This window comes from Numenius arquata, chromosome 2 (genome assembly GCF_964106895.1).
Source record: "Numenius arquata chromosome 2, bNumArq3.hap1.1, whole genome shotgun sequence".
NCBI lineage: Eukaryota > Metazoa > Chordata > Aves > Charadriiformes > Scolopacidae > Numenius > Numenius arquata.
This window is the reverse complement of record NC_133577.1, coordinates 23,463,617-23,535,705: the sequence shown is the minus strand read 5'-3', so window position 1 is coordinate 23,535,705 and position 72,089 is coordinate 23,463,617. Positions and strand designations below refer to the sequence as shown.

The 72,089-nt window shown below is 41.7% G+C and overlaps 1 protein-coding gene across 1 annotated transcript; it reads right to left on the bottom strand.

The window, feature by feature from the left end:
* Positions 1-13,595: 13,595 nt before the first annotated feature.
* KCNK1 (potassium two pore domain channel subfamily K member 1) lies at positions 13,596-47,208 on the bottom strand. Its single transcript, XM_074168703.1, has 3 exons — positions 46,854-47,208; positions 18,300-18,695; positions 13,596-16,219 (listed from the first exon to the last, which is right to left on the bottom strand). Exons 1-3 carry the CDS (start codon positions 47,206-47,208, stop codon positions 15,960-15,962), a joined length of 1,011 nt encoding a protein of 336 aa, XP_074024804.1. The 3' UTR covers positions 13,596-15,959.
* Positions 47,209-72,089: the final 24,881 nt, after the last annotated feature.

Sequence of the window (72,089 nt, the reverse complement as noted above, 5' to 3'; positions counted from 1 at the left end):
ATGCAAAAATCTCTTCCAAATAAGCATAGTAGGGTCATATCAGACTTCCAGTCTCTGAGAGCCTACATTTTACTGAAGGTTGCTTCAGTTTTTGGAACTTCATCAGCATTCATCCCTAACCGCTGACACCCTGCAGCAGTCAGCTGTTTGGCATTTGCAGGCATCACAATGGGGTGATTCCTTTCCTTGAGCAGCTGGGCTTCTAAAGGTGCCAGCTGGGCTTCTAAAGGTCACCACATAGACACTTTGGTATGCCAGTGGGTTTTAAAGCAACCATTCAGTTAGTGAACTGAGAGGGAAAGAGGAAACAAGAGCCCAGGGGCCTCCAGAACGGGATGTTGCAGCAGGAGGTGGTCAGAAGAGAGGGAGGACAGGGCTGAAGGAAAGACTGGGAGGAGAAAGGAGTGGTAACCAAGTGGAAAGTAGGGAGGCCTTATGGCAGTTATGGAGTTATGACAGTGATATGGGTGACAGCTGGGATTTTATGAAGCACATGAAAGAGTGACACGCTTTTTAGGCATTTTGAGCCTTTTCCGCTGCTGTGTGATAAGGGAAATGCAGCTGCAAGGAGGCATATGGCTCAGATAAGAGGAGGCTAATAAACATATGGATGAGGTTTAAACCCAGCTAGATCAAAGGAATATATTTGGCTATTCTTGTAACAAGGATTTTATCCTTGCCTTGCTATTTCCCCTCAGATAGGAAACTCATCCTTTAGTCCCAGGGCAGTTCAGCCTTTTTCTCTAGGTCTCCAAACAGCACTTATGAGAGTCTAAAAAGAAAACTGCTCACACTTGCTCCCAGCACAGCCCTCTGATTTCTCTCTAGTCTCAGCTTCTCACTCCCCAGCACCACCCTCAGTCCTTTACAGCTGCACCCACCCCAAGCCGTAGTTATATCCCCCCAGCAGACCCTGCACCCCCCAGATCGGGCCAGGATGCTTCACAGCTCTGGCCCTGGGGTGGGAAAAGGAGATGCAGGCTTGGATCTTACCTTTCTCCAGGAGTGAGGCCAGAGCTGTTGCACAGAGATGGATGTGCTGACCTAGATAGGCTGCCTGCAAGGCTGCTAACACCTCCTGCACCCGCCAGCACCAATAAAAGCCACCATCACTCTCCGCTGCAAGTCCTCACTCCATAGCTAAAGCTGCTAGGACTTGTTTTACCAGGTGTTTTTCCTGTGCATGTTGCTTAGTTTTTTGTGATATTCCTTTTTAGCTAGCCTGACCCTCTGCAGAGGAGAAGCTCTTGCCCTTCAAACCACAGACCTTACCCCACCCAGCCACTGATTGCTGTCACCTACCTCAGCTGCCTGGCCTCAGTTAAAGGGAGAGCTGCCTGAACCCCAGAGGATGTACTTTGTTCTTTAAGGAGCTCAGCAAATCGCTCTGTGCCTGTTCACTCACATTTAATCCAGTAAAGTTAGCAAACATGTTTAGCTAAAAGAAAATGACAACATCTAGGACGTAGCATTGAGTGTGATTTTGGGGCAGGGTTTGGTCCATTGAGGACTAATAAGTCCCTCTTTAAAGTAGTATCTACTTTTTCTGTTGCAAAAAAATACTCTCCATTGGTATTTGCCCAACAGACAATATTGTCTAGTTTTGAAAACACATCAGGCCATACAAAAGAGCTGCCAGATTCTTACTGAGATGATGATTCCTTTTGTATCTTCATTTTCCTTATCTTGGGATCCAGGCTGTCGTCCTTAATTATTTTTAAATGAACTGCTGCGTCTTATCTCTTTTAGAATATTTTATCCTCTGTTCACCCTTGTATCTCTTCCTTATTCACAACATTAAAAGGAAAGAATCGCAATTATTATTCTTTGATTATTATTGGTTTAGCTCATTGCTTCTTAAATTGGGGAAACTTTAAAAAAAAAACAATTTATACTCAGCTTTTCTACTCTGGTTCTCTGGTTTGAGTCCTTCCTGGCTGCTCAGCTCTTTCCAGCAGACTTTTCTCATATGCTGGATGATGAAATGCCACGTCCTCCAGTTTGCCTAGAACGTATCAATCAGCTACGTGATGTTGGAGAAGAAAGACTCCTAGAGACTAGAATAGGTGATACACAAACCTACCTGCTTTATCTGAATTACTCCACTTCTCCTGCCACATTAACCATAGGTCTAACATCGTGACCGCTATGCCCCTCCCTGCCAGCCCAAATACTGTGGCCCTTTCCACCCTGCTTGACACCGTTTTTGTTAATAACTGATATCTATCTAGGCATAATAAATTTATGCACGGAGTTTGCAGTCTCCAGGCTGTACTTCATTCCAAAGAAATGCAGTATTTCCCTGTTGCACCCTGCTCTGCAAGAAGGAGTGAATATGCCTATCTGTGTGTATGAATATACCCATCAGTGAACTTTACTGTCACAGGGCTTGGATATGGTCTGTGGGGTTGGGACAAACACCAAAGGGACTGGCATTTAGGATAAAATGTTAAGAACTCTTGCTGTGAGTGGCATGAAGGAACTGAAGATCTTTTTTAGATGTTTAAAGTGTTTGTGAGATGTCCATACAAGCCTTCCTACCCCTTCGGCATCTGACTATTCTTAGATCTTCAGGGCTTTCACCTGGTATCCCCATCTGTGACAGGGTGGGCCCTGCGTGGTCACTGCGTTATGGCTGGCCAGCAGCTGCAGCCACTCGCTGGTCACTACTGTGACCTGGGAGAGGAGAAACCTGCTGCACCTGGTGAAGCTACCTGTGGGGGCTGAAGACCATTTTCAAAGGTGACTTTGGTACATAGGCACTTCTTTAGAAACCAGGCAGGTGGTCTGAAAAGGTGACTGACAGAGCTCTGCGTGGGCGAGCAGGAATTGTGACCCTGAGAAGACAGCTTTTCTTTAAGATTATTTTAATTTTTGCCTCCTATTCACAAAAATCAAAGCTTGATGTATACAATCTAGTCCCACCATAGCATGGACAATATGTAGATAAGGGCCCAAGTAGCTACATTTCTGTTTGTTCAGCACAATACATGCTTCTAGTGATCAATAAAATACAAATTTGGAAAAGCGGGGACTGAGTGAAATAGGTTTTTAGCATCTTGATTATCACAGGCAGAAAGTAATGAAGTAACTCTATGCCATAACACTCAAATTGGCATCTGATAATGTATGAGTGTGCCTCTCAGGAGTCATTTATTTAATATTTTATCATGTTAGGCTTAAAATGAAGACATATTCTGTACAGAATTACAATCACATGAACCTGCAAATACAAGAGGATAGGTAAAAGCCAGGATACCCAGATGCAGAGTAGAAGTGGACCAAGTATACGGATTAGTAAGAAGGGAGAATGCGCCACTGGGCAACAAGCTGCACGGATACGGACACAGAAATAATTAGAAGTGGCCCAAAGAGTGGTGTACAGCACCCAGCAAAGCAATCAGAGCTCCACACGGGAGAGCAGAACAGTAACTGGCATCAGAGCAGAAGCTGAAATGAAAGCTGACAGTGGAACAAATGTTGGTCGGTAAAACACAGGCTGATTATATACCAGTTAGCATTGATTTGGATGCCAAGAATAACAGCAGGCACTAGAACAGAGGGGGGGAGTGCAAGGCACTGAGAAAGAGCTCGGCACAACAGAGCAGGAGATGATTAAACAAACAAACAAACAAACAACCCTCCCACCCCAAGGAGGAAATGATTAAAGCGGCACGAGCGGGGAGCCGCAGCTGCCTTCTGTGGGGGGCGAATTCTGCAGTGAGCTGGCAGACCTGGAAAGCCAGCAAATGGCAACGTCAAATTACTGGGGGAAAAAATCAGTGTTACCTGAGTCAGCAGGTAACATGAATCAGTGTTACCTATGTCAGCATATATGTTTGACCTTTCTGAGAAAACTGTCATAAGCGCTTTTATTAATGCCTGTGGCAAGGGGATGGGCCGGCATGGAAGGAGGTTTGATTTCCGGACCATCTGCCATCCTGCCTGCCAAGCCATGGTAACGCAGGCGGCCACCGGCCAGCCCTGGCCCAGGGCAGCGTCCCTTCTCACAGGCAAGGGGAGGCGAGACTCGCTTGTCCACACTTCTCTTCTGGAGGGGTGTCTCATTTAACTCTTGAGCACTGGCATTTGGATTTGGGGACCTGTTGGAAGTTGCATGAACAGAAGGCGCTGTTCTCCTGCGGAGCGGCACGTCCAGGCTCTGTGTGGCCACCTCTTACCAGGAGAAAGGGGAGGATAACAAGAAGACACACCCAATAGGTTAAACCATGTCAGATCTTGTATTTGCTGATACATAGATCCAATGTTTCTGTGTCCATCACGCCATTTCCTTTTCCTTTCAAGCACACACGGCAAGTATTTTTCATCTCCTTTGTTACATTTTATCAATGAGCAGGGGTAAAGTTAGGCAGATAACAAACCCCATCATGTTCACTGATGAAAAGAATCAGAAAATGTGATCATAGAAATAGCTGGTTATTATGTACAAATGCATACAGATGGGGAGTGCTGCAAAAAAGGTTATTCCAGTCGATAGCATAGATTGGTTGGCCTCACCTCTACGGAAGAATTTAGTACAGTGACTCACACGGATTTGATTGTAAAGCTGGGGTGTACTGCAAAGAATTATAAACAGCGTTAAGGACTTGGGTGAAGAGGACAGTATAAGAAGATCAGTTGGTAGGGGTGTTACCAGCACATATCTCAAATCGCAAATCAGCCCATCTCCCTTCATGCCTACGGTGCAAGGCAAGGCCTGTGTTTATAACGGATGACCGGATTATTTCATAGGAAGAATTAGGTAGCCCTGGGGCTAGTAAAAGTATGAAATGCGTTGGGAAAAAAGTGTGGCATAATTCACCTGGGGTCAAAGAAGAAGGTCTGTTACCACGGGCTGAGGTGGTATCAAGGGATGGGGAGGAGGGTGGTGTGGGTGCACTGCAAAACCCCCCTCTGCTGCTGCTGCTGCTTAGCCTCCTGCGCTTGGCAGCCGGGGAGGAGGCGAGAGCAGACCCCAGAGGGGTCAGGTGAAAGGTTTTCCACAGTGGCAGAAAAGGCCCTCGTGCTGGCGGAGGCACCAACAGCCTCCCTGAGCTGTCAGCGTGCACTTCTCATCACCTGCCTTTCGAAAGGATGATTTTTAAACAGACAAATGGGAAAAGGGCTACTCAGAAACAAGAGATGATTCTCTCCATTTCTTAAGGGTAGATTAAATAGCCTGTCTTGTGTAGCTGTGTTAACAGAAGACTGAGAGAGGGTTGGATTACATTTAAGCAATAAATACAGGGAAGGGGGGGAATTATTGCCATTCAGATAAAACCTGCTACAAGATCAACCAGGTGTACACTGACCCTGAAAGAATTTGGGTTGGAAAGAAGAAGAAGATATTTAACATTAAGAAATAAAGTGCTGGAGCAGCCTTTGAACAGGGATGCCGGGAGAAGCTATCTGACTGTTACAAGATAAGGTTGGATTAGGTTACACAAGAGATTGTGTGAACACAAGGATGGTTCTTGGTTTCAGAAATTATGATGTAAGATATGGGGTTTCAATTCCTTTAGTATTAGTATTAGTATTCCTAGAGTTCCAGTTGAAAGGAGACTTAGTCAAGTGTGTTTGTGACACTAGATTTAGCCATTCGGTCCCATGCTAGGCCGGTTTCCTGGTTATCCCCAGGCTCCAGGAGAGATTTTCTCTTTCTTGCTTAATGCTGTTCATTTTGATTTTGATTTTTACTCTACTTGAGGGCACTACAGCTGTTGTGGGCAGCAATTGGGTGTTGGTCCAGGTGCATGAATGCCTCAGTGGCACAGAGACCACTTTTAGGAACCCCACCAGCTGGCATCCCCCTTTACCCTAGAGTGGTCCAGGTCAGCTGAGACAATTTTCCTTGCTCTTTTCCATGAAATTTTGAGATGCATTAGATATGATGGGGGAAGACTGTCATGTTTGGCAGCTGACAGAGCATGAAACTGAAGGAAAGAACATGATGAAGAAAGGCATTGCCATCTACAACTGAGAAGTCTTTGCAAATGATAGTCCAGGTCAGAGGAAAAAGACTGAGTCCTGTCCTGCAAACATTTCCACATGTCAATACGTCTGGCTTGGGAGAGACCTTCTGATCTGGGGGGAAATTTGCCTACAGAAACCAGAAGCATTTGTAAAGTGGGGGTTTCAGCCTTTACCCTTCCCAAGCTGAATGCTCATCCAGGCTTTCTTGTTTTATTAGAATACCTATTAAGTGACGATAAATAGAAAACTTCACATAGAAATATCCCAGCCAGTAACAACCCATTTAAACATAGCCAAAGGCGCTGTTATTTAAAGTACATATTTTTTACCCAGGAATATTTCCCAGCTGCTAATCTGCAACATAAATGGGCATGGAGTCTTTTTGACTCAGCAGGAGTACTGTTTCCCCAAAAACCTCCTCCAGATCCAGTCTTGCTCAGCCATTAAACACACTGAATGTATTTAGACTAAACCATTTGACAGCAGCATCTCTCAGAGGATCAATAACTGAGTAAGACTTAAGCCTGTTAAAAACATATACAGCTCTGCCATGGCTTTAATACATGCCCACAGCTGATATCAAGCCTAAGTCTCTATTTGTTTTGAGTTTGTCCCTCTAGATGACAAACATTTATCCAACACCTCCCAGCCTGTCACAAACGTTTTCCTGTAATCCATTTAGCTGAGTTTTGGATTAAACAGTATTGTACAGAAGAAGAGCTGTTAATGCTACGGCTTGTGCGCAGCATTAAAGTTTGGAGGCAAAATTTACGTTAAAACTGCTAAGCTCCCATGGGAGCATGTACCGTGGCTGCTGCGTGGGGCCAAGAGTATGAATTGCATTTAAGCAAGAGGGGAACAGAAATTTGCATCCCAGCTCAATGCCCATTCTTGCTTCCTCACAGTCCTTCAGAGACCTGTTTGTCATTAAGGAGCTGATTTTGGGCTCTTGGGGTTGAGAGAGAAGCCTCATACATGCTTCTGATTCTTGGATAAAGTCTGTGTGTCAATACATTAATGTCTGGTAAAATAGCAGCACAAATATAAAGGGGACAGAATCTGGCTGCATTTCTAGAGCATGACAGAGCCATGATCTATCAGCAGCAGGGTTTATAAAACTTGGTCCCTTTTGAGAGAGGTGCAAAACTACCAGCTGAAATTGGAGCAATGATTCCTTGTATTATTCAACACACAGGTTTTCTACTGATTTTATATCTCACACCTCATGAGATGCGAGTGGTTGTTAAAATGCCATCTTGACCACGTGGCCTCAGGGAACACCTCATGGAGCTGCCAACATGATGGCGTTGGGACACCGTCACGTTGCTGATGCAATGCCTCTAAAAATAATTTCAAAATAAACTTGGATTGCGTTCAAGAAGGGTGGTACCCCCTGGACTACATGATGACTGCAAAGTGTAACAGTGATAAAACGGGAGAAAACCAGCAAATGGTCGTGTTAACTATCCTGCTTGGTCAGTTTGGTGCATACTCTTGTTTCTTGTGATGCAGTGAAATGCCCTTCCTGGGGTCATGCTGAACTGGAGGTGTGTGCTTTCCATTTATTCCTGCTTCTCTGCTCCGGCTGTCATCTCTGGGAGTTTCCTGCAGGCTTAGATTTTGCGGCTGGGAAAGAAAGTCCTGGGTAACTGTTTGCCCGGTGGATCTATTTTTGTTCAAGCATTCAGCATCAGTCTCCTGTCTGTGTACAAATCAATACATTATTCTGTTTAGTCACCAAATTCACGTTTAAGGGCATTCAGGACTAAACCATTGGAAAAACTATTGATGTTTTGAGATTAGTTTTTGTTTCAGTGCATAACATGCAAAGAAAAAAACTTAAACCTTATTAGCCTCCTCTGTGAGAAGATGAGATAGCAATACTTGCACCATCAAAATAACCAGTAACTGGGCAGATACTCACAGGTTTTTGGGTTGTTTAGAGGTGGGTTCTCGGTGCCTGACTCGGGACATTGCCTTACCCACCTCGGTATCCTGGAGTTAGGGCTCCTGCCTCATCTCTAAAAGGAAATTGCAGCCTCAGCTGCACTTTAATCAAAGCCAGACCTTACTAAGGGGGTGGCAGCACAAGTGTCTCCAATGTGCATCACAGGGGCAATGTGTATCACATGGGGACTGTACAGCCCTGAGAAGCTCCAGTGAATGCAAAAGATTATTTTTTTTTGAGCTGTACCCTCAAGTTAATAAAAATATATCTCCCCTCTCTCTGCAATGCCCTCCCTGCAAGGTGCTGCACTCCCTACCAAGGGAGCATGTATACTCTCAGACGTGTGCGCTCAACACCTTGTTGATGCCCGAGGTGCTGCCAGGAGGATTGATGACACCCTTATTGCCTAAAATTAATGCTCTGAGACTGCCTGAAGTAAATGTGTAATTCTCCCTTCTGGCAGGTCAGCCAATGTTTCTCTGAGCTCTGACAACCTCTTGCATCCTGAGGTTCAACACAGCAGGAGCAAACAGCGCCTGCCCAGCAGGCTGGGCAGATGGGCCGAAAGGGGGTTACAAAGCTCCTGGCTCTTGTAGGGGGCAGCAAAACATGTTTAAAATCAATGTCTCTGTCTCAGAGACTTAGGACCACCTGGGGCGGAGAGGACTTGGTGTTGCCACAGCCTCTTCCCTACCCCCATGCATCTCCCCCAGAGTTAGCAGGGGTAGGGACAAGTAACTCCTGCACTGCAGCCCCAGCTGTGCCCCACAGGACTGGGTGAGCAGAGGGATGAAGAGAAACCCTGGGGGGTCCCCAGGGAGACGGAAAGCAGGGTGGTGGGGTCATGGTGGCTGATGCCATCTCCCCTTTCTGCTCTGTGGCCACAGCCTAGCCCTTCCGCAGAGGTACCACCCTGGGTACTGGCAGGACTGTGGCACCCTGGTTTCGGAGCCTGCGCTGAAAAATGCATGTTGAAAAACAGACCCAGGAATGAGCTGAGCTTTTGACAAGATGCTCGTGTTCAGTGCCCAGAGGAGCTCAGCCTTCTTCGCCTATTAAAGAGGACATTGAGGGATGCTCATCTTCTCGGGGCAAGCTGATAGCTAATGTAATGTGGTCTGTCACCTAGCAGACAAAAACATAACAAAGCCCTATATAAATGCTGCTTTTGGAACAATTCATTTGAAATTGTGCAGCCAGACAAAGGAAACAGGAAATTTTTAACAGAAAAGGCAATTAGCTTCTGGGATAGGGGATGAGAGCTAGGGCAGAGTCCCCATCAAACTTGGAAATCTGATCTGTCCTAATATAGCTATGGCTGATGTGTTTTGGGTCCTGTAAGAGGTCAGGGAAGAGCATCACAAGGGTCATTTCTGCCTTTAAAAGACAAAACGCACCTTTTCTCTCAACACCTCCAAATTTTTACAGATTCACTAGGTTCCTACTTCCCTGTGTTTCTTTGCGGTATAATTTCAAAGCCCCTCATGGAAGGGAATGTGGAAGATTAAAAGTTAAGTAAACTCAAAAAGCAACATCCCCCTCCCCTTTGATAATCATGATATCAAATTATTTTACTCCTTTCTTCACGTTGCAGCAGGTGTGGGTCCTTCTCCGGGGGCTTGGGCAGGCTGTCTGCCCCTGCCTCCTGCAAGTCCCACTGTGTTCCCTCCCTTACTGTCCATCTTTGCTATTTACCTTCTGCCTCAGGGCAGCTGCGGTCTCTCCTCTCGCATCCCAGGGAGGCTGCTCTCCCCTTGTTGCTCTCCAGGGCTTCCTCCAAGGCCAGGGATGCTGCTCGCAAGCCTTCCCTGGGGCAGAGACTGCCTGACTCCATGCTCTGCACAGGCCTGGACGAGAGGACTCTCATGGCTCAGCACTACCAGGTCAAGCTCCCCAGGAGGTGGGGTATGAAATAAGGTCATCTTCTTCTTTCGTATTGTTTTTTTCTTTTCTCTGAATATGCAGTACGAATCCGAGTGAAACAGAGTGTGGATTTTAATTTTTGCGTAATAAATTTCAAACAAGGCCTTATTACCCCATGCAAATAGGATTAATCTGCAAAAGCAGCTAACTAAACATTTGGGGGACTTAATCCCAAAGGTGATATTGTACCTTGTTACTGGACATCAGTATTTTTTGCATCTCTGGTCAGAAAACATGCCTCAAATCACAGCTGCCAATTCCTAAACAAATTTAACAGATCTTTGCCCATAATTAGCAAACCAGCCCACGATTGCAGAATTAGGAGTTGCTAATTCCCATTTAAACTGATACTACGGTTTGCTGTCTTCTGTTTATGCGAGCATGCTAATTAATTTTTGCCCATGCATGGCTGAGACAGAAGCTTTACAGTTGTAGGATGGCGCAGCATTGCAGGCCAGAATAAAATGAGAGCCTGAATAACGCCCAGAAGCACAGCAACGACACAAAAAGAAAAAAAACATAATTTAATTCTTCTAGATGAGCTATTAGTTTTTATAGTCATTACGCTCCTAGCAGCATGAACTTTGGCTGACGTACAGAGAGTGCAGCCAAGTGAATCGCACAGTCCTTATACCTAAAACTTGTTCCACTGTCTGGCACATAAGCTGGTACACCTAGTGGTGGCTGCAGCTGAAGTTAAGGTATTCTCATGGGCAGGGATGGGGCTTTCCCAGCGACCAGCTGTCCCCTCACCTATTCCCACCACTGCTCCTCCTTAGGGCAGATGGTAAATGAGTCCCTTCTGTTCTATTAATCTCACTTCGCCCCCTGCTGAAGCGGCCCAGCAAGGTACCAGTGAGCGCTTAAGGACTCAAAAGGGGGAGATAAATTCAGAAGCTTGAGTGGGTTGATCAGTCTCAAAAAATTAGGCATACAGAAACCGAGTCCCATTTCTATGTGCTACTATGGATGCTTGCACATACATACTATATGCTTAAGATTACAAAACCTCAGGGATTAGCAGAAAGTCGGTTTGGAGAGCTTTGAGCCTCCCGGGAGAGTGGGTTTCTCACTTTTTAATGTAGAGGTTTCACTTTTCTCTTTTTGGACAGCCTGGCCTTTACAAAGGGAGGCAGCCCAGGGCCAGGCAGTGCCCTGAGCCATATCTGCCCCTGGAAAGTGTCAGCAGTGATGCCGACATACACTCCTGCTCACGGGTCTGAACACTTAGTGACCTCAATACAGAAAAACTTGTTATGATGACAAGTGTAACTTGCTTCAGGGAGCACAGGGACCATCTACACTGGGGAAATGCCAAACTGTTTCCCTGATTCCTCGTACAGATAATGCAACTGAAATAATAGAGAGCCACAGATTATAGACAAATTGTGAAAAAGCATAATTCCAATGAACTTCCTTTCGGAAGACTTTTGGCAATGTCTTTCCTCCTTCCTTCCTCTGGGACCCTTTTCCTTTTACTCCTAGCGACAGGCAGTGAAGCCTGGTGAAAACGATGTTGTCATTTAGCAGTCTGCCAGGATGATTTTGTCCTGACGTTGGCTGTCAGCCCATGCACCTGCTCCCAGCCACACTGTCCCTCCTCATTACCTCAATCTGTCACTTGGCCCCCACTGCCACACGTGAGGTAGTCCTGTTGTCAGCTACGGCAACGGCTCAGACAAACTGGCATCATCACCAGCAAAGTGACTCTGCATCACAGCACTCACAATCAGTGGCAAAGCGATGACCTCCGAAGGTAATTGGGAGAACAAATCCATAGTAAAAAGCAAGTAGAATGGTAACTCGGGAAGCCATGAGACTAGCACTGTAGACGTTAAAAATGACACACATCAAGTACTTAATATGCATTAGCGAGCATGTGAATCTGCAGAGCTAGTCATGGTGATTTCAAAAACTACTGTTTCTGTTTGAAACAAGCAACATGAAGATACACACTTTTTTGGCTATCTAGGAGCTTCATGATACCTATTACGATAATGATGGTTACCACTGGAACTCTCTGCAGAAAACGGAAACCCTGTTCTTTTGTACTGGTGCACACCTGGAATAACACTGCTTCCAGCTATAGTATCTTTCTCTGGCTTCAGCAGAAAGCAGAATCTAGAAGAACGAATAATAGCGGAATAGGATTAGGGCAATAATGTTTTTAGCTATGGCTCATCGCAGTACATTTCTGACTACTATTTACAAAGCAAATGGTAACGTGGAGTTGCAAGACAGCATCAACAAACAGGTTCTGTCCACCCAGAGACAGCCATATCCAAGCAACAGTGTGTAAAAGGCCTTCCCCCGCTTTTCTTCCCTTTTTCAAGAGACCATCCCATGCAGTCACAGTATTAGGGCTGCCTCACCCGGATACTGCAAAGCACTTAACTTGAAACGGCTTTATGGGAAAGCAAGAGGTAATCTTCATTTGATCCTGTGTCGAACAGCCTCTTACTGACCAAAACAGAGAGCAAGCACACCCGTGTAGCACATCTTCTACACAGCATACCTACACTGATCTTCCACACCTCCTACATACTACCATAGATCCAGAGCTGCTCGTTGGTGGAAGGTAGGAGAATATTCTGGGGAACTGTTGCTAAATGTTTGCCCCCTACTCAAACAAGTTCACAGACCTCTGCTTTTGGCCATTGCCAGAGACAAAACACTGGGTTAGACATGCAGTTAGTGTAATCCAGAACTGCTGCTCTGTGCAATTACTCTGACATAAACGCCCAACCAGGTAATTTTTGTAGTGCTGGCATTGAACCTGCAAACCACCCAAGTCTCTGACGCTACCTACTTAGAAAATTACTCATTTCAACTTTCAGGAAGCCTAGTATTCACCCACACTAGATGCGATTGGTGAACCTTCAGAAGAAACTCTTAGAGAAGAGGACACGTTCTCAAAGAGACCATGGTGGCTGTTGCTCAGCTCCAAAATCAAAACTCAAACTTCCCCCCAATACAACTGAATGGCGTGACAGTTCTTTCCCTTCAAAGAATAATAAAACACATTTCTATTTAATGACTGAAAGACAAAGAGAAGATGACAAATGTCAACTGCAGCATGGGCATAAAGCTATTCAAGATAAATATGCCTGGATCAACTGAAGACAGGAGAGCGAGGACAGGACCCAGGCACTTCTCTTCTGCGTACAAGTCATTTGCTCACATTTCTAACTCCCTCTTCCCACTTTTCCTTCAGCACTGTTGTTTTACAACCCATGCTCTCCATTTGGTCTTACATGCACCCACTTCACAGTTTGCCTCCGGGAAAGACATTCACTTTATACTAAGGTTCTTGAACCTTTCTCCTAATCTGGATTCCAGTTTTAACTATCCTGATCTTATTTGTTAGCTCTACATGAAGACATAAAAGCTGTAGGAAATGAAGGCCATTATTTTCATCAGTGGTACAGATAACCTGCAATGACAGTTTTTCAGATTTCCTCTAATATTGGTTATAAAGACAAGATAAATGTTATGCCACTATTTTTTATTTGCTACAATCAGCCAGCATCTGAAACAAACACACTTTGGAATGCTTTTTTTCTATAAGAATCATCAACATAATACTAAGCTACAATTGATACCAAGGTTAGGTAACACAATCTGGCAATAATTGCCCCTCTATGAGTTGAGGAAGGCTAACTAAAGGATGCACAATCTTGACAAACGCAGACAGGATTTTTGCAAAGTATGTGCACGCACACACACCACTAAAGAAAATACTCCCCACTTCATAGTGCAGGCAGGCAAAAGCCAGACTTTTTATTTAAGTTTAAAATAACAAATACTCACCTACATCACAGTATACTGCTTAGTTTATCGCTTCTGCTTTGAATTCTGTGCTTTCATTTAACGTGTCTACATTTTGCAATTGTGTACACGCTGCAAAATTAACTTTGTATTTCATTTAGCATCTGTGCATATTTAGAGCTTAATGTTACACTGAAATTAAAAGAAATCTTGAATTTTAAGGTACTTAAAACAATCAATAAAATACCACTGAAAAAAACAGTATAAATGTTTCTTGTGGTACAGTACTTGTAATTTTATGTCAGTGTCATTTTAATGCCATAGTTTTCAATTATTCACTGTATAAAGAGAAGCCTAGGGAAAAAATATCTAAAATGCCATTCCTAAGTCTGTTAAACTCTGGTGATTTATGATATATGTACAGTATATAAATATATTTATGTATATATGTACATATATATTGATTAACATTCATTATAAATAAAACTGTGTTAACTTAAGCAGTATAAAAATAGCCACTTTCCTGGGAACATGCAAACACAGTATGCTCTCACCTAATCTATAAAATCCAAACCAACCAAAACCTTTAGCTCTGGTTTTCTATAAATAGAAATTTTCATTGAAGACTTTCAGCTGATTTAACCATAAAGTAAGTTTTTTTCCAGTAAAGATATAAAATCTGTTTGATGCTAGCTATAATTAAGCTCAAACACAGTATATTTTGGGTTATTTACTTTCAAGTATTTTTCCCATGTGCGCTAAATCTAGACACACTGCATTTTTTTCTTTTACAGTAAAATATTATTCAGCTCTAAACACTAAAAGCCAAATTACAGGCAATCTGGCATGCTTGCACTGCAGGGAAAAGGCTCTCCTCTACACTGTTCCTATGTGGGAGGCTGTCCTAATATGGCTATTTGTGCTCCAGATCTTTTGTTCATTGCAAAGCATTATCAAGATTCCCATATTGTAGATTCTTAAGGCCAGAAGAGAGAGTACTGCAACCACTTAAGCCTCGTCTCCTGCTCACTGAAATTCACTCCAAGGTCCCTGCATTCAGCACAGTGACTGGCAGCTGGACTAAAACACCTCTCCTGTTACAGCCAAAGAGGTTCCAGCTTCGGAAATTGAGTGAGATCTTGACTTTTTAGTGACTTTTCCCAAGGGGAAAAAATTTCGGTTCCACCTGAACCAAATGTGACATTTTTCCTTTTTAAACTGAAAAATTGTTTTGCCCTGAAACATTCCCTTCTCCTCCAAAACACTCTGTCTACTAGTTAGAAAAGCAAGAGAAAAAAAAGGGGCTACGTTCAAAGGTGACATTACTTCTGTTCCTCGCTTACCGATCAGCTCAGCAGAGAGCTCACATTGGGCTGGACTGTGGAAGAAACAGCGCTGAATCCTTCTGCTGAACAGGTTTCAACCGTCTACTAGAAGAATGCCATAAGCACATGACTATGCCAATCGTGGCATATGCTGAATTTCAGTTCTCTTTTTCATTCCATTCCACATCGATAAAAACCCACTCCTACCCATTTCAGAGGGCAGGGGACTGAAATGCAGCTGTCTCCCTTCCGTACAGCCCCTTCTCACCCAGCACTTTAAAGTGGTCTTGCTACCTCTCAGAGTTTACAGAAGTATTTCACACAAGGACAAACAGCATGGAAGACTCAAGGCACACTCTTTTCAGGACAACATTTTTCTTGTGATTGGGGGATCTTTTAAGGAAGTAGGAAATTTGAATGTAAATGGCATGGGGAAAGGAGGGACTGGAGTCTTGTTTCTTCATTCCCAGAATTATTATTTGCACCTGCAAATCACTGGGTAATAGAGGGATGATCTAGGTACTCCCTGCTCCAGCAGATCTATAGATACTGCTCTGGAGATGTTTTCCAGATTAAGATATTTGGTGTGTTTGCATTAAATCTGTAACTACACTTCTGACAATCAAAAGCGCACATCCCAAAATTTGCTATGTCACCCAGTCGTAAGATGGGGTGTGCGATTAAATGAGTTGGATGCCAGGGAAGGCCTACTCTCCTAAAGACACTGGATGAAGTTGCTTGTGCAAGCCTTTCTCTCTGGCACATCTGAAAGCAGAACACCTAACTCCTTATCCCTCAAGCAAAATGGTGAATGTTCCCAGCCATATCCTACATTTTTTCCCTTTTCCCAGGGTTGCTCCCACATTTTTCCCAGAAGTCTTTTCTATGTCAGAAGTGATGAATCCTTGTTAAAGTAGCACAGTCTTCCAGCTTTTATATTTTCAGAAAAAAATTATGAGGCGTTCTATTTCTTATGGTAAGTAGCATAAATGCACCAAAACAACGGTCTGGATACCCCTGTGTTAATTGTTTAGAGAGCTGTCATTGGAAGTTGGGGACTGGGAAGTCACAAAAGGCTCGTTTGCCTTCTGATCGTCCTTCATGGAGGCTGCTTGATCTGAGATGGAAGAGAAGGAGAGCTGGTCATGTTCCATTATATGCACTTGGTCCTCTTCCTTGTCCTTCTTCACATAAAACAACTTCCTAAACTTTTTGAGCTCATGGAGTTCACAGAAAGTCTCGAGAACCACCAACATTGCGATAAGGCCCAGCAACAGATAACCTGGGTACAAAAAAAAAAAGTTTTAATTATTAGCAAATTAAGTGGGCCTGCAACAGTTTTAACTCTGTAACTTTTCCCACCCCGGTCACCTCTGACAGTATTTGATCTTCAATCATATGCATCTAGAATTTGAGGGAAGGTGTTAAAATTAGCATTTCTTAATCTCAATGTTTCATCAGATCCCTGCTACTGCTACAATTTAATGAGTACCATTGACTGCTTGAGTATTTTTATCATTTCAATGAGTAAATCAAGCAGAAGCTAAGTGCATAATTATTAGTACAACATGCTCATCCAAAGGCTGAACATTAAATTGCTGAAAGATCAACATGGATTAATTATTATAATCTACCTGTGGTCACTCTTCCGCTACCTAAAGGCATAAATATTTTACTTGTAGTTACAGATTATTCACTGGCCATAACACTCTCCTTTTCCTTCCAGGAGCACCATGAAATCAATATTGCAATACCAGGTACTGATCTAAATCAGCACTTCAGCTAAAACGTATGGATTGTTTCTAAGCTTTATCTCATGACATCAAATGGGAGCTATGCATCAACACAAAGAGGAAGTGACAAAGCTATGCCAATTAAAAGGCATCCATAAATCTGCACTGAGAATCTTGTAATTATCTCTGAAACTCAGTCCAGCTGATCACCACTTGATTTAGAACAGGACTTGTGTTCTCCTAAAAATTCTTGAAAAGCCAGTAGCACTCATGACACATTTTCTGATGTAGAACTCCCAAACTTTTTTTATAGAAAATTCAGGTTCAGCAAGAGAAAACATTTTATACATTTGGTTCATTGACTTGTTCACACAAAAGGAAAAAGAATAATTTAAGAGTTATGACCTTAAAAACCGTTGAAATTAATTATTTTAAGATACTTTTTCCTTTTGGTATTTCTTGCAATTTATTTCCAAAGTGTTCTAAGGTTTGACAAAGGATAATTTAAGCCATATTTTCTATTGCTTTTGAGTTTTCAGACTGACTAGAAGTTTTACAAGACCTTTACTATGTAAGTGACTTTTTCCATTCACTTCACCGTTTAGCACCCCCAAATCAGCTCTGCAGACCATCAGGGTAATAATTAAAAGCTACTGCTGGTAAGATAAACACGATGGGTAGAGGGGGGAATCTTCTGCAAAGAAAAGAGGCCTGGCAGGAGAATAAAGTGCTCTGTTGGCTAGTTCAAGGCCCTGCTTCAAGGAATGAAAATTGAAGGCCCAATCTTTCTTTAGGTAAAAGACAAAACCAAGTTAATGGACACTTTACCTACATTAAGATTGCTGGATCATGCACAGGAGCAGAGACAAATGCATACCAGCCTAAGAAATGGACCTGACAGGAAAGTTTGGTTTGGCCATTCACATCTTTTAACCGCTGTGTCTGATGACCCAGGACTGTGCAGACTGAAGCCACATCAGAAACCAGGATGCTTCAGAACACTCCACTGGAGAATACTGCCCTCAGCATCCATTCAGTCAGAATGCCAACACAAGGATAATTTTCTCAGCTCTACTTTGGTCAAATCACTGATCACTGTGCCTCTCTCTTCTGTGTCAAACATAATTAAACAATTTAAATTTAACATTCATGGTCTTGCTTTGCTATCATCTCAGTCTACTTGCCTCTCCTTGACAGCTGGTATGTCCCAGTGCTACCTTCTATTACAACTGGAGTCACAAGCTTTCCTATTGTGCCTCGTTTCCCACTGCTCCTTGCTTCATCTCTGTCCACCTGTCATCTCACCTGGCTCTGTGATGCACTGAAATCTTAGCCCAAAATGCTTATAATCATTTTCTAATAGCAATGTGAGCATTTTTTTCTAATATTAAAAAGAGAGTATGTAGCTATGGTTTAGCACAATGGAATTCCGGTTTTAACTTTCTCTTTCTTAACTAAGAAAACTGAACTTATTTAAAGGCTTCCTCTTTGCACAACTACCTACAACACCCACTTTGCTAGCTGACAGCTCACAAAGCAATCAGCATCCACAGAATGGAGAGGGAAAGTCTGATTATTATTATTTTTTTATAAAATGTCTTTTATCTATCTGGTTAGTTTGACACTTACATGTAATTCCGATTTTATACAGCTCTCGGAATTTTTGATTGTAGCCTTCTCCTGGCACATAGTCTCCGAGGCCAATGGTGCTAAGGGAAATGAAACAAAAGTAAAAAGATTCCAAAAAATTCCAGTCATCTTCCAGAACAGAAAATATTGCTGCTGGGATTAAGAAGAAGCACGATACAGTGATGAACCCCAGGACTATAGCGTGGATGATTGCAACGATCTGCTTGGAGAAGCCCCAGCGAATGTGGAAATAAAGTACAGGCCGCCTGGTGACATATACAATGATGCGTTGTACCACCGCTGTCAGGAAAAGCAGTGTAAATGGGATCCCGATGACCGAGTAGATGATGCAGAAGGCCTTTCCTCCATCAGATAAAGGCACTGTGTGTCCATAACCTGAAACAAAGCAGAGGAGGCACAGGTTGAGCTAAAGCTGGGAGCTGATGTACCAGTTTGATACTGGCTATATTGTGGGAGATAAAGAACCACTTCATTATCACTAATTCTGAATTCTGCTATTCTTGATGAAAGCTGTCCAAAGGTCTGTTTTAAGCAGGCAGGCAAAGCTAAGCACTATCAATTAGTAAGCAAAAATAAAAAAAAATAGTTTTATATTTCAAAATTGTGAACATAATTGTATAAATGCTTATTTTGGAGAAGGAAATAATGCCTAGTAAAGAGTGGGAACCTATGCCAGAAAAACTGTGTTTTATTCTGGGTTTTCCCACTGACTTTTTTGTTTAGCGTTACGAAATAATATGACTACTTTTACCCACCTTGTCAAGTGAAATAATCCATGCTTCAGAAAAACATTCCTAGATCTAGTTCGTAGTAAAACACTCTAAGACCTTTTGTGAAAATCATTTAAATTACATGGAAGTATTATAATCAGCATTCCACACCATATACTTCCATGCTTCTGCAAGGTGTTTAGATGATAATCCACCAAAGATATCTAAAAGCAGAACAAACATTTTCACAGCAAAACTCCTGGGATATAACCACTGCAGCTGGATTTTTGCCAAGGCATTTATGTACTAGAAGTATCAATAGTATCTGTTTAGAGTGCAGGAATGGATCCACTGTTGTACAGGCTGATCGTGGCCAGCAATCTGAATTCCACAAATGCGTGCAATTACACTTGTGCCCAGTGCAAGTAGCTACGCTGCCAAAGCACACCCTGCCAGACAGCCTGCTTCTAAATGTAAATCACAGGCACAGAAAAGAACAGTAAATCCAGCATAAACCAGGAATGCTTTCTTCTGTTTGCCAATATAAAAAAAAAAAAAAAAAGTATTTTGCTTTCAATGCAGCAAGGAAGAGGAAATCTCTTGAAATCTAGTTTGGGCAGTCTTTGCACTGGTACCAAACCAAGCAAGTGCAGACGGGTGCTTGTAATTCTCCATCCCCAAATCTGCTGGCTCATTCGGGTTACGTTAGTGCTGTACAACAAGGCGTTTTCCAGAGCTACTGCAACTAGATATCTGGAGGAGCCCAAGCAGAGCTCGGTGTGTATGGGGCCGAACTGATCTCTGAACTGCTCACTCTGCAGCACTGGACCGGGCAGACACTCTCCAACCCCCTGTGAAACCTGCTGCTCTGTAAGCCCCTTCAGGTTTTACATGAACACGAGAGATTTCTCCTCTACATTAATGAATTTAATAGTGGAAGCATTGCTCTTTTAGGTTTTCCAGCAGAGTAAGAAAAGGAAACGTTCTTTTAATTTAAGATGCATAGAGACACTTCCAGACAATGAAAGACGGGCAAAACCTCTTACCATTACAAAGTACAAAGTCTTAGAGAAGAAATGTATGAGGTGTAGTTTCTCCATGTTAGCTAACCCGACAGGAAACTTCAGTTGTATTTGAATTTTAATGACTTATGAATAATTTACCCAAGCTCAGTCTTTTGAACCCCAGAAAATCGTATTAATTAATGGCTTTTTTTCTTGCTCACCTTCTGTTTATCCGTTTTGAGACAAGAGAACTGGAACCGCACAGAGCACGCCAGATGCAGCTGACTCAGATTTATGAAGCTGCAGAGAAGGTTTCTCACCTTGTGTTCTACTCCATCCCTAATAACACTGGACATTTGACTGGTATTTCTGACTACCACCGAGCTGACACTTTCTTGGTCCTGTCTATCAGAACCCCAGGATCTTGCCGCTCAGAGGTATCTGGGGATCCACCAGTGCAGATCCCATCACTTTATATGTCAAACTATGACTGGTTTTGCCGTGTGTATCACTTAACACTTTATCTGCACTCATTTTTAACTGCCATTTTATTGCCTAGCTGCCCTGTGGATTTTCCATCATCCTTACTGCCTGAAATAATTTTGTATCTTTAGTAAACTTTGTTACCTCCCTCTTTCAGGTCATTTATGAACGTGTTGAACCGCAAAAGCCCCACCACAGGCCTCCAAGGAACAATCTTTGTGATATTCCCCTACTTCAACCATTTTCTCCTATTCTGTTTTCCACCTTTCCCTATCTCAAATCCACATGAGGACCAACCCCAGTTGCTTAGCTTTCCTGAAAGCGTTTTGCGACAGAAAACCAACTCCAGGTTTGGAAGAGAAGAAAGATGTGTGTTTTGAGTAAATTATAGGGTATCTAAAACTGACCCACATGACACAAACACAAAAAAAGGCAACTCTGTCATGATGCTCTGTCTCGTCAAGGTGCCTTCAGTAAAGCAGAACTAGAGGTGTGTTATCTGAGTAAGATGCGGATCAGACCTCTTTTGGACTTATCCACCTCATTCTGTACATCCACGCTTAAAGAACAAATTCACACTGGAAGAAGAGCAGAGAAGGTTACTGAAACCACCAGGGGAATAGAGACTATTTTATGAGAGGAAGATAAAAGTGGTTGGCTTCCTTGGCACAGCTGAGGAGACTGAAAAGTGATACAGTATCTCCCTGTTAATGCATCAGCATACAAGTACTACCAAGGGAAAATAAATGCTTTAGATGAAGAATAATATTGCCATACAAACAAATAGCTTTGATGTAGCACGAATAAATTTAGTCTAGAAAATAGAAAAAGGTTTCCAAGCTTCAGAGAAGAGTTTTGGAGCAGCCATCCACTTTCAGTACTGGGGAAAGAAACCAGCTGTGTTTAAAATGGAGCCTGATGAAGGTTGGTAACTTTATGGATGGTGCAAGATCATGAGGCTAAAAACAAGCAGAAATTGAGCTTGCAGACCTAGAAAGCCCCTTGCAAGCTCCAGGTTCCTAAATTTAACATTTATTTGCACTGTACAAGTAATCCAAGCTTTCACTAATTTGGACCCAAACATCTGTATCATGCGTACAGAAAAAAAATAAAACATCTGACACATTTGTCAGTTTACACATAAAGCAGGTTGGAGATGATTTTAATTTCAGCCTCTGCACTGACCCAGGCAGCAATCAGCTCATTTCTTGGTGAGGAGGGGTTCTGTTACCTCTCCAATACTTCTAACCCCTTCCGAAGGGCAGAAATTATCTTAGAGGTGCGACACACTATGCGCCCAGACTCCGAGGAAACTGTAGAATGAGAAAGACTTTAGGACAGGAACATTTCCAACAAAGTTATATTAAACTGGGTGTTCAGACTAGCTTGCCTGGTTAACCCTTACAGAAATTTTCCCAATTTGCAGAATTACTTGAAGTGGCTGAAGCAGATGGTACCTTCTAAGGTCTGCTCTGCTGTTCTAGTGAGGTTGTCACTTCAACTAAGGGATAGATGAGGGAACTGTGTATCTGCTCCTCAGCTGACAACAATTACAGAAACTATAATACTACAGAGCGTTCACAGTTTCAGACTGAGGAGAGAATACATGCTCCACTCAACCAGCAGCAGTAAGGTGATGACATCTGCCAAAGCAATGGATGAGTGATCAATGTTTGCTTGCTACTCAGGATAGAGATTCACTGCTTAGGAACAGTCATATTGGAAAGCTTCAAGCAAGTATTTTTTCCCAGTATGAAATTGCTTATGTGACTTTTCCTAACAATGCCTATAGTCTTAGTCATCACTGTACAAAAGTCATCAAAAAAACAAACACAGCCATACTTTAAAAGAGAGGCAAAGATCTGAGATAGGAGATACTCCATGCCTGCTTTCAGACACTTGCACTCTATTGTCTCCCATCTCTGTACGTGGTTTGTAGCTTCCTTGTACTGTAACCTCTTCAGGGAAATGCCCTTTTATAATCCCTCCATAAAGTGCCTAGCACACACTAGTTCTACATAAATAATAGATCATAAAATATATGCCGACATGCCCTTTCCAGTGGAAACTACCACGTTCAGAAGCAATCCTTGCAATCCTAAGACGTTCATTTTGTTATGAGAAAAGGATGCTCACAGAAGGGGACTACTTATGATGATATTTCTTTATTCTATCAAGGAGACTTGTTATGGGTGACTAAAATTAAATTGCCCATGTAGCGTATCTGATAACTGTATTACTGATTATGAAGACAGACAAGATTTACTGAATGCTGTATTTTCTTATCTATAATGCAAATATCAGATAACAATCACCTGTTTCAGAGCACTGACCTTTGAAAAACCAAACCCTCAGATAACCTGCACAAACTCAGAAACAAAAGTGACACTGGAGATAAAAAGCTATTACTCACATATAATCCCTTCTATTGCCTATTCATAGCTTAGAGGTTCTATTCCTTAAAAAAAACTTCACAGAAAAAGACACATGCAAGACCAGCAGGATTTACCAAATTAAGTAAGATGAACACTCCAGTTAGCTTTTAGTTCTGTTCACATATGGAGATTTTTTTGTTTAAAGGTAATTTACTCTCTTATGACTTGGAGGACTTCTACTGTCATAAGTTTACATAAATACACAAAATGTCTTTATCTGTTCTGATGTAATTTTGAATGCCATCATAGTCTACAAAAGTGCTTATTTTTTAAAATAATTTAAAATGCTTAAACCTTTCTACATTGATCTTGGTGCCGTGAGTTATACAGGTCAATTATGTGTTCAATCAAATATTTACTCTTTCATTTGCTGTCTTTCAAGTTAGTCTTTTGCTCTTATATCTTTCTAAAAAGGCTTGGTCATGACTTCTCTATGCTTTTCAGTGGTTTGTATTCCTCTTGTGCAAGCTATTATTAGTTATTACTTATCTTCTCTTCTGTCTTACCTGTGTCTAATTGTTTCCGTTAGATCACTTTGTAGAGAAATATGCAGGAATTGATCATTGTATTCCAGGTGAGATACATTTTCTCCCTCCATTTTTATATCCATCACACTTTGTTTTCCAGAGTCTCTAGGTAGTTTACAACAATGTCCAACTCATAACAGCCTATGTCAAACCCAGCATTGTGTACCAGCATTTCACACTACTCTTCCATACTGTGTTAGCTTGGCATTTGTTGGCAATGGGTGTTTTCTCCTTTCATCCTTCTCAGATACTGCTTTGACCAATCTAAGCAGTTCTGTACCATCACTGCTTTGCCTCTTCATAGTTCAGTCCCTCCTGTAGCTCATTTAATTGGTCTTGTCTCTGTTAAGAAACAGTGGTCTTTTCTTTCAGTGCTTTTGGGACCCTGAATTGAGCATTTAGTGCCAAAGCACAGAGGTGCTGCAATCCTGTGTTATGATGACCCAGACTGGTTTCACACAGAAATCGCCAGAGGCTGCCCTGAAGGGTGGATGTTTGAATGTTGTAAATGGACCTGACATCAGGTGAGACAAGCAACAGGCAAAGAGAGGTGTCACAGCCCTCAGAAAGTTTATCACAGACAGACTCTCCCAGGCTGTGGTGATGAAGCCTGGAAGGTGTGTATGCAGGCTGCAGCCCTGGCTCCTTCTCTTGCCCCTCTGTTACATTCCCAGGGCATCAGCTGATTGTTCTCATGGGCCGGTCCCATGAATGGAGACCACTGTCCACAGCATTAAAGCTCACTTCTCTCCATGTCTTAAACAGTCAATGGTTTTGTGTCATCTGCTTTCTTCTGCCACGTGCTCTTCTCCCTCTTTCCTACCACAGGTTTTGTCAAGCCACTGCTCACTCAGGTCCCTCTTGCCCCAGGTGACCTCTTGCAACACCACCAGCCCAAGCTGGCACCAAGCTTCTCAGGGCAGGGAGGGGGTTATCGTTGGCACATCCAGTGTCCTCCCCGACCCACCCATTCAGATGGTAGAGTCGCAACACCCAACCCCAATGTGGTAGCACAACACGACAAGCATGCTTATCCCTTTGCTGGTTTGAGTCAATGTCCCTGAAGAGAAGTCAGCCCTTTAAGTCCCCTCATAATCTCAAAATGCCCCAATAGATGAAGTGAATCATGTGCCATGTATTAAGGTTATGCAAAAATCTTTCTTTCATCCCAAGCATAACATGACTCACTGCAATATGATGATGAAGGTCAATGATAATATTTACATAATTTCTACAGTGTTATTTTTACAAACCTTTGACATTTTCCACAGTGAAATACACCCTTCTTCATAACTGGTCTATTATCTTCTAAGATAAAAGGAAAATGTCAGGTTATGGTGGATCCATGGGGCAAGACAGATTACAAATAAGTCTCGAGTATTTTTTCTATTGCAAGGAAGAGCACAGCAGTAACCAAAGTCATCAGAAACTTGCCCTGTAAAGTTCAAACCAACAAAATTATGATTGAAGTAGCTAATTAGGAAGTTTATGTAAAGTACAGCAACTGATGGGACCACAAATTTGCAGGCAAAGGTTACCTACCACACAGAATGAAAGAAACTAGAGTAAGACATGCTGTGTTATGCAGCATATCTACACATGCCAAAGCATCCGCTCAGAATCAAGTTCTTTCAAAAAAGGCATTTTACTTTTTCTTCTCCTACAAGGTGTTAACTGGGGAGGACCAGGTTTAAAGATTGCTGAAAGGCAGGTAGTTAAGCAACCTTTTAGCACAGGGTTGCACACAAGCCTTTCTTCCCTGCAATATAGACAGAAAAAAAGAATGTAAATGATTGTAAATAGGCATGAAAACCGGTCCAAAGGTAAAAATGTGCAAAACAGTAACACCGTGCTGCTAAAGAAGATTTTTCAGAACTCTTACTTGGAGGTTTGAGACACAGCAATACCATTAAAACAGTTATATGTTAAAAAAAGGTAAGAATTAAAAGTTCACCAACACGGTTTTGTTAAATAAACCTGAGAACTTTGATTTCCAGCCAGGCTGAGATGATCTACCCTGTATGGCAGAAAAGAGGAGGAAAAATTCCACTTTTAAGCAGAAGAAATCCATTTGGATGTTATGTTTTGCTACCTCCCCAGTTGAGCTAATGGAACTGGTTTTGTGTGGAGGAGGAAAAGGTGCTGTAAATTGAATTGATGAAGTTATCTGGGTTAAAAAAAAAAACAAGAAGAGGGAAAGTGACGAGGAGATTTTTTTGAAAACTAGTTCATTTCACTAATCAAAGCTTACAGCCCAGTTCTGCAAGTTGCATGAGCATAATTAGGGAGGTGATGAAGGGTGTGGTAGAAACCTCTTAAACCCATTTTGTCACTGAAGAAAACATTCATTATGTTCATCCTCATACAGCATCAGTAAGGGTGATTTAAACTTCCAGCTGAGGTGATTTAGTATGATACTACTCTAGCTCCCTTCAATAATATATCCCTCAAACCTCAGTAGAAGTGTCAAAATCATATTTAACCAATTAAATTTACCATGAGGATTAGATCTTTTCCATAACAGTTTCTCACCTAATCACTTCTCAGAATAGAATTGTTTTGGTTTATCAATTTCTCGCCCCCTCCCCCCCCCCCCCGAAAAAACAAACCAAACCAAAAACATAAAAAAAAAAAGAGATTCCAACACATTGATCTGCATGTATCTGCTAATACCACATGGTTTCAATTCCTTCCGAGACTGTCCTTTGCTGCCACTAGTTATCAAAGACTGCTAATTCCTCAGAATCAGTGTCCCGCTAGTTAGGTCTGGAGTTGCCTTGGAAAGGACCAGGTTCATATAATCAGCTCACAAATGTCACCTGCTGCACCAAGAAAGGCTGAAATGGCTTTGAACATAGTAAGTTTAGTGATAAGGTTGTATGAGTAATTTGGCTGGCTGTCAGCAACATCTGAGCCCGAGAAACAAGCCAATGGCATGGATATATTGGCTTCTATGTTCAAAGCCAATTTCAAAACCAATTTCTACCAGAACATCTGTACATCTGAACATTTATATCTTGCAAAGCATATAAAGTCTGCCATGTCCGTTCCTGCATAGGAAGCAATGTTTCACCTGCCCAAAGAAACCAAGCTGGAAACTGCACCAACAGACACTGGGAAAAGGGGACACTGACAAACAAAACCGTGACAAATGTTTGTACGAGGACAAGGGATACGTCCACACTATTCATGTGAATACATTGAGATAAACTGCTTGCTTTATGGTCTTGTATTTGGTATTGTTTAAACTGCCCAAGGATTTGTACCAGGGCTGGCAAAAAACTGAAGTTCTGTTCCTATTCTGCCTAATGTGATCTGGGTCAGCCTAAATAACCAGTGTGACAGTGCTTACAGCTACATATTGACATGCAACACATCCACATTCAGAAAGCACAGAGACTGTTAATCAAAACCAAACATCTCATGCCTGGAGCAGGAGGAGTAATGATTCAAATTTCCTAGTGAGTATGTTCATAGCCCTCTGAGAAGTTATCCCCTTGCCTGCAATAAACCCAATCCCAATTCTATGCCTTCTCAGGAGCAAAAAATCACAGCAAAAGTCCTTACTGATCTAGACCTATACACAGGGTGGCACTTCTGGTGGAAAATCACTGCTATAGAAATAAAATAAATAATTACCCATATAAAAATACATTAAAAATTCAGTATTTAACAAATAATTTGTGTACATAATGCTATTTTTAAATAAATGTAATAAGCATTTAGAACTTAATACATAAATATTTAAAACTAAACTAAAACTCATATGAAAGTATTTCATATACCCCACAATAAATATCACTACTGCTTATATTCTTATATACCAAAACAGGATAAAAAACTACTTCCTTGCCCTCAAAACGTACAACTTCAATATAAAACATAAGGCAGCCTGAGAATACGAATGGAAAGATGGAAAAGAATGAGATGAGGCTGGGCAGCGTGTGACACAACAGCACGCGTATGCCACTGGCATCATCACTAGTTAAGCTCCCCTTTCAGGTATTCATATGCATCGATGGGATTGTTGAGCCTGGGGAAGAGAAGGCTCGGCAGGGAGCTCAATCTCTCCCACCCTTCATAGGAGAGACTTTCCAGTCCCTTCATCACCTTAGTGGCCCTTTGCTGGACTCTCTCCAGTAGCTCCATATTTTTTTTTGTACTGGGGAGCTTAGAACTGGACCCAATACTCCAGGTGTGGCCTCACCAGTACTGAGTAGAGGGGAAGGATCACCTCCTTCGACCTGCTGGCAGCACTCCTAATGCAGCCCAAGACACCGTTAGCCCTCTTTGCCACTGGGTCATGCTGCTGGCTCTCCTTCGGCCATTAATTATGCAAGGAAAATTGAAAGTGCATTATGTCTTTCCGAAGAGTTTAACAATCGGGACCAGAATCAAACCATACATTGTGTATCTATTTATTTTCTTAACTATAGAAAGATTGCAATACCATTTGTTTATAACAAGAACTCCTGTATCTTTTGTGCTATTGCAATTTTCTAGAGCAATACATGCTGTCCCCTTCCACAGCTCAGTAGTTCTGGGAACTCCCAAGCTCCAAAAAACATTTTTTTAATTCCAAAATTATGGCACAGAAATCTTTACATTATTCATGTCTACCATTAACCCATTTCTAAGATCTCCAAGGAATATTCTTCTTTTTTCCAGCTAGGAAATGTGTTAAAATGGTTGTTGCCTTTGCTCCACCCTAGCTGCTGATGCTGGAGAATTGTCTGTTCATGGAGAAACTTCTGTACCCTGAGTACTATATTAAGATTGCTGTGCACCTTTATATGTGAATGTGAGATATAGGAGGTGAGGATATTGATGTTGTGGCTGGGCATGTCTTTACAATTCCTTTTTTTTTTTTATGTACCAATTATGCAGCAGGAGGAACTGTTGTCACTTTAAATATTCAGGACAAACAACGCTAAAGCGCAAGTAACCTTTTATTTCTTCAAATTCTGACACACTTTCATATGAATTATTATCAATATTTTTCTCTTATGTAGAGGTGAAAATATAGACATGTCTTTTCAAACTAGGAAAAAAACACCCCACGTTCTCAAAGACTGGTGAATAGCAGCTTTGCTTTGTTCCACCTGTGAGTTAGCTGCTCTCCTGATACACAAAGACTAATATAAAATTGCATGTTAAAAACATTTTTCAATCAACTTGGAATGACAAAACATAAAGCAGTACAAGCACCCTGTTGTCATTTCAATCAGCAAGAGAAAAAATGCAGTCAGTGCAGGGGGACCCCTTGAAATTATATACTTATAGAAGGTAATTTTCCATTTAAAAAATTAGATCATTTTTAATAATCTTCACATCCCACAGAGGCAGCAGGAGACATTACAAGATGTGATTAAGAAAATAGTTTTGTGTTGTTGGGCTTCTCAGCAAAACTAGTTCTTTAAAACATGAAAATAGTTTGGTTGGAACAGGAGCTGAGATCTTATTCTAAAAACCTTATCTGAATATAATGAAAAAAAGCAACATTTGATCATACTACTTAAAGGATCAAGTATATGCCAATTCCTGCCCAGAACCAATTATTTTGACTATTGGAATATAAAGTATATCAACAGAAAAAATAAATGAAAATTAAAAAAAAAAAAAAAGGATTGCATAGTCACCTTGTTTACATTAGTATTACATAGTATTACAGCACAGTAAATGTGGATCCATTGAGTGGAATACTTGGCAGCATGGGCCTCAATTCATCATTATACTTAGGGAAGCCAAGGCTTACTTCAGATTTGCTCTACCCTGTTCTCCAAGACTGGGAGCCCAGTCATAGTTGAGGTGTGCTTCGCTGCTCTCCAAGACTGCTTATTTCGGTCCAAAAGAAGTCAATCAAAAGAAGTACAGTCGGCACACTCCAAATATGCTCCACAAGCGTGAACCAGAAGTGGGAGTGATATGGAGATTTGTTTCAGCCATGCACTCTCGATCTGAACCAAAACACTATTGCAGGGCCAAGAAATCTAGCAGACTCCAGTTGCCTTCAGAGTCTGAAACCAAAGTTAACAGCACTTCTCTAGCACCAGCTCCTTAAAAAGTACAGCTACCCAGTACGTGAAGTGTTTCCACTTCTCTGACAGGCTCCAGATTTTTTGCAGGAAAGACTTTTGTTTATAGCTTCAGTGACTGCTGTTTTCACCAGCATCTACCCATAGTTACTTGTTAATAAAGTAAGTGAAAAATATTACAACCATATAGCAGTGATGGTAATGATGAAGTCATCCCCATACCAGCAGTTAAGATCTCAGGGGGTGAGTAGGAAGCGCTCAGTACTGATACTGCATAGTAGAAGGATGTGTTGTACTAGAGCAGCATAACAGTAGATGGAATCCCACTGCGTCCAAAGGAATCAAATGCGGATGAAGAAAAACGGAAATTAGTATGTCTCTCCCATGCCCAAGATAATTATACTAGTGGTGCAACACTATCTCCTCTCAACAAAAGTATCGGAGAGAAATGCAACTGAAAAGATAATAACTTTCAGTGCAAAACGATAGCATTCTTTCATGCCACGGCCCGACACCGGATCTTGCTAATCCTGCCTGGATACATTATATATGAGTAAACCAGACATTATCAACCCAAGGGAACTGTTAGACCCTTCCAGCGCAGCCTACACAAAAGCACGCGTTGCTCGCCACCAAAAAGGGACCTAACATACAAGACAACGGTAGCAGGACTTCCGGTGAGGCACATACTCCATTCCAGAGCTAGCAAACATGCCTTTAGAAAGGACATGCTCTCTGCAGGAAGAGCTTGGGTTCTCCAGGCACCTAGCTGGCAAAGCTTTCCCACTGACCCTGCGAGAGCAGACTTTTCAAACCTTAGCTGTAAGCTCCACAGCTCCTATCACACTGTCCATCGAGAAACTCCTTTTTGTTGTGACACTCTAAACCTTCAGCCCGACATGAGGTTCACGTGGGCAGGACCTGTGCTCCCACAGAGCCCTGACAACTTCAGTCGTGTTTTTTGAAGCGTCATTACATTAAAGACTTCATGCCCTGCGTGTGTGTGGCTTCACAGTGCACTCAAGGCAGGAGCAAAGACTGAATATGAGAGTGCATTCAGCCGACAGAGGTCTGCTAAACCTCTGTGGCAAAGCATTCAAGATTTACTTCTGTCTCAGACAATAGTCAAGAGATATGCATGCATTTCTGGGTTCGCTGTTTGGTTTTCTGTTGTTGTTTTTTACAGTTAACAGTACTTTTTTTAAAGCCTGAAGTCTTTATATTAGAAGTTGGTTCCTTTTAGAGTTATCCTGGAATTAAGTGTTAAACTGCAATCAAACCAGGGTCCATCTGGTGTTGGGTTTTTTTCTCCTTCCACAAACCTCTCAGTAACAGCACATCTCTCGAAATACCTACCCAAACCACAAGCATCACATCTTCAGATCTGCCTCTAGCAAAGGTTTAGCATAAGAAACACGTATCTTGTTTCAACAGTTATTTTCCCTGCTATCTCAGATTCATTTTTCAATGAAAAAAATGAAAATTACAAAAGTCTGCTGAATAAAATCCAACCAACAGGTCAAAAAGCAAGGTGAGACTTCCTGAGGGCTCCTCTTGAGAATTCAGCCAGGAAAATTCCAATTATTCTTTTATTGGTTTACCTGCCCGCTAGGCAACAGATGGTCAAAAATCTGCATCAAAGAAGGGGCCCCACCATCAGACTATTTTATTATGAATGTTCCCTGATAGAACAAATTCTGTAAGTCTCAAAAACTTAAATTTGATAAAAGAGAAATATGAATGAGCTTTATTTAGGAAAGCTTTACTTGCAGTGCTCTCAAGTGTTAGAAAACAAGACAAGGTTTTTTGGTGGTTTTTGTTATGGGTTTTTGCACCATTACGTTTAGCAACATTCCCACAATAACAGATTGTTAAAGCCACTAATCACCAAGATCAACGTGCAATCAATGAAACAGGTTCACTAAAAACCTTCTTAAGAAATTCAAAACCAACTTCAAGATACTGAAAGGGGTATAAGTCCTTCTGCAGTTTTTCCTGGGATTCACATCTTTAAATATTCAATGTAGGAAAAAAAATAATCTTAATGTGGAAAATATTTTGGCAGAGAGACCAGGAAAGAGAAAAATAACATTATTAACTAAATTTGGCCAGTAGTTTCTCCATGGTAGTGATCTTCTCATTTATCTTGTTAATTTGGTAAACCACGATAAGACTTTCACCTTGACCACAGTATAAAGGTGGTATGTCTTATAAAACAATAACAACTTTCAGATTGTGTCTTTAGATATGGTAGTCTGCATCTATGGAAAAATTCATTTAGCAGGCAAGATGCATTTAGCATCTAATTGGCAGTGAAGCCAACGTGTGAACGATACATGTGTTCTGAAGAGAATGGATGGAGCTTCTTCCTTCCAGAAAAGGTCTGGAACTAAGGTTTTTTTTTCATGCTGCAACTTTCTGTCTCCCCACCTCCCCTAATATCCCCGTAACGGGTTTTAAAGTTCTATCAATTACTTCCACTTCCACCACTTGAAAGACCTTGCTTACGCATGGTGTACCACAGGGATGTGCCAGCTGCTGCTGAGCCCAGCACCTGTGCAGTATGGTACTCTACTTGTAGTCTGGTGCAGTTTATCACGAAGAGGTTTCTAAAAATTAATAATTTGCACCTGTTACCATCCCAAATGCACCTTGGGATGTGTCAAAAGCTTTGAATGTGTTGCAGTGGCACTTACCACAGTGCTTTAATCACGTATCCAATTAGGAAAGAATACCTATCTAGTCTTGCTAAATTATTATTTCTTGCAGTGAAATGAGCCACAGTTGTTCTTCCTACCATCTGGGAATAAAAAGAAACAACCAGCTGCAAATTAGTATGCTTTCCACCTCCAGTTCTGAAACAAAAATTGCTTTATTTCACCATCAGAAAGAACAGAGCATGAAAACAGTGAATGAACTGGTATTGTGGGCAGTAAGGAATTATCACACAACATTAAAAATTAGGCCATTTCATGCTGTGAAGTTAAAATCAAATCTGTAAGCAGCATCTTCGCATTAAAATGCAACCTCACATGGAAGAAAGTGTTATCTACTAGATACAGCAGGGGAATAGGAATTTATACTTCTAATCTTGTTATTGATTTAACATGTGGAACTCAAGGAAATTACTAGCATCACCTCCCTTGTTTGGCAGAGGAAGACTCATAGTCCTTACCTATCTTTGTAAGATACTTCAATATTTCATATGTAAATCAATCAGACATCATAATGCATTTGCATACAAATAAAGCCTGTTTCTGTCTTCTGTTTTAATGGCTATTTCTCAGAAACATGAAGAATTCAACAGCACAATCAAAACAGAAGCAAATCAATTTAACACAAATAGCAAAAATCACTAAAGCAACTAACAAAGCTACACAGAACTGAAGTGCATGGGTCTCCACTCTTACACGCAGCATATTCCATCTGGAATATTCATTTCTAACTTAAAAATAATAATTAAGAGAAAACACAAGACAATATTTACACAAAGGCCAAAGTGAGACACTTTTTCCGATGAGATGGCTTATTCTAAACTCTAAATCAGACTTCAAAATATGATGCTTGATGGTACTCTGCCATCTGAATATACTCACAGTTTCATTCTCAAAATAGAACATTAACTTGCAAGGCCCAAGAGGGAAATACTTCAACTGTTGTTACTGAACCATAAGCAGATTTTATAGATACACTAGTCCTATGGAATCATTCACATGTTTAGGACATCCCACATCGCAAACACTAATAGTGGGAACCATAAATTTGATTAGTTACACTGGAATCAGGATGCCTAGGATAATCACAACTGTATGTTTAACCAATAGATAAAAGGAAAGGAAAAGAAAAGCATTGTAGTTGCACATACTGTTTGTAAGAAGATGAAACATAGATGGTTTTGCTTATCTAGAAGTTATTTAGAAATAGTGATGTAGCATTTAGAAAGGCAAACTACAGAAATAAGACATTTAGCCAGCAATGTAAAGATACAGACAGAGCAACTTAAATGATGTGTGGTTTTCAAACACTATTTAGATCAATGGCAATTTATTTTAAAATGGTAAACCTCTCTTCAGTTTGTTAGAGAAATGTCTCTTGCTAGGATATTTGATGTTTCCGTAAATTCTTATGGCTATAGGATGATTTTCCTAGTGAAAATATTCTAACCTCTCAGGGACACAGTAAGATAGCCCTGCATATAATGAAAGCAGGCAACATTAAATCAGTAGGACAATTCACCAAAAATGCACCAACTGCTCAGCCACAATTCTGGGTCCACCATGTCAGTCAAGGACTGTCCCATTTCCTTAAATCTCATTACATTAAGGTAGCACACACATCAGAAACACTTAGCAATCATCCAGGCTGAAGACTGAATCATACTAAGGTCTCATGTTCAGCACCCTCCTGTCAGTGCTTGCATTTGGAAACCGTGGCCAACATGAAAAAGGCAGGACTGATGCAACCTGTGATTGTCTAAGGGAAAGTGGGATGCTCTAATTAGCATCTCTCAGACCTCAATATAAAGCAAGGGGAATGTAAAATGTTTGGTAATTCCAAAATAAAGGCTTAGCGTTGAATAGTCTGGGGCAGCAATGTGTAAATTGATAATTAACACATCTCTTCAAGGGAGGAATTTCTTTGCAAGTGTCTGGCCCTATGAATGCATCCAGTTTCTTGTAATAGTCAACAATCAGAATTTGTAAGCTAGTTACAGTAACTAACCACAACAACAGTATGACTGAATTACTTCCTTACTAGCTTCAAAGATGATGCAATTTATCACATAACACTAGTTACCCAGTAGGAAAAAATTTCCCCTTGAGTGAGGACACTTCCCAGTGGGGAAAAGTTCCCCTTGAGATGTGTGTACCTGAGGTATATCAGATAGATTAGTGGTGGCATCTACATTAACGAAGAGGAGACCTGTTAAATTCCTTCACAGCTATGCTAGCTGTCATTTTAACCCTGCTTGAAACAATGCTCCTTCACAAGGGGCAGCCAGCAATTGTCAGATATGTTATCGTTACAGGAAACATGTTCTTAGGTTGCCAACTCCTTTCTTACATCTGTTGTTAAATTTGCCATGCATTTTTGATTCTTTCCGTGTTTTCACCAAGTTGTTACACGAAATGTCTGATCTAATCCCAGAGTTACTGCTGAGAAAGAAGATCCTTTTCTCTGCATGGGTCTCCCCCCTCTTGCATTGGTTGTTTACCTGGCTGCAATAACTCAGAGGAAACTAATCCAGCAGCAAGTGAATACTTCTCTTCTAGTCTGATAAATTGATTTGGCTGACTGTTGTGGTCCAGCAGGCAAATGGTCCTAGCACAGAGAATAAGGCTGGATGATAGGGCGGGAATCAGGAGTCGAAGACATCTTCCTTTCACTAACAGCTGTTAGGTAGCCTCAACACATTTTGTTTTACATCACCCTGAGCAAACATTTTACTAGGTATAAGGAGAGGCAACCAGCAACCTAAAGCAGAGCAAACACTGCCTTCTTCCCACAAAGGCTACTCACACATTTGATAAATTATGTGGGCTGTATTAACTGATGTTTAGTTTGGTTTATACCCAGAGTACATAACCAAACAATACCTTAGAAGGGAGTGGTGATATTTCTGGAGTCTCCACTGAAGGAAAGATACAGAAATGTGTTTCACACACTTTGATATGGCTTCTGTAAGTCCCTATTCAAGAAGCTGCTATTTCCTCTAATATTACTGAGCAGTAAAACTACTACTAAAGGAAAAGAAAAAAGACTATTCAATGCAAGAAAATGAAGGCATGCTGAAGTGCATCCACAGGATGGGAAATGAGCTTACTGTATGGGAATGCAGCCTGGCAGCAGGAGCAGAGAATTGCAAGACAAAAGTCGCAGGCTCCTATTCTCAACCATTCCGATGACTCCTATTTGATCTTTCACAACTGTTTTTCCTCTATGTCCTAGCTCATCCTTTTGCAAAATACATATGGAAATATCACTCTAATCTCTCAAGATGCAGAACATAATAAAAGTGCTCTAATCAGTAAAGCAGTTCCTGGTATGTGTATGCTTCATGATCTACTGATAAAAGGCATTTCAGAAATGTGACAGATTATCACCTTCTTCCTCATGGCATCTAAGGACACGGTATAATGCAAGGAAACTTCTGTCTGAGACGTTGAAAGAGTTTCTGTCTTTTGCTTTGGTTGAGATTCATGGCTAATAATAACTTCTAGTGTAAATGACATCTTCCTTGATGCAGCATACAAAATTCTATCAGGTGGCAATTACCCCCTGAAAGCATGCCCTGAACATTCAGCTGGCTTCACTTAGTACAAATAGCTGCACTAAAAGATATGACTGAAAGATTAAGATTTATGTCTGCACTATAGATAGGCAGAATGTAAATGCATAATAACTCTGATAATGAACTAAGGCAGGAGTTTGCGCTTAGATTTACTCTTTTATTATCAACATGAATTGTTGATTCACACAATGCAACATGGTGTACTGTTTGTTCATGGTTCTTTGCTTGCCCAACTGGAGTTACAGCAGTGTACCAGGATCCAGGTCAGGGGCCTGCACTTAACAGACACGCAAATGCACATAGGTAAATTATACAATCTCTTACCCTCACATAAGAGGGCTTCGTTGCCAACTATTAACCATTGAAATGATTTACAGCATTTTGCATTCATTTCTGTGCACCACTCCTACAGTTTACAGCAGCTAGGACTTCCAAAGAGTAACACAATGATACGTCTTTGAGCCTTTGTCATTTTTGCTGTACTGCTGAGCCAGCATTCCAGTATTAAATAAAAATAGAGCCATGAAAATAAGTAACAAAACATGCTGTGAAGTGTTTAAAATTTAATTTCTCATTAGTAAATCATACAGCCTAAGGACTCCAAATTTTTACAAGACATGGAAGTTCTCCTGCTTGCTTTAGGGTTTTCTCATTTCTTTTAGGCTGTAGGCTTCAAAGGGAAAGATCTATGCCATTCTTGTACAGCATGCTGTTGGGTAAATAGCTACTTAAATAATATACAGAGCAGAAATTTCATGGCCTTCTCACATTCATCTTAAATACAACAAGCTGCTTTTAGGGCTCTTTTTCCCCCTTTTTATGAACTGAGATGTACAGGGTTGTACAATGAAGCCCCCAGGAGTTAAACATCCAAGATACTTAATTTTTTAGCAGATATCTGAACACATTTCTCCTTTCTGAACACAAGGGTTTTTTTCACTACAGCTTTCTTTAGATCCATGTATAGTATGATCCCAGCCTATGGGAGAGGAGGTGAAATCAGGATGTTTGCTTTGCCTTTGCATTTGATGACTCTGAAGAAACAAACCCCTTTTCAAATTATACTGTAAACAGAGGAGGATACCTACTCTAGCTTGCCTCTGGACTTTGGCACTACTAATGCATGTTGCAATCTCTAAGTTTACCAATCACATTTCAAAAGCTCGACTGAGCAAAATATGTGTTCATAGTGTGCCATGTAGATTTAAAATAACAAAGAAAGTAAAAGACCAAGCATCACAAAAAAGACAATTCAGTACAGGCTTTAGAATAAAAACACACACAAGCCCCATTCCAGCTAGTGCTGCCAACACTTGAGGTCTTCTTAAAGATTACTTTTGCCTCCTAATGCTGAGAAATCATCTTATATTTTGAAGTAATTACAGTTTTAGTATATATTTAACCCTTGTGTGTAACAAAAAGGGCAAAGAACTTTCTGAAACAACAGTAAATTTTACAATCTTTGTTGAGCTGGCTGCCTCCTTTTTCCTTGATGCAGGAGACCTTTTCCCTGCAGTTCTGTGTTTAGCTTAGCTTCAGGATACTCATGTCACCTTTAGGCACATTGCTACAGAAAAGAAGATGCAAAAGCAGATGCTCACTTGTGACGGAATTTCCAGCAGGCTTTGGAGTTGTATAATTTTCTGTAGGGCAGACTATTTTTCTTTTTGCAACAGATCACACGCTCAGACTTTTCATCTCACTGCATGTTTCTATATGAAAAGCCTGGTATACAGCTTTCAGCAGCATTGTGGGGAACATGCTGAAGTAAATCTGTAACTTATGACTATAAGCCATTAAAATACCAAATATCAACTAAATGCAGTGCCTTTACTGTAAACACCAAATGAAGAATATTTAACCTCTAAATAAAATATTTTCAGTAAAGTGGGAGAAAAAAGGATTCTTTTTACAGTCACTTCACCATACTGCAACTAGCAATATCATACAGCCAATAAAACAAAAAAACTAAGTCCCAAAAATCTAAGTGCTGCCTGAAATTAATTTTCTTTTGCAAAAGCCAGAATTCTGAAGGTAGATTCACCTATCATTAGGATTAAGCTTCTGCTTATAAAAAAAAAAGAGTAAAGAACAGTACAGTTTATTTCTTAATCCTTTCATTTCAATATCTAATTCTGGTTGGTGTGCCCCCTGCCCTTAAACCAACTCGTATTTCTACTCTTAGAAACTACTGTGAAGTAGCTGCTCCTAAACACTTTAAGGTTATTTAGCTGATTCGATTTAAACAGTCTTTAAATAACTGAAAGACACAGATGGAGGCATTCAGATAGTACATATAGCATGAAATTCAGAGGTACATTTTAACCTTTTCATTTTGGATTCTGGAGTTATTTTTAACACCTTCAGAAAATACATTCAGTGTGTGGAACATGAAATGCACAAGGAGCGAAAGGGATGACAAAACCCCATTTCTCATGGTACCAGTTCTCTCAAAAGCTGCATTTCCCATGGTATTAAATTATGCTTGAAAACATTCTGTATAGGAATTCTGGTTACTCCAGAAGTTTCCACTTAGAAGTAATGACACCACAAAGATGCAGAAAGCCTCCACTCCCTGTTAGCATAACATACGCTAACAGTTATGGATTCACAATTTTGAGGAGAAAGATGGAAAACTGCTGTTAAAGTTTCTACTAGTAAATCGTATGTAACCTCATCAGAGGGCACAGCCTCTCACACAGAATCACAGCGGTAATCAGAAGACTACTGGGCTGGCTTGTTCCGCTGGCAAAACCTGTTTCCCAGACCAACCTCCTCTCTCAGCTGCTGCCAGGGAATATTGCTTAAGCGACCTCCTTGCTTCTGCATTCCCCCAGTTCCTCAAAGATGCCGTGATACCTCCTGAAGCTGCTTTAGCCACTGGCACAGAATCAGTTCAGAATACAGACTATGGTAATACCTAGGAAGCACCAGTTAATAAACGTTTGTGGTCTGGTGACAGCTGGTGTACCATTTCAATTCATATGTTCTTTTCCTGCAAGGAAGTTTTCATACTCAATTTTCAGAGATGAATGTGTATCTTTCTCTTTCCAGGGGAGAGAAAATCCTACTGTTCTTGCAAAAGCCACTCCAATACTTTTCTGAAGCACAGCCACTTGAAAAGCTTTCCTTCATTCATTCCTTTCAGTCCTGGTCTTAACGAGGACCACATCACTGTTTTGTCCTCATAAGAAATGATTTGTTCAAGGTTTCAGCTAGGTTCTTAACTGAAAAACCAAACTGACGCATTTCTCCTCTGGTCCTCATCAGTAACTACTCTAGGACTTCGGTTGAATTTTGTACAAATACCATAATCTTCAAGCAGCTGAGGTCAGATCCAGAGAGACAGCAGGAATCTAGGTAGCTAATTCCCAAGAAACTTTTTATTGCTATTCTTTAATCCTGAAAGCATCAAAACTCTTGTAGCTATCCTAATTTTTCTCAAATTGCTAAAATTCCACTTCTGCACATGCCAAGAAATATCCCGGTCTTCATACGGTTTAGCAGCTTGTGGCCTACTTTATAATTAACCTGTAGTAGTGGCTAAAGTAGACACTTCTCCATAGATTATGATGTTCTTCTATAAAAAAACAACCCATAGATTATTAAAATGATGATGCAATGGGCCAAAGTGAAACAAAGAAAGGACAAAAAACAGCTAACAAATAAATGAAAACAGGAGAAACTACAGATTTGAAAGATGACATTTTAGACTACATTCACATAAAAGTGAAAATCCTGCTTAGCAATAGTCAGTAACTGCAAGATTTGATTGTTAAATTCTAGTAGAAAGTTCTGCTCTGAAAGCATATATAACTTTTAGTTTAGGATTTGACTTGGAGATGTCAGTAGAATGGTAATAAAAAGAATTACAAATAGAAACTTTTTAATGAAATGCAACTTTTTGAGAGATTGCTCTCTTCCTTTCAATAAAGATGTAAATATCACAGAACAAAATAAAGCCAGAGTAGTAATTAAAAATAATAGACTAACAGGAGGCCATGTAATCCAGCTGTGACAAACAACAAATAATTTTAACATAGCTAAATTAGGAAAAACCAGAGAAACAGCAAAGTTAAGATTTACAAAAAATGAGCCAATAGGCCTAGGGCAGAACACCGTTTACTCAGTCCTGCCCCCAGTTACATTCCGTCTATCACACTAAGTTCAATGGACTGGTTTTGTGATTTTTTTAATTATTTTTGTGTGTGTGTATTTCAGCAGAGGACCAATGACCCTGGACGTACGTAGAAGGACTACAGAGGCAGCAGTTGCAGTCCTTCACCTGTGGAGAGCTGCTGGGGTGGCTTCTCATCACTGGGAATTTAGCAAAGCAGGTGGAACAGTGAGACACAGAAGTGAGGACAGAGCTTGTAAGAGAGCCACTCCATCATCCATCAGCAGCCAGCACTGCTCCAAGCAATCATACAGTCATGCTGCTCTGTGGCTTCTCCAATTTCTGCCAGGAGATGGTTTTTACTAGTCATTGGCCTGTTAAGCATAAACATTGGATTAGAGCTACTCTTGCCACCCTTTGTTTCAGCAAGCACAACCAGGAGTTTGGCACAGCTAATTGCTGTACTCATGTATGAAACCAGGAACTGCCACCTGCCTGGAATACAAGACAGGATTTCCTCTCTGCTACCGCCTACTTCAGGAGAGAAAACAAGAACTTTGTCCCTTTGTCCTGGACACACAAGAGATAATGTGACTGGTCTGTTGGCTGTAACTGTCATCTCTGGTAACTAAAGACAGACTTGCATCCTGAAGCACAGAGCGTAATATACTTCCCAAGAAGTTTACTATCTCTAATTTTGACAAATACAGGTATTTTGGAGATATTAACACAGGAGATTTTTGGGTTGCCTTTTTGGTGGGTTTGTTTGTGGTTTGGTTTTGGTTTGTTTGGTTTTTTAAACTTGTTAAGTCCCTTCTTTTCTGGTATTAAATTTGATTTTTTGCTTTTAATTTCGTTGAAAGTTCTCATGATTTTGTGTTGTAAGACAAAGAGACCAGAAGCACCCAATCTTCTTTCTCTGTATGTGTTTATAGATATTCATCTTGCCTCCTCTTACAGATTCCCTAGGTGGTAGTCTTTTTGCCTCCTCTTCCTAAGGCAGCTAGAAAACCTTAGTTCAAATCCTTGTCCCGAGAATGGCATTAAGCAGGGTTTCACTGAAACCTCCCATGTCCCATGAGACAGCATCTTAACCCTGGGGACAGACTAGAATATGACAGCAGCAAGTCTGGAGCTGTTTTATGGTGTATGAAATACAGGGATTTTCCCTGAAAGGAAAGCAGACACACAGGCAGACAGAATGACTCTTTCACTTTGTGTTTATGCTGCTTAATCTGAGAGGTGGGACGCCTGGTTCCAGGACAGTCTACTGATCTATATGGAAGGGGACAGCCTCAGGGACAGTAGCTATGACTACCCTGTCCCAGAAAGCCCTGTAGCATTCAACCACTCTGCTGGGGCACGGGTTCAAATCCCTCCAAGCAAAGGAGGGAAAAGAATGTGGTTTCTCACATATGAAGTCAGTGGCCAAACAGTTTGCCTATTGAATGTAATCCTTCTCCTCTGGCATGTTTCTCAACCTACCTCTTCATTTCTTTTGCTTTTCTTAGAAGCACTCCAATATAAAAACCACTCTGTTGCAGAGGGCCACACAATCTCGCTTTGTCTCCTAGATCATCCCCAGCAAATTACCTTTTCCTGTAGATGTCGTTGCTAAGTAACAAACAACTCCTGAAAAAGAAGCAAAAGTTCCTTCCCAAAGTTTGGCATCCCCACCCTGGTGAATAGCTGCAGTTTGTCACTCCTATTCAAACGATCCATGAGTGCTACAGTCAGAGCAGCAGTACAATGAAGCTCAGTTTTCTGCTGGAGTCAGAGGTGACAACTAGTGAGACTGATCTGAGTTTAAACCATCGCAAAGTTTGCATATTTTCATACAAGAGGCAACAGAGAATCTTATGATAGGTCTCTAGACATACATTTGGCATGAATTATGAAATGTATTTATTTGGTGTGTATTAATGAGCTAATACAGGCATCCTCAGGGACACAGGCCACATATTTTGATGCCAGCAAAATAAAATATGCATTTTATGTGGAATTCAAGTATGGGACAAAAAATTTCTGCTTTCCTTAAAGCCTCTGTGAACTATCCTCTTTCTAATTAAGCCAATGTCACATTCTTCCATAAGGTATGAAAAGCCCAAGTAGCCTCTTCTACCCAAGGGCTGTACTGTAAGAACTTATGAATCTTACAGTGGAGCATTACAAAGACATCACGATTCTTTCATGGCATTCCCTAATCTTCCACAGATTTGTTAAGATCTGTACTGCACACTAAATATGCACTGGATGTGGAGTCTGTTCCCCTGAAGGGGGAGAAACGTGAGAAAGACCACCCCTTGACAGAAGAACATGGAGAAAATGGAGAACGACAGGTTTCTCTCTCCCTGGTCTCTTCATACGGACTGTACCTTCTTTTGCAGTACATCCACTGACTCCAGTGTAACCTCCCAGACCGCTTTCACAAAGGCATAGTTTAGCTTCTCTTGTAAATCATCAGTAGCGATGCTTATGAGAATCAGACCTAACAGAGAATGCCCTTGCAAATCAAATGATACATGCATTAACTCCTCATCCTGCTTGCCAGTGAGACTCAGATAAGCTATTTAACTGGAATGCAAAACTCTCCCTGAAATACATATTGTTTCTTTACTAGTCCTTCAACCAAGCAGTTCCAAGGTAACGGCCACTGTCAGCATTTAGCTACAGCTACTGCATAGATGTTCCTTACTCTCTTCAGAAGACAGCAAGGAGAAACCTGAATTCAATACATCACGGATCTTGGGTGTCCTTCCTTGTAACACAGCATAATGCACCCATCCTCAGCACCAACACTGAAACTGGTACAGGCTAAATTCTGGAGAAAAGGCTTATATGCACTAACTACATTGCAGACAACCATGTCATGGGCTTCAGAAGCAGTTGAGTACTAACAGCCCTCTCCTCCCTTCTCTTACTGTCTTGACTCCTGTGGCTCAGTTGAGAGTCCAGCCTGTTCTTCACCAAAAAATGAAAAACACACATTGCCATCATAGAAGATGCAGTTTCTCCTCAGCTTTCCTCTAAAATCCCTATATCAGGACAAGGCTACCCTAATTTCCCTGTCTTGCCAACCCCATCTCAACAGAGGAGGATCCAAAGAAGCTCTTTCTTTGCATCCCTCTGGCATCCAAATGTTAAATGAAACATACAGTCATGTTTGTGATGGAGGCAAAAATGCTCAAAGCTGGACAGTCAGAATAAGAGTTATGGGCCTTTTGCATAAAAGGCCATGGGATATCCTCACACTGAGAAGACCCTTTTGAAATACAAGTGTAAAAATACAGGCCCTAAGTTCCTAAATTGGCATCTCCTTTCCTTCAACAACCAGAAGCCCCTTTTTATATCTTGCAACACAACCAATATCAATTTCTTTTTTTATTCCATTCTGCTTACAATTCCTGTCATGCAGTATTCCCATATTGCACCAATATGGGATAAGATCTTAGAGCCTAACAGCCTGCCAAGAACAGTGAAAACACACTACCTGGGAGAGCAAGCACAAAAAAAATTACTTCATTTTTATTCTAAGAAATAAAACACATATTTGTACAGATGGCCCCACAACAAAGCCAACCAGAAACAACTGCTTCAGCAAGGTCTTTCATGACATCTAGCACTGACACAAGCAATGACCACAGCTGTGCATAAGGTCATAATTACAGAGTTTCCAAGACAGATGCTATTTAAATGCACACAACTGTATCTTCTTAGTGTTTATGTTGTCAGTGATAAATGACCAAATTGCTTCCTCTAGCACACTGCTCATATGGCAATCTGCACAACGGCTTAAGTTGCACAGGGAGGAATAAAATTGTTAGAAGAGAAACCTGCTGTCAGTCACTGCTATAATCTGCTGAAGCCTCACCCCCAGTCCATTTCACTGCCCTTCATTGTCTGTCCTTCAAGCAGCTTGTGACAGTCCTATGACAGTCCATGTGTGCAGCAATATAAATTGCTTTCAAGTAACAATCTGCCTTCCTGTGTTTATTCAGCAAGCTCCCTCCGTTTAAGAGTTCGGAAAAATCTTAACTGGCTTTATCATTTTCTTCAAGGATTTTCGCTAGTTAGTAAGAAACCAAAGAATATAATAAGGATGGGAGGAAAAAAGAAGTGGAATTGGGGAAGCTAAAATTAAACACTTTCCTTATATAGAAAACTAAAAGGCTGTGAAATAAGCCTTGTCCTCTGTGCAAGGGGTAGGTGTGCATTTATTTACATGATGAATGACAAATTCAGTCAGCTGAACATAAGGAACATCCCAGTGCTCCCTGCAATTTCATTTCATTTATCCCAGCACAGAAGGAGCTCTCAGCTGATACCATCAGTACCAGGATTCTCTTTTCTGCATTTGTCCTTACTGTACTTGGCAAAAAAGACAGTGTTTCAGGTGTACAGCTTGTAACAATACAGCATTTTTCAAATGTCCGAACACTTCCAGACAGCTGTTTGAGATGACCTGGCAGGTTCTGCTTCTTACTTGTCTTTCATTTTAATGATCATTTCAAAAAACTTGAAAGATTTCTTGCATAGCTGTAGAGTAAACCAGGGGGTCCAAAAAACACACCTCACCAGAAGTCTGTGCTGTCTGGGAAGAGTTTGAGTGAGTGTTGGACACACTGTATTAGCCTGGACTTGTACAAGTTCTTATTTATATTAACTAGGAAACAAGTGCTAAAGGCCACTGCATAAAACAAGAAACTGATGGATTTTTTGTTAAAGTAGCCTAACTCAAAGGACTACTGGACATTGAAGGAAGTACCACCATTTGATGCCTGGTCTGTTACATCAACGATGACTAGATGAACTTCAGTTTCTGAAATTTACAGAAATAATGATAATGCATGCATTTCAGACCTCTGTGTTTTCTAAGGGTATGTCTTTTAAAGGGAGTTTTCTAAAAGGTTTTCAGTTTGGACAATGGCATCTTATGTTTCCAATGCTTTCCTTGTAGGGCCTCTATGATCAAATCAGCTAAGCATGCAGGACCAGGTTATGCCTTGCCCTTAAGCAGATGTGCAGTGGGAAAGAGGTATCTGTGCCTGAATTGTACCTACCAAATCCAAACATCACGTAGCTATGTCTTAGCAGGCAGTACTAAAGTGTTATCAACTCAGTCCCATCCCCACTGTCCTGATTGTGAACATTTTTTGATTGGTTCATCTCTGAAATCAATATTGCCAGATTTAAAAATAATAAACTGCAGGGACTGTGGATTAGATTTTTGTCTGATCAAAAAATGAGAAGTTACACACACTACACTGTATAAGAAAAATAGAAAAGCAGGACCTTTTTGTTGAAAGTGCAGTAATTATTATATAGAAAAAATAATTTTAATTCAAAAGTAGCTCTTGGACAAAATAATTTACATTTTTATATAGTACCAGAAAGCATAACTGATAAGTAATGAAAAAGGCATCATAGGGTCAATTCAGCACCTGAAGTTTAAAGTGCTTTACAGTTTTACTGAAAGGAAAAAGAATTAAAAAATGAAAAAAAGATTTAAGTACTATCACAATTTCATGCTCTTCTCACCAACGTTACTACTATACACTGATTAAAGCTTAGATATTTATTCACTACAAGCATTTAATTGTCACAAGCACATCACTTTCTTCTTACAAACTCTAGTTATTAAAGTGAGGTGGGAGGTGGTACAGAGACACCCATAACCGTATTTTACTTTTAAAAAAACTCCACATAACTCCTTATAACAAGCAGACAACCTGATCTCTAAACTCAATGACAACTATTTTTAGGACAAGCTCTGCCTGTTTGAAATCAGTCAGGAAGCACCAAAATGAGATCAAGTAAATTAAATGTCATTATTGATACCAGCTGATTATATTTCCCATAATAGAAAGAATGCTAATTTGGGAAAAGGGGAGAAGAAAAATAAAAAGGAAAGCATGGCAGGGGGGTTGGAACTCGATGATCTTTAAGGTCCCTTCCAACTCTAACCACTCTATGATTCTATAGTAGTATCAACACACTGCAAAGAGTCACAGCCCTCCGGCTGGACTAATTTTAAGGTGATTTTTTTAAAGTTTTTCGTATTTGAGAAGCCTTTGTAATTTATTGTAGTGAGCCACATTTAAGCCACCACAGTCCAGCTTCCCAGCACGAATACCTGCACCCAACCTTTACAAGGAGGCTACCCACCAAAATCTTATGGGAAACGTGACTGTCGGAAAAAAATAAGTGCTGATAAAAAACTATGGCCAAAAGAATGGTTCCTCGAGCTTTTCAAAATACCAGTGAAAACTGCTACTGGGAAGCAAATTAGCGTTGTCTTTCAGTCTTTTACATGCAAGTATTAAGCAGAAATCGAAGGTGAAATATGGAACTGAAATTTAACTTGATTATTATATCCAGGATAGCAGCCCCCCCCCCCCCAATTCACACTGAAAAAAAAAAAAAGCAAAAGGAGGCCAAAAGCTTAAAGAAACACCCCCTAAAAGCATTTTAAAACTTCAAAGAAAGAGGAGGAGGGCACCCCGTGGATTTTCAAAAGCACCCACAGTTTCAAGGGGAGGGAGGGGGAAGAAGCTGGCAACCCGGCTCTTAATGCTAAATAGGGTGGGCTTAAGAACACAGGCGGAGCATCTTACAAACAATATCCCTCTCACACAAGAGGAGGTTGGGAAGTAAGGATCACCCTGGAGGCCAACAGAGGCCAACCGCAGCCCCCCCCCCCCCCTCACGGCCAGGGCCGCGGGGCTGGTGCGGAGCCGGCGGCCGCCGGCTCCGCACCAGCCCCGCGGCCCAGGCCGTGAGGGGGGGGGGTCCCCCCCTCCACACCGGCCCGGCTGCCCCCACACCAACCCCTCCACCTCCTCGGCGCGGCCCTGAGGGGGAAAGTGGGGTGCGGGCCTCCCCGGAAGGCCTCCCGGCCGCCGTTTCCACACACACACCCCCCTTCCTTACCCGTGGTGGAGAGGACGGTGCTGGCGAAGAAGAGGGAGGAGGTGAAGTCCCAGTTCCAGTTGCCCGAGGCGTTGCTGAGCACCGAGACGCCGTAGTTGCTGGCCTCCAGCACCCGCATCAGGAACTGCTCCAGCTGCTGCTCCGAGAGGCAGGCGTGATCCTCCAGGAAGCGCTGCTTCAGCTTGCCCAGCTCCTGGCGCAGCAGGTCCTCGTAAGGCAGCTCTACCGAGGAGAAGACCACGGCGCCGAACACCAGGTAGAGCAGGTAACCCAGCACGAGCAGGGCGAAGCACCACGCGGAGCGGTGCTGCTCCACCAGCCGCACGCAGGAGCTGCCCGCCAGCGACTGCAGCATCTTCCCGAGACGCCGGGCGGCTGCGCCCCGGGCCGGGCCGGGCCGCCGAGGGAAGGGGGGGGGGGGGGGGGGAAGTAGGTTGAGGAAGGGGAATGGGGGGAGGGAGGGGAGCAGCAGGGCCGGTGCGGTGGCCGCCGCCTGCCCTCTCTCCTCTCTTTCTCTCTCTTTCTCTCTCTCGGCGGCCGTTGACTTTGAAGGCGCGGAGCGGCGGTGATGTGGCGCTCACGTGGGCGGGCGGCGCAGGTACCGCGGCGGAGGGTTGGCCCGCCCGCTGCCGCCAGCGCACCGCCGCCCCGCCCCGCCCCGCCCCGCCCCGGCCCGACCCCTCACGCCTCTCCCGCCGGGCAAAACGGCTTTACCTCTCGTTCTCTTTCTCCTCGCCGAGGCACGCGTGGGGGCCCCGGCTGACGCTGAGTGAAGCCGACCGACAGTCGCCTCTCCCACGCCCCCCGCCTCCGCCTCGCCTCCTCCCGGCCCCTTCTCCGCGGCGGGGTGGCGTGCGGCCGGGACCCCCCCCCCCCCCCCGAGGTTTCTTCCCTTTGTCACGCAATAGTGTCTGGAGATTTCCCCCCCTCGCTGTGCCCCCCCTTCCACCCCAGCGAGGTACCCCCAAACCAGCAATCCTTTCCACTGTTTTCTGGTGTGTTTTTTGTTTGTTGGGTGTTTTTGTTTTTTTCACGTTTCAAAGAGGGCCAGGCCAAGCACAGGAAGGCAGTAACACTGGAGACAGAGAAGCAGGAGATGATTGAATTTCGGTTCGGGGATGGGATGGGATGTGTTCAAGGAGGAACCCTGATGGTAGGCATTTACATCCTCCCTCAGGTCCACTGGGACATAACGTCAAAATGGGGCCAGCGGGGGTGCGGTTTGCAGCAGGTAACCTCCAGAAGCCCCATCCAAGCTGAATGAGGCTTGCCTTCTGTGCTGCGCTCCTGGAGGTACTTTTTAATGGTATGAGGTGCCCGGCTAGTGCTCAGAGCCGTGTCCACGGTGAATACAAATGCCCCGTCCAGCCAGCCCTCTGCATGATCCGAACAAGGGATCTTTTCAAGTTTCACTTCAAATGATTCCTTCATCCATCTCAAACTCTGGCCAGCAGTCATACAGTTAACCTGCAAAGATGTTCCCCACAGCGTGAAAAGGAGCAGTGAAAATTGTAGTTTCTCAAAGTGTCCCTTAAGGTGACTAAAACCGGCTTCTGGTAAACGAGAGACCCCGGTCGCATCCCACGGGTCTCTGCCACTGCCCTTTCACATCTCAGCTGATGGCAACTTGTGCAGTCACAGAAACAAAGTAGTAGCTTGTAAATTAGAATCTTACTGGGGCTGAGTCAGTGAGTTCAGACAGAGTATATCCAATCCCGCAGCGTATCTTAAGCTGTGAGGTACCCCTCTAAGCTGCAAGGACTAAAATAGGAAAAGAATACAAAAATGAAAGGCATGAAACAATTTTTCATGCTAGAAACTTAAAGCGATGTGTCAACATTTCCTTTTACACCAAAGCTACAGTGGGCTGTGGAATGAATCTGGCCTGGCAGAACGGCTCATCCAGTCCCTGGCCCCGTTCCCCACTGCCAGCTACAGCGGAGTTGTTCCAGGGGCTCAACCCCCCCCCCCGCTCCCCTTGTTGGATGGTCAAAATGTAAATGTGTTCATACGTGCAAAAAGCAGGTGCTTGACCAATAGCACACCTGGGGGCCGCGATAGGTACACACCAGACAGGCCCAGCAAGCCGACTCTTGACGCCGTGCCAGCACCGCACACGTGTTCTGGCCTACAAATGTGCCTCTTTTGTGTGCGCACATGTGCACCCCGAGCACGCACACTCGACCATACAACTGGGGAGGGGGCACCCTGGGCACCAGGGTGTTTTGGTAGGAAGATAAACTTTTCCCTCGCAGCTGAACTCCTGAAACGTTGGAAGGTAAATGGTTCCAAAGTGCCTTCTTCATATGTATAAATTGTAGCATGGCACAGAGGTGCTGCATAATTAAATTAGGGGAGGGGTTTGAAATGAGCAACTGAAGAATATCTATGCCATATATCCAGAAGCTAATTGACAGGACAGACAAAGAGGTGTCACATCCCTACACCACCACTTCAGCACCTTTCATCAGCATCAGTGCATCTTTAAAAAGTATGTTTTTGCTGTAAACCAGTGATGTGTAGGAAAAAGATGATCTAAATCAATAGCAATGACAATTAATAATGGATACTGTCTGGAAGATTGTAATGCAGACAAGCTTTTGAAGGGAGGATTCCAAACAAATGTTTTATTGCATCGCACTAAGACAGCATGCATTTAAGCATCGTTAGAGAAAAAGAGGTCAAGGAACCTTGGCTAACTCCATCCAATTACTTAATCACTTGTCCCCTCAAATCCCAAATGACTGAGTATCTCCATCTATAATAGAAAAGCCATTTGAAACAATATGTGTGACATACTGGGCTCCATTTTGATCAAGTGTACTTGCTTTGCCAGATACAATAGGTTTCATAATACGATCTAATTTATGGCAACATCTGTTTGTGTTCGTGATAGGGAATGGGCATGTCTTTGCTATAAAAGAATATTTTCCCAACCTACAAGACAAATATTTGTTTAAAGGTTAGAAAAGTTTGCCTACGAACACACCTCTCTTCAGTGGGTAGCTGGACACTTTTATTTACTGGCCTCCTTCAGTTTTCCATTTTTATGAATCATTCATTCTCCATTTTTAGAAGTCTCTCACACTCGGAGGCTTGCTGGGCTGGAGAGAAAAGGAGGACTCTGCTGCACAGAACCTGCGCTGCTCTTACAACTCATTTTTTTCCCCCACAGGTTTTTGGAGGCATGGGCTGGGGGGAACAAGGGCAGAGCAGCACAGCTGTGTCACTGAAGCATTCATGTTCTTGTTTGCAAAGCAAACTTCTGAGTTTCAGCCACCATTGTTCATGCATGTTTTAACTCAAAGCCATTAACATACCTGATAATTTAATTACAGATTTCATTGGGATAGATGTGCAGAAAGGTGTCATAATATTCAGTTTTCTGACTTCAAGTGATTGTATTTACCATGATAACATTATATATGAATGCAATTATGTCACTCCAGAGTATGCTTCCTTTTCACATTGTTTTGCTAGTCAAGGATCAAGCTGGTCACGGATTCAGTGTACTGAATTCATTGTTACGTACTGTATAACAGAAAGTCACAACATGCTTCAGCAGGGAGTGACTGGAATTCTGGAGCGGGCTGTTACAGAACAGCCTTTTTCCAGCAGAAGTTTCATTCTACTGTGATCATCCCTCTTAATAAAACATGAATCCAGTTAATAAAGTGTACCACATCATCACATCACTCATCCACTAGCTACGCTTAGTGAGGACTGGGCTCCTTGCTGCCAGAGTAAGTCCAGCTGCTAGCAAGGAGAAGAAACCCACTATTGTTAGATACTGGTGCTCTCTGTCACACCAAACTCCCCTCTGGAGTACAGAAAATGCACGTGCAACCTCTCTGTCTGTGAGGTAGAAGACAGACACACTAATTCACTCATAGAACTTAGATAGAAATCATGTTTCTGTCCTGGGGTGCTAGAAATCCATACAGAAAGTTAGTACTCTCTCTAACTCTACTGCTTGGGGGAGATATGACACGTCCCCTATCACATCCCTGGGTTAGCAGCTTCTCTAGTGTTGTCCGGAGGCTGAGAAAATCCTCTCTCATACATAAGAAATGTAAAGCCCTCTCAGAGCTGTGAGAATCACACTTTCTGTTAGGAGAGGTGAAACTGAAATAAAGAGGTTTTGTGTTAATGGCAGCCTATTTTTATCTGAGCTTTTTGGTTAACCAGAAAAATCTTTTTTACTGAGACATTATTTCCAGTGAAACGCTGAAGTGCTCCAAACACTGGAAGACAAGGAGATGGTGGCAGGCTGGAGGGCAATGACAGCCTGGTGACAGACAGCAACCAGAGAGGGGGACCACTGTACTCTAGTCTTTTGTCCAGCGAGTGTAAATGACATTAGATAAAAATAGTAGCTTCAGTGAAACTCAAGAATAGCTCACAACAGTGCTCCAGTGCCCAGAGACTGTCCTATGCTGCACAGCATATGCCTAAGAGGAGACGATGCTGGGGCTCTGCTGCTCGAATCACTGAGCTCTAGACCCTGAGGGAGGAATGACTCTGGGGAAAGGGAAGCACCCACATTTGGCACTGTTACTAATATCAAGACTATAAGATATTTTCATGACCAAAAAGAAGTAACTGACTCACATACACAAGAGTTGTATTTGTATCCTTTCAAGTTGACTGAAAGGATTTTTTTTTTTTTTTTTCAAAAGAGTAGTCTTATGGCAAAGTCACAAACATTTTGACATCAGTCTTAGAAGAGAATGTCATTCTTACCAAAAAAAGTATAAATAATCATGCTGAAGAACCTTTAAGTCCTGAGAAGCAGGATAAATAAAATCAGTTACTAGGCAATACTCGTTCTGCCAAACCTGTTCTGCTCTGACATAGCTATAGCATGAGCTCACAGTACAGTGAACAGAGGAGGTGGTGATGGGGAGGAGTGGGATGAACTAGGAGAGTGTGGGACCCAGTGAACAGTTATGTGCTGAGAACATGAAATAGTATCAAAGCTATGTCACTCTGACAGCTGAATATTGAATAGCAATAGGGAACTGATTTGTCCTTCAGGGTTTTTCTTCCTATTTGACATGAATATAAATTCAGCAGTTATAGCAAGTCTAAAGTCTGACTGATCTGTCCTAAATTATGCGTACATGAAGAAATTTAGCCACAAACATAAGATTCTGTGAATTCACTTGCATTAAGGATTCTGCCATATTTAACTTCCCATTAATATTTTTTTTAATGAAACTGAGAAGTGGAATCCTTCACAATTTGCTGTATCTGTTAAATGAATGTTGGAACATAACACATTTCCTGCTGTAGTATAAAATACATCTGAATGATTGTTTCCGAAAACTCAGTTTGTGGGCTTTTGAAAAAGTTAACATAAGGTCATTTAGTGGCTCTGACTGAACGTCATGCCCCCATGGGCGGGCAGGATGTGGAGTTATAAGAATCACATCCTCAGAGGCACCAACACAAATGTAAGTCAAGTTGAGAAGCAGTCAGATGGGTTGCCATGTGTTCTGTTTTGGATGGGTAAGGTGTTCTATTTTGGCTAAAGGGAATCAACTAGATTTGGGTGAAATAATGTGAATCTTATAAAAATTGAAACAACACAGCCTGACTTAATAGAAAGTAATCTTTGAAGAAGGGATTCATTCCCATCTTAATGTGGCACAAGGATGGAGATGCAATGGGAGAGTACAGACGTATTTAGGTCTTTAAAATTTATCACCAAGCAAGCTGGTGACAGTAGAAATATTGTTGTGAAAGAAAAAGAGTCAGCGAAGTCTCTGTCCGTGCCATTTCCAATATCCTGCCTGGCTGCATTCTCCTTGAGAGGGAGGGGAGGAGGCTTGAGATTTAGTGGCTTCCTCAAAAAAAAAAAAATCATTTTATGCCGTTAACTTAATGGTACAACACTGTTCACAAAGGTTAAGACTACTGATCTGTGATAGCAAAAGAATGAATGTGCCTGGTTTGAGGGCTATATTTAGGGGAAGGTTTGCGTCATGGAGTAGTAGTATTTGGAATCAAGAAAGTTTATATGCATGGTCAGGCACAATTTATTTCTCGAGTGAGTCATGCCTTGTTCAGCATAAATGTAATTTTCCTTAGCATTGCCATAAGTATTCATATTTAGCCAATGATCTCGTTGTCCAAATGGAATAACTGATAGATAACGGTTTTAATAAGATGAGCATTTTATGTCATGGAAAAGGTAATTTCATGTATACTTGCTGTCAGGTTTATCCAATGGCGTTATCCGAAAAGGAACTTGGTCACTCTAAGAGGTATAGGTCCAACAGAAATGAGGGCTGCATATATGTACATAAATACATGCATTCATATATATACATATGTTTGCATATAATTATATATATAGTCTGTGCTTCCTCAGACTTTTCACTGTTATATTCTGAGTTATGCCTTATCTTGGCAGAAAGGTAATTACCCGTGATTTGTAGGATTGTGTTAACACTGTAGGAATGTAATAGCTCAGAGAATTCAGGATGTCAACATGATCTTATTAGAGCATTACATTAAATAAAATTCAGTGTTTTAAATAAAGTGATCTTGCCCTTCTAAGTCCTGTGGCAGTCAGTCAGCAGAATCAGTCTTTTTAACCTTTTGTTCAAGATGCTGAAAAGAAGAGAACCAGTTAAGATATTTAATACTTCATAATGAAAATAAGGGTTCACAACATGCTTTATTTCTCTTCCTTCTACTCTGTAAGATTTTTAGTATTTCTTCCCCCTTCTGGTGTTAAAGATGGCTATGGAAAGAAATATAAGAATGCAATATCTGAGGTGGACTCGGAACAGCTGTGGGTGCCCAGCCCTCTGATCTTACCACCTCCAGCATCGATCTTGGTTTTGTCCGAGACGTTGTGCTTGTTCTTGGGCACCCAGGAAATGATGGTGCCATCAAAGCTCAAGAGCTTTCTCTGGGTCACTTTCAAAACACACAGCCCCAGAAGGGTTCTGTGCTAAATGGCCTGCTCATAATTATTTTTTCAGTAGTTAGGCTGCACTTCCATGTTTTCTGGTTTTGGTTAGTTGAGGCTCAGGCCCAGCCTCTTAGTTTAGTGCTGCCATCAGGGAGTATTGGTAGGTCTGTTTGCCTGTTAATTAATTCAGTCTGCGTTGCCGTAGAGTTTGTGTACTCGTATAATCAATTTTATGCAACCGGCTGAGTTGGACTTGTGTTAGAGCAGGATGTGGAGACACAAACCTGGACCCTGCAATGGTGACACTTTCACTGACAGCTAACACACCCTCTCACCCATTCATGGGAAGGTCACATTAACTTGCCAAAACAGCTTTCAGCTTCAGCCCCAGGGTGTGTACACAGCACAGCACTGCTCTCCGAGGCCTCCCTGACCTGGGTAATGAGTTCAGACTGAACAGTGTGCGCACTTGGACTTCTTCATGCGCTCGAGTCAGCGTGCTGAAGCCTGGTTGCTCTTTGACTCTGCATTGGGCAGCTGGAGACTCTGCTCAGGTGGCTGGAGAAGTTTTTTGAAGCTGTTGTCATTTCTAACTGTGAACTACTGCAACCATCCCGGCCCATATGAGACCTTGTGGTAACTATACATCGCCTCCAGGCCAAGTTACTTTGCTAAAGTAGGGAGGTCTGGTCCTGGATGTGGCTGCCTGTGTATGGATCATACAGGGGCCACAAGGCAGGTTCTTAGGATGACTTTCAGATGCTGCCTAGATGTAGCCCAAGAGGTAAGGGATCCTGGAAGTAGTAGGGTTGCATCTCTGGGAAAGAATCTTTCTTTCCTGCTGCAGCCATAGCTGGTACCTAGGATGTGCAGCAACTTGGCTTTTCGGGGCTCTAGACTACTAGAGAATTTAAATTCTAAAGAGAGACCCATCTTACAGATCATTGCCAGTCTCCAGTACATAAAAAACCCTCTAACATGGATCCTTAGCTATACCTGAAAACAACCATTGTGTCTGACCTTGGATATTTCCTGTGCTGGATAGATCCGACAACCTGAAGGAGCTTAATGTTTAACTGTAGGCTGGCACAAACTCCAGTACTTTTCTACAACTGTCCTAGAGGGATGGAGAGCACAGGCAACCCTCTTCCCTAGGCACACACTTTACAACCAGCACATGGTGTGTGAGGGGGAGGAGTGTTGGAGCAGGCACCTTTCCCTTGTCATTCCTGCGGAGCAAATCCATCTCTCCCAGTGGTCAGTCCTGGTAGCTCTGAGATCTAATACCTCCGCACTGGGAGTGCAGCACAAAGCAACACACCGTACCAGAAACTCTCAGCTATGGCCTTTATTCCCCATCGCTGCAGGCCCACATTACTACAATAAAGTAAGCAGGAGTTACTATTCACAGATGAGGAAATACAAGCAAAACCATCTAATCTGTGATGCTCCCACCTAGCCATGCTATTTGGACAGGTTTATTTTTCAGGGAACCCTTCTGCCTCAGCAGAGTTAAATTTTAATAAGTGCAATTCATTGCCTTGCTGAACCAACGTCTGGAACAGCCCATGGGTACTATTGCCACACGCACCTGCTATAATGAATACCAAAGCCTACTTCAGTGACCTGAATCTTTTGAAAATTTAGTTCTTTATTTTTATCCACTTAGAAGGAACACAAGCTGCAGTGCCCTACTTTTTCTCAACTGTGTCATCTGACTCATCAATCAAAACTGAATTTGAGTCCTATTTTCACCCACTGACTCTCAATCAACCTAACAAACCTATCAAAAGTATAAAAGGACAATTTTGTCACTCAGGCCAAGGTACCTTTGCAAATCTTGAGTCATGTGAGATATTTTAAGGTTTAAGAAAATTAAAATTTCAGCAAGGCCAAATTCTACATCTTCCCCTGAAAAGATACACTTGGATCAAAAGAACATCATAGGACAAGGGAAAAAGTTCTGTGAAGTAAGAAAACCTTAATGTGAGGAGACTTTATGCTATTGGATTGATTAATTTTAAATAGAATACAGTAGTATCATTGTTTTATCCACTTCTGTCAGAGTGCACTGTACACTCTTGTAACATTTCCCAGATGTTCATGAAGGCATGTGTGCTAAGAAAGAAATATAAAAACTGTCTGGCCTTCAGTCGGTTAATGAAATCACTTAAAATTTAGGTCTATCCAGAAAAACCTCAGTTAAAAACCTGACAGTTTTTTTCCCCTGTACTTTCAGAAATGCATGACATGATGAAAAACAACAACCCCACCACCACCACCAAAATCTGTTTTTCTTGCTGTTATGGCAAAACAAGTATCAGCGACCTGATCCTATTCTGTCTGGCTCATGAGACATACATGGGAAACAATTATAACATATGCTAGAAGAAGATTCTTCCTTCCTTCCTTCCTTCCTCTTGAAATCTCTTTCCCAGAACCCAGCCTGCTATCCTTCCAACAAGTCTTTAACCTTGCCAGGAATAAAGAACAAAAGACTGAAACCAGCCTGCAGAATTGACCATTAGCATAGGTTTTCCAATGAAACTGAACTGATTTTAAATTAATTTTTGAACACTACACATACAACTTAGAGTTAGGAACAACTTCCTGACAGACTTTATGCTTTAGATGGACCTTTGTTTTCTCTTCAAGTCAGTATCAGATCCTTCATGAACATAAAACAATCAAAATATTAATAATTAATATAAAAGCTATAATTAATAGTAATCAGATATATCGCCACAATGACAATTACTTTTATTTTTGTTTTCTAAGTAAAGGGAAATATTTTTCTAGGCAGTGCACAGAGAAGGAAAGAGGAGAAGAAATCCCTAATATTATTGGGTATTAGAATAACTTGTAATATTCCTAGTCAATAGGCACGTTGTACTGATGTCTTCTACTTCACTACAGTTAAAATCTTAACCATGTCCGGTTTGACTATAAAATATAAATGCTTTCATATGCTATGTGGCTACCACACAACATGAAAGGTTTCTTTTTGAAAAAGCTTTATCAGTAGAGTACAATTTGCCTGCGACAGTGGAAACCAGTTCAGTGAGCAAAAGTGAATCTGCTGATGAAATTCAGTATATCTAGAATCCATTACTGAATTGAAAGGGAAAGTATTTTTTATAGAAGTAGCTCATGGTCTGTATACTCTTCTTTAGTTAATTTGAGATTTGAAAATGAAACATAAGGCATAGTATGTTCCAAGGAACAGAAACAGAGAAGAATCAGATTGTAATAAAAGAAAGTTTCAGCAAGATTTTTGTAAGAATAATGCATAGTGATACATATTAAACATTAAGCACCATTGACATTAAGCATTTAGGTTAGTGATGAATAGACCCCCGAGTCCTCAAAGAATTCTCAGTCCAGTCGCAACAAAGGAAACAAGCATGAGAAGATTGAGAAGAATACATATTCAGCAGTTAGAGGCTGAATGTTCTCTGAATGTAAAGACAAGACTCCCTTAGCCAAAACCAGTGAAAGGATCTTGTCGAGTTGCCTTAAACTGTTTAATGCACTTGGAAGAGAAGTACTACTTGTCAGCTAACAATAACGACAAGAATCACAGAATGGGAGAGGCTGGAAGGGATTGTGTTGATGATGCAAATTATGATGGTTATTCCTACTACACAAAACCACAGCAATTAGGTCCAGGGTTGCAAAGAACTTTCTCCTCAGTATGTTATTGCATAATTCTATCCTCATGCTATTATCAAATCTATTCACCCACCAAATAACCAAAGTTATTTTATTATATTATTGTGCCATAATTACCGAGCAGCTTAAAGATTTTGAGCACTGAAAAGAGAGAAAGCTTCAGTGCTTTTAATCTCCCGACAGCCTTTGAGCGAGGAAATTCTGTTTTGCTCATTTTGTATCTGGAAAATGGAGCCATAGAAACAGAAGATCACTTTTTGAAGGCCAGTCACCATGAGATGTGGACAGGCATTTAATAACATAGTCAAGACTGCCAGCAAAACTCTACTGAAATCAATAGGATGTAGATATGTACAGTTCATAGCAGTACCTTTTCTGCAATCACATGAAGGACTTACCTGTCTCCTGACTGAAGTCACTGCTTGCAGGAGAAAATGATGGAATCAGGTGTTTGCTGCCAGCAAAAAAGTCTGAGTTCAAAGCACAGGCAAAGTGTATTTTTCAGGAGCATGTGGGAGGGAAGTCCAATTTCCAAGCTGGCCTCTGCCAGCAAGTTTTGTCCCCTGGTGGGGTCTTACCTTGCTTCTTTTCTGGGCCACACTCTTTATCCATTAGTACTTCCTGCAGGTTTTTCTGGATGTTTGCATGCATGCAGGCATGTCCAAAACTCATCCGTGTCCCAGTTGCGCTACTGCCACGCGCTACTGGTCCTTTCTATGTGACACCCTCCCCTTCTAGTGACGCAGCTTCTCCCACCATTATCCTCCACTAAGAAACAGCAGTTGTTTTCAGTGGAAGTTCACTGGATGAAAAATCCTTTTGGTGTGCAGCTCTTACCTTCCAGCGTAACACTTCTGGGAGAGCTGGCCTTAGCGATTTACCGTGGCATCCAGGCTGTGGTGGGAATGTGAGACATAGGCTAGGGATGCCCCAGCTGCTGGCATGCTGCCTCCTCCCATATGTCAGTATGTGGCCCATGTATGACTATTTCTCCAGGCAAAGGGGACAGCGGACCCAAAGAAGGATTACGCAGAAGGGCCTATAACAGCATGGCACCTTAGGAAAGCCAAGGGGCTTGTGGTTAAGTTTCCTAAACACCAATTCAGAAACTTAAAGGTAGGTACTCTGAAATTTTTAGCCACAGGCTTCTGTCTGCTGAGACATTCCCATTCATATTGTGTGATAGATAGACAGACGTTATTTTGGGAGAACAAAATGTGCTATTACCACAGGATCGTATAAATCCTGCCTGTCTTCTGGGAAGTTCAGATTGAAAGAAAGGCTGGACGTAACTATCCTAAAACATTAAATATTTATGAAAAATATATATCACGGCATTTTACAAACAATTGTGCAATATACCTTTGTGACTTTGCTCCCAAGGTACTTCTTTAATATCTTACGTTTTTGACAAATGGCATGATGCTTTGCAGCAGGAAAAGATCTCCTCTCCAGCCCCCCAAATGAACTCCTTAAGATATATTTCTTCTGCTTGATGTTAAAGCAGAAAACTGAGCTTTCACTTCATCATTTTATATTGCAATGGTTTTGGTTATGAAAGTAGAATAATCAAGAAAATTATTTTAAATATAGCTTCACTAAACTACAGAGGAAATTACATTGTCTGCTGAGTTTGAAAATCTGTCTATAATTAGATTTAAATGTCACTCCTTTCAGCACATTTTAGCATTTCTGCAGACTGCACTCCTTATGAAATATATCCTTTGAGACTATAGCCTTTCTCTTATGAAAATTACACCCCATGGCATGCTTTCTGGAAAGTATGTCTTTGTATTAGCTATAAAAGATAATCTAATACTTGATGCAGTTGTTGACTAGTTTCCTCTCATTCCAGTAGCAAAATTTCTTATCATTTGTTTTTCTCTATGTATTGTTGTGTCCTATAAGTTTTGGAGGAAAACGATTCATCTGTAGCTAAGGACAGTACAGAATTTTACTATAAATGTTTGTATTTCATGTTTTACAAATGATGTTTGTATATATGAAATGCTATTTGCTCCATTTAAACACTAGTGGAATTTCAACAATTGTGATACTTTCTTTTGTTCTGTGGTTTTACTATACAAATAAAGAAAGAGGTTATTGAAATGAAAGATACTTATATGGCTGTGCTTTTGCAGAAAAGATGCTAACTGACCAATGTTAGTTTTTTTTTCATTATCTATTATACCAGAATAATGCCCTCACTTAAAACGTTAGGTTTTTTATTCATGCACTTGTGATGCCCGTTTTCAAGTTGAGGCTTGTTTCTTTGAAAAAGAAACTGAAGAGCAAAAAGTGATTCCTAAAGGAACTGTTGACATCATATTCATATTTCTGCTAGTTATCAAGACATTGCTATGCTTTAATGCCTTCTGGGTACACCTACGCCACACTGTGTGAAAAGGGTGGACAGCCAAGGAGAGGGGAGGAATACGAGATAGCTGTTGTGTCCCCGGGCCACCTCGGCTCTCTGCCATGTGTCCTGGTGATGTGCACTCCTGTAGTAGCAGCCACAGCACTGGGAAACCTCTGTCATCCTTTTCCCCTCATCTTCCAGTCCACTTCTAACATCCGACCAGCTCAGATATGGCTCCAAATCAGTCTCTGAGCAGTGACAAGGAGTGGAGGGAATGGGGACTGAAGATGCGGAAGGTCAGATCATTAGCCAGCATCGACCAGAGCAAACAAGACCAATGCAGATGGCTTATCCCACCTGCATTTTAGATGTGGGTGCCTCCACCACTGAGAAGAGCAGAGATGCAGCCCCCCTTTCACCACGCACTGCTCATTCTCAGGTGTTCAGCCACTACTGGGTTTGTGTTTAAACCAATTGAAATATAATGCACTGGAAATATTTTCCCTTCAGAACCTCTGATTTTCAGAAGAAATAGTTCCCCTTGTTAGCCAGGAATGAACTGTAAAAATGACACCTCAGCCCAAATGAATTTTGACTGTACTTGAAACTTTAACCTAATTAAAGTGTTAACTTCAAACTCTGGCATAAAACAAAAAAAAGAACATTGTCATTTTTGACACTAGGTAGATAAGGCAGCATCTCCCATTTTAGCACATTTTGTACCATACAATGGTGAGTTCAGATATTTCAAATCTAATTAGGACATACACAGTGGACTTTCACTAAATTGTCATGTAAGTAGAGCCATCATTTCCAGCACGAGCAGGTCGGGTCACCCAGCCTGCCTGGCCCTCCCGCCTTCCAGACAATGTGGCTAGATGAAACAACACAATTTCTTTTATCAAGAACTCCTGGCTCCAAAGATCTGTCGCTGCAAACAGCCATGGGAGCAAATCATATGTCAGCCTAAAAAATCAATATTAAAGAACAGATTGAACTATAATAGCGTGTCTGTCCAGTTATTTCAAATTAGATGAACACAGAAAATGCAAAGGACAGGAAGCAGCCAAGAGAGGTTTACAGAGATTACTCAAAGGTGTAAAAACTGAAAAGAAACTTCTTCTGGAAGCAGCCTTGAAAGTCTCACCTGCGTCTCTTCTCAGACACATCATTTGTGTCTTCTCAAGCACAAATACGTAGTACCTAATTTCCTTGTTTGCCTATACGCTCATGCTAAGGACTATAAATATTGCCCAAATAATGTAAAGTCTTGGACATGTAACAATCTAGTCTTCAGACCATAAACTTTCAAGGCAACAGAGCACAAACAAATCTTTCAACAAATAGAGTAAGCTAAGACTGTCCCAAGAGGTCTTATTAGGTCCAAAAGGAACTTACCTTAGTTCCAAGAGAATTATAGACACATTCAAAAGGTTCTATTGAAAGTTACTATTAAAACCTCTGAACTGTTATGAATATTCTTTGGTGATACTTCTGAGACTTCCTCTAACATTCTACAGAAAACGCAATTCTCCTTTAAGCTCCACAGGATGCTTCAAAAGCCTGCAAGGCTCATCATTTTCTTATAAATATTGTTGTATCGAACAGTTCTTTTAAAATGATCTTTCAAAGAAAAAAGTAATGAAAAGAAAAAAAGAAAAAACACACACAAAGCAAAGTTTTCACTATCAAGAAAAAGTAGAAAGGAGACAGCTGAAAAAATTTAGTATGTGTGTATCAGTAAGTGTGAATACTATGAAACTGAAGGATTGATAAAGAAATTAATGATATTAATTAATCACCAACAGGGATCTACAAATAATTCCACATTAAAAGCTTCCAAAAGTGGCTTGGTGAAGTTCTAAGAAGTATCACTAAACCTGGCTGTCTCAATTACCTCCCAAAGCTACAGAGGCCAAAAATCTTACTTACAAATACTGCTGTCATTTATCTGTCCCAGCAGCTCAGAAGGCAGAAATACTCTTTACAACTAGGACTAAAGCTCTTTGTACGTCATCGCGACAAACATCACAAGGATTGATTTGTGATTCCTGCTGAAGAGCATGTATGTAGGTGTTAAGCTTGGGTGTAGAAGCCATGTAGTGATTTTTAGAGGGCTTTGTGCCTGAGCTGCTAAGACCTGCAAATGCACTGTTAGGAGATGTTAAGTCCCTCTGTGAAACCAGCTCAACTCATATATTTCTGCTCTGCAGCACCAAGTCTGATGAGCCAAAACACTGTCAAGATCCGTTGCTTCTTAGTCACTGAGCCTTATTCGTGGTTCAGCTAAGCTTAGCTGAAGAGGGCAGGAAGAGGGCAGTTTGCCTATAATTATATATTCCTCATCCTTTCCCAGAGCACTCACTCTTTTCAATTTTTTTTTTTTTTTTTTTTTTTTTTTTTGCTTGGTAAGGAAAGTTTACAGGTTGCACTTCAGTGGTGATTCTCAGTGAGGAATCTAGGGAGCTTGGTGGTAGCTTGAGTAAGTTCTTAATAAGCATGATTGTTAAAGGTATGGTAAAATGCCTGCTGTCTACACAATCTGAGAAAAACTAGCTGTGATGAATGGATAAGCCTCACTTACATTTTGTATCCTGGTATTCTGCTGCCCCAAAGAAAGTGTGTTTGGGCTTTGAAACTCTCTCTGTCTGATCCTGTATGGATTTAAGGGAAAGAACTGATATTACCATTATTTATATAACATTAGCCTGTGATTATTTCTTGCTTGGAGAAAAATGTCCCTTTATTCATGGGAAAGCCTTTGAATATGGATGACTCCAGGGGATAACAACAGCCACTGAAAAGTTGGTATTTGGGACTTACCTAATTCCTGACAATTTCGTTGGCTAAACATCTTCTGAGATCTAGACTCACAGGAATAAACCTTGCTGGGTGCCATATCAGAGTGGGTAGGTTTTCTTTGGAAACTAACTTTGAAATGCTAACAATTTCTTGAAAGTTATTTATGAATTATTCCTAGAATTATTCTGCGCGGCTGCTCCATTTCTCATCGTTGGGCTTGTCCCCATTGGGCAGTGGGAACCTGTGGGCTCCAACTTTTGACCAGTTTTTCCTCAGGGTCTGGCCAGGGGGTTCATTATGGGAAAGGCTCATCTGATAGCAGTGCCCTGAATACTGTGCTTGAGTCAGCTCCTGGCTCGGTGGTTGTCAGAAGCTCCTGGCTGCCAGCGAGAAACTTAGGTAATGAATTTCTTCCTGAACAGATTTTCCTAAAGAGGCTGAAATAATCAAGTATATTACCTTGTTTTACAATGAGTCCATCCTGCAGTACCCTGCAGTCATATAGCTGGTTATGTTTTTTCTAATGCATGGTGAAATCTGTTGAATCTGGAGCCAGAGTAATTATGACACCTCAGGTTCATTTGTGATTAAAAGCAGTGCCTGTTCTCGCAGCTTACATTTCATCAGAGAAACTCGGAGCATTTTATAAACACCAGTACCTCTCAGAACAGTTGGAGGAATATATAAATTACTAATAAGAAATAGTCTTATTTTTGAACATTACACACTGGATTTTCTCCTCAAAATATTTTCCGAATATACAAATACCTAAAAGATCCATTCTATGAGCAACCCAATAGGGCTCAGTGTAGGAAGTGAAACTGTAGTTGCCAGTAAAAATTACAGAAACCATTCTGAGATGCAAGAAGTAAATACTCAAGTTATAATTTGGCTAGGATATGAAAGCCAAAATCTCTGTGCTCTTAGGAATGAAATAATGCCATTTCTAATGACTGCAGTGTCAAGGGTGTTCACTTACAACTGTTTAAACACAACTCCTGTTAACGTAAATCTGGACTTTATGTTAACACAGGGTGAGAGAGATGAGTCATATACAGTGAAGTAATAATGAATCACTGAACCCACCTATATAGGTGTTCTCTAGACTAGCCAGGCATTAATGATGTGTGACTGCTCTGCTTAAGGTGGTACAACTGCAACTCTCAGCAGGGACAGGATGGGTTTTCTCTCTGTTGGCAGGAGAGAGCATGTACTCCCATCCTGGGTCACATGAAGGATGTGCAAACATGTGTAGAGGAAGGTTTAGGTACGGACAGGCAGCCACATCACTCCATCTGTTCTCAGGCTCTGTAGACAAGGGTTTCAGGTGTGGGCAGGCAGCTGATGTGGGTTTGTGGCACACAGGCAGGAGAAGGAAGCTGTCCTGGCATCCTGCAAATGCCAGAAGTGCTAGGGCTGGGGTAGGGGAGGGCTGTTTGGTGTCTCTGTGAGGGCACATGGCAAAGAGCCCACTGATTAATGGCAGGGTGATTAAACCCAGGCACAAGGATTTTGATAAATCACGCAACTAGGTGATAAAAGAGAGAGTATTTTACAGGCAGAGAACTGAGACAGCAGTAAGGTGACTAAACTAAACCCAAACGTATGAGACAGTTAACAAGTTAACTAACATCTCCTTATTCCCTGCCCAGGTTCTTAAAGCAGACAGAGTTCTGTGCTCCGCTCTATCCCTATAGCCTCTGTGAGAGGCTGTCCCTGCTGACTAGCTTGCACTGCGTTGCGTGCTAAAACATACTGTGCATGATGAAAGGCTCAGAGCCAATAGGGTTGTAGCAGCCTTAATTAAAAATGCAATTAAAACCCCAGAATGAGTTATCGTTAGCCAAAGGGGCTAGGAGGAACCAGAGGGTTGGTTTTGATTTTTTTTTTTCCTAATATATTGGAGTGGGAATGGAGCTAGAGAGATAACAAGGCAATTAAAAATGAGAAATGGGTGAAATTAATCACGACTCAAAATGGCTGGGAGAGGGTGATTTTTTTTTTTTTTTTACATCTGTCTATAGTGTATTAAATAAAGAAAAGAAGTTTGAATAATCAGGAAGTCAGAATGATGCTGCAAAAATAATTGCTGATTAAGAACATAGAAAGAGTAATTGGAAAAGGTAAAATATATGGTATAATGGTTCCAGTAATAAATATCTCAAAGGGGCTAGAGGAATTGTGGAGTCTGAATGGATTTGATGGGGTGCTGTAGGGTGTTCACAACATCTGACTTTATGTACCTAATGGCAGTGCTAAGTTACAAGACTCATCCCTCTGTAGTCACGGTGAGGGAGTGACCTCCAGAAGGCAATAGTATAAAAGAAGATCCAGGAGTCTCTGAGGAGAGCCAACCCATTCATCTGGGCATCTAAGCTAGTGTCTTGATGCAGGTGATGTGAAAGTCCCCCTTTTGTTTCACGCTGCAACACTCTGTGGAGAGACCAGGGGAAATAAAATGTTTTCCATCAGCAATGGATGTGATGAGACCTGCCGCTGCTGGTGCTACTGCTCCACTCAGGTTATTACAGTGTTCTTATTAACAGGGCGTAAGATATTGAGTTCACACTGGCTCTGTATTCCCTTAACTCCATCAGCTTACAAGGGAAAAAATGCAGGAAACTCTCAGACAGAAATGAGGCATCTTCAAAGGGCAAAGCTGCCACTTCAGTTACTTGTACCAGCACTAAGCTCAGAAGGGTGAACTTCAAAGGCAGTGAAGCCTCTTTTCTTCAGCAGCTGGATGAAGCAAACGCAATGCATATCAGCACAGATATGGTTTTCCTGACTCCAGAGCTAAGAAAACATCTTTCATGCATCTAAAGACTAGGAAATCAAAAGTGATTCCCTCTTGATATTCTCCTTGTGCCTTAATCCGTTAAACAGAAATGAATCCTGGCAAGAATCTGTTTTGTTAACAGGAACCAGCAGAGAACTGTAGAGTTGGTATACCTCAAAAAGCCCCTGAAATAGTATCAATCTACCAAAATAGCCAGTGGGAGGACAAGACAGTAAGATATGCAGAGACCAGTAGTCCATCCTTCCATGGCCTATCAGCCTTACCATCTTCCCTCACTGCTGAAGATTTATGCATCCTTGATCGTTTGCATCCACTCTGAAAGCAGTGCGGAGTGACTGTTCACAAGGTAGTCTGGAGGGAGTGTTCCAGTCATCACGTAAGGAAAGCCCTGATGTACTGGTGTGAAAAGAGAGAAAACAGCTCTGGCAAGCAGACCATGTATGAAATATTAAAATGCTACCTACCCTGGCTACTGTGGGCTTGTATCCAGCATTAGTACACCATGTGCTATCAATGGGTGGCACCAGGGAATTTAAGAAAACAAGGGAAAAACTATTTTGCATACAGTTTTTTTCCTATAGACTGCTAATTAAAAACAAACATCCAAAAAAAACCAGAAGAAAGTGTTTTCTGGACTGCCCTGACCCTCCTAAGCAGCCCAGATGGGGCAGAGCTCTCTGTGTGCTGCCGTTCCCAGCAGGACTCTGTGTCCACCCTCCCAGCTCTGCAGAAACATCCCAGAAAAGGGCAAAGAGGTGGGCGGTACACAGGCAGCACGTTTCCCTCACCATTTTGAACTGGAGTAAGGGTAGAGATCTCAGGCCCCCAGTTCAATCTGCAAACAGGTATATAGAATCATCACCTCCCATCTGAGAGACCAGCAAAAGCCATCAGTGGTTAAGATGGGACAACAGAAGGTCCCAAGCCACTGAATGGACAAATAAACTTTATTAAGTTCTGTTTCCAGGGCCTGCTCCCACTGGCCTCCACCCTACCCATTAAATCAGCTGGACTCAGGCTAGGAACATCCAATCCCAGTGACTTCCCCTGGTTGATTCCTCTTAATGCATGTGGACAAAGGAAGTCAGGAGAAGCTTGAGTGGCAGTTTTAACAGTTTTAGCATCTCCGGAAAAATCTCTAGCAGCCAGCAGTGGCAGATTTTTTTCCTTAGTCTGTTTGCAGTCTTGAACTCCTGTGTATGTCCCACTTGTTATTCTACGGGCAGCATTTTGGCATTTAGTCAGAAGGGAAGACCTACTGCTGGCAAATGAAAGATACCTGAGCAAAATACTTCCATCTAATTCTTCCCTGAACACTGGCTGGTCATCCACACCTTTCTTTTCAGAAACCCAGGGAAACAATTTGCATGAAACTGTATATACACACACTGAAAAAACCAGCAGGGCACCAACTGGGAAAAGCCAGAACCATGGCAGAAAGACAAGCTGGAATCTCTTGGTTAGTTTTGGTTTAATACTTTGTATTTCTTTAGCTAGATCCATACAGTGTCCCATTAGCTCCTCTGACCTGGTCTCAGTGTGGTTCCTGTGACTTTACTGGCCGTCCCTCTTGTGTCAGCAGAAGATGTGGAAAAAGAGGCATAGTTTCTTCCTCCACAAGACGTGAAATGCATCACTGTCTGCCCCAATGAGGATGTGTTCCCTGATGTGATCCCTTTTCCAGGTTTTCTGGGATCAGACTCACTTCTTGATGGCTGTCTGCAGCAATCTCTGAGATTCAGAGAACTTCCCCTTTCAACTTTGCCCATTTACTTTTCACTATTGAGAGATTTATGAAAAACCACAGGTAACCGACATTCCTTGGTACATTCTCCTGTGATTTTCTGACAGGAGATGTCAGAGTGGACACACTCTTGCATTGTTACACAGAAGGTCAAATACAACCCCAAGACTTCTGCTGTCTCTAAGTAGAAATCATCAGCGCTGAACTCATGCACAAGTTTATCACCTGCAGTGCTCATCCTGCCTTCAGGTGCAGGAAGGATACGAAAACACAATTCCACATAAAATTCATGCTACTAATCCATGCCTTATTTTAATCCCGTTTAATAAGCCCTTAGTGCATATTACAATCCTTAGTTGTTTTACAAGTGATGCCTACTATAAAGGAATCAGATACACTGGTACACTCTGGTTCCTTTACCCTAATCCAGTGATACAAAATAAATGAGAAAATGCTGAGAGCAGATTCTGATGGCTTTGCATTGCCTGATTATCACAAAATCATGGCTTCAATGCACTAAAAAATCCACTCCATAATTAGTATAATTAAAGCCTTATGTATGTCTTCCTGTTTCCCCCCCAGAGTAGTCATCTGTTAAATTGCCAGATAAGGTTGCAGCGTCAGCTTTGCATTTCAACCTGATTTCATGGTGTAATAAGGCTTGCATGACCACTCTCTGTGCTTGCTTGCATGTAGGTGTGTCAGTACTTGTCTAATAACTATTGTACTACCCAATTTCAATCAAGTCTCTGGAGGTCTCAAAGGTATTCTGATCCTATAATATTTACGACACAAACAACTACATGGAGGGAGAATTTTCTGTACATGCTTTTTTCTGAAAGAATTGTAAGCACCATCCACTTCATTAGAGGTAAGGGAATCCACACAGGAGCCCAGTTAAGCTTTATTGGTCCTCCAGTTTACCAAACTATGCATAAGGAACATGATCATCCCACATGGACAGAATCATTGCAAAATAAGGAAAACAGGGACCTCCAGAGGGCTTCTAAACCAGCCAACTGGGTAAATGGTACTGTGCCATACGTGATAAACATCTGTCTAACCTGTTAAAGATTTCCAATCCTGAAGTCTCCCCAGGCAATTATATATGCATACATCTTTATTCCCCACCATCTTGTACGACAGCTGAAGCATTGTAATACATTAGTGAAGCTCTATAAAATATGGTTCAAAGCCTGCTGCTCATGGCTGCATTTGCATTTCAATTTACAGAAGCCTAGGTAAGGGAAGGAAGGTAAAACAATGCTGCAGCATTGATTTCTCTCAGGGACATGACAGTTGCATAAAGGGCTCTGCTAATTATAGCCACCAGCTATCAACAGACTCAACAAAAGCTACAGCAGCATTGCAGCAATTCGGTGCCTACCACAGTCCATAGCTCTTTAAGCTGAAAGCATTTGTCATGCCTAAGAATTGATTTTCAAAGGTAATGCCCCAGCAGCCCCCTGCAATAGAACAAGGGTGGACTTGACTCCGGAAGGTCCTTCAGATGGTGAGTCGCTGCCAGAGCATTTTCCTCCAGAGTACCTTGTTTTTAATTGATGGGACTTCTCAGAAGGTGGATCCATTATACATGACTCGCTCAACTTTAGGACTTTAATCTCAGGGAAGCTACCAGCAAAGCTCCCTTAAATTTATGTTGGAAAAGGTGTGGACTAGACTGAAGAGCAGAAAGTGCAGTGTTTAGGCAGAAATATGTTGTTCAGTAAAAGACTCAAGAATGTCATTGCTTCTCAAAACACCAATACCTATATTCCTAGATCAAGGGAATGGATGAGGATAGATAAAAACTACTGTCTTGATGTAGATTTTTCACTGCCTAAATCTGAGGTTACATTTGGAGTGTTATGCGATAATTTTACACACACATGAAAGCAGTGCCTCGAGGAGGACTGGAAAGACTATGAAACGCTGTCCTCTCTCTTTTCTCTGGCTTGAGGGAGTCCCAGCTGCTCACTCTTTGGTTTCTTTCCGAGCTGACACCAAACTTCTGCTCACAGTCCATCTTGGTCTCTAGATTGTGTGTACATAGACCGTAAGGCTTGAGAACAGAAGTAGATGAAGCAGTATCTATGAAAAACAAAGCCTATGGACTTTTCCTTGACCAGATCTTAGCTCTGTGTTTCTCCCAAGATTTCTCTGGGAGTGAAAAGTTTAGTATGAAATTCTCTTTGGTGAAAATCATTGGTTCTGTTTTCAGCATCAGGTGGCTTAAAAACAAAAAGCTTCTGCTACTACAACTTGGTACAAATCCCTCTACTTCGGGAGGTCGTGTTGGTTTCTATCAGATTTGGAGCTGCCATCAGGCTGGCAACGCAAGAGGGTAATTCCTCAAGTGAGGGAGATGACTTTATAGAACAAGGGAGTGATGGCATTCATGCTGTACTCTCCCTCAGCCTGCCTTCTTGCCAAAAAATGACAAAATATTTAAGCATAACATAACTTTTAAATTGTTTGTGGCATTTGGAGTTGAAACTCTAAGCAATAATTATGCTAATGAGAAATAAAGTATTTTCTTGGCAGCAGAATACTTTTTTGTTGGCATTGTTGTTGACTTGTTTATTTGTTGCGTTCTTGTCATCATTGCTGGCTTCTATTTGTATGCAGTACGTGCCATTTACAGCTGTCCTTGAGAAAACTGCTGCAGCTTCCAAAAATTGCTTTCCTATTTCTTTTTTTTTCTTGTTTCAAAAGTAACAGCTTTTTGTCTTTTCAGGCCTTCAACAACTGCACGCCACGTAACTATTCCCTGGGAAGGGTAATGACTTTCTCACCAGCACAGTATGGCAGCGCATTGGGGGAATAGATGTGGGGACTTGCCATTACAACTGATATGAGAGAAATGAAGTGCCTGTCCGCAGAGGCCTCAGTATTGGGTCGAATGATCAGTTCTTAATTGCACAATGAGCAGGAGGAAATGGAGTAGATCCAGGGGGATCTGCAAAGGAAGAAAGTAAACTCTTGGCCAGAGCTTGCTGCAGAAAACTGCTTTTCTTCAGCTTATACATTTTGAGCATAAGCAGCAGCTTGATGTGAACAAAGCCATTTTCATAGGGAAGTCCCTTGAAAAACTAATGATTCAATTCTGCTTTCGCTTATTTAAGTGGACCAGCCCCAGTGGCCTCCTCTGAAGATGGGTCTTTGCTGAGCTGGGTGGAGGGAGAGGTGAACTGGGGTGGTAAGGCAGGGGAGGAGAGGCCAAGCAGTTGCACAGAGCCTCGCTGCAATGTGGTGTGCGGTGGCCACCGCTGCAAACACTGGCAGCAGAAAGGCTGCAGTCCTCAGAGCTTCTGCCCTGCCTCGGCTAGGGCTGTGTATACATGCTCTCTGCCTGCAGAGGAGTCCCACCTACTCATGGAGGATCTTTAGCTTCCTGTCATACCGCAAGGAGGGAAAGCATCAGTTCAGCTACCGTGGAGTTGATGCATCAGTTAATTTAAGTGAGAGTTAGAGGGCTGACCCACTTATTAGTGTGATCTGCATGAGCCAGAAAACCCCTTGCTGTGGGAGCAGGATTGCGAGCTCTGTGGAGGAGCACCACTGTCCAGGGACTGTGAGAGGGACCAGACCGGGTGAATCTTTACACAGAGCCTTTAAAATGGATGAGAGGCTGGTTTCCCAGTTTCCCCTGTCACATCTGTGGATAGATCACAGCGAGTTTTTGGCGTTTCATATTAAGATACAACTGACTCTATCCAGTGACTGAGTTATCCTGTGACACTTGTTTGAAATAATGTAAATAGAAAGTGAAATCTGGTTTACTTTTTTAAAATTTATGAGAATTCCTGAGATTTTGATCATATTTTAATGGAAGGCGTAATTAGTAGGTAATTGAGTTAAAGGTGAGATACCGCAAATGTAATTCATTAAGGCTCAAATTTTAAACTACTAATACATGTGTAGCTGTTAGAAATGAGAAACATAGACACAGAATAATATCTGCCGGATCTACTGTCTCTGCATTGCACCTCTAGCATGCAATAAATTACATTTTCTTCTTCTTGTTCTCTTTGGGGATATTGCCTGAAAAATCTATTACTTACCAGATCAGTGAATCAATAGATGTTATGTTTCTCCTTGTGCTGGATCTGCACTGAGCACAGCAAGGAAAACCTGCCTCTCAGTGCACAGAAGTTTGTGATCGTTGCCACACAAAACGGTCACGATATAAAAGCTCTATGTTCCAGCACTTTGTGTTACACATCACCATTTCTACACCTTTTTGTATATTTGGTGAACAGTTGTGTGTTTTTTTATTAAAGAGGGTATCTGATTTCCAAAATTACAGAATCATCTGTAATAACAAGAGACACAGACTGAGCAAAATAAACCTTTTTGCTTGCTTCAGGTTATATTAGATGCCACTTTCTCAGGGCCTGGCGCTCGGCAGGTGTTTCTGAGAGCTGCCCTGCTGCATTATAAGCAGTTGCTGATAACAATCCTGCCACCCCAGCATGTCTGCCGCTATATTGACACAGCCCCACTGTCTCTAATTCTACTCCTTGTCGGAGGATCAGACCTACCCAGGGCACACTGCTGCACGGAAAACAATGTCTTTGTACAGACACATAAAATAAAAACAACCAGGAGTCACGCAGATGCATGCAAGAACATACACTTCGTACTGACAAACGTCAATGCAAGCACAACCCACTGGAGATTAAGGCTGTATTCCCTGACACGCATTTCCTACTTCTACGTGTTGACTTTAATTCTTTCCTCCCTTATTGCTTTACCCAGTAGTTATACCCCACAACATACCCGTAATGCTCCAAACAGGAAAAACAAAACAAAATAGAGATCGAGGGAGCAGGTCACCAGCTCCATAATACACCATTGCACTTATAAGATGAAAGGCATTTCCAAGGAGTTTGGGGAGAGTACTGATGTATCCCAGTTTGTTCCTTGATACT

What these genes read in the sequence shown, in the direction of transcription:
- KCNK1 (XM_074168703.1), bottom strand. Translation starts at nt 47,208, where the DNA reads ATGCTGCAGTCGCTGGCGGGCAGCTCCTGCGTGCGGCTGGTGGAGCAG. An exon ending in CACCGTCCTCTCCACCACGG is followed by an intron (nt 18,696 to 46,853) that starts GTAAGGAAGGGG and finishes GCTTTGTTTCAG; the next exon opens with GTTATGGACACACAGTGCCT. An exon ending in GTATAAAATCGGAATTACAT is followed by an intron (nt 16,220 to 18,299) that starts GTAAGTGTCAAA and finishes TTTTGTACCCAG; the next exon opens with GTTATCTGTTGCTGGGCCTT.